The 71,160-nt window shown below is 37.5% G+C and overlaps 3 protein-coding genes and 1 pseudogene across 3 annotated transcripts; 2 read left to right on the forward strand and 2 right to left on the reverse strand.

Moving 5' to 3' along the window:
* Positions 1-18,611: 18,611 nt before the first annotated feature.
* On the reverse strand, positions 18,612-23,521 carry LOC134653216 (zinc finger protein 883-like; annotated as a pseudogene).
* A 7,524-nt stretch (positions 23,522-31,045) lies between these two features.
* LOC134653322 (inhibitor of nuclear factor kappa-B kinase subunit beta) lies at positions 31,046-33,570 on the forward strand. Its single transcript, XM_063508648.1, has one exon. It carries the CDS (start codon positions 31,210-31,212, stop codon positions 33,532-33,534), a length of 2,325 nt encoding a protein of 774 aa, XP_063364718.1. The 5' UTR covers positions 31,046-31,209; the 3' UTR covers positions 33,535-33,570.
* Positions 33,571-34,422: 852 nt separating this feature from the next.
* On the reverse strand, positions 34,423-36,153 carry LOC134653619 (uncharacterized). Its single transcript, XM_063509014.1, has one exon. It carries the CDS (start codon positions 36,145-36,147, stop codon positions 34,423-34,425), a length of 1,725 nt encoding a protein of 574 aa, XP_063365084.1. The 5' UTR covers positions 36,148-36,153.
* A 1,012-nt stretch (positions 36,154-37,165) lies between these two features.
* LOC134653217 (helix-loop-helix protein delilah-like) lies at positions 37,166-37,895 on the forward strand. Its single transcript, XM_063508545.1, has one exon. The coding sequence runs from the start codon at positions 37,412-37,414 to the stop codon at positions 37,868-37,870; it is 459 nt and encodes a 152-aa protein (XP_063364615.1). The 5' UTR covers positions 37,166-37,411; the 3' UTR covers positions 37,871-37,895.
* The last annotated feature ends 33,265 nt before the right edge of the window (positions 37,896-71,160 follow it).

Below are 71,160 nucleotides of genomic sequence, written 5' to 3' on the forward strand. Positions count from 1 at the left end.
AATGTTACAAGGTTCTTAATTCTCTCTATCATACCTACCTAAATTAATTTTGTGATAAAAAATTAAGTACCTATAGAATAAATAAAAAGTATATTTAACTAGGTAATATCTTCTCGTGAAAATGCTAAGATTCATTATTAACATAAGTATATATAATTAACTGTGTGATTGAATTGCATGCAAACACATGATTTTCTTAGATTATATTTCGCAATCGGAAGTTTCCCGAAAATTATATATTATTAACCTATAATTAACCATATAAAACGATGCAATTATATTAGTAGATATTTCACTATTTAAGTGAGCAATTATTTGCGTAAGTAACCGATTTCTAGATCTGCAGGTTTTGCAAAACGTTAATGAAATGTCCGATAAAAAATGCCGCTCACTTAGTCTAGGTTTATTTTTCAATCTTCAACTAACTAGATCAGTTATTGCCTAATCTTAACTATATTTTTTAGTCTTTTATTTCAAATTTAGTTGTTTCCGAACCTATTAGTCAACTTTTAGTTTCACCATTGTAAGTTTTAAACGCTTTAAAACTTTTTTAGCGAACGTCCACAAAACTTTAAATTAAACACTGGCCACATTAAAAAAAAAACTAAAGCACTAAAAAAATAAACTAAATTTAAAAACAAACACTCACCTTACGAATTCCAAGTTCCAATTTTGAATTAAGAACGTTACCTCGCGCGCGTTGACCGCGCGTCGCGACACCACAATAGCCCTACCACTTGTCTACCACCATTCTACCACCACGCTTACTTCAATGGATTCTTGGCTTGGTGGTACGTGATCGTGTGATAGGTGCGAAATATTTGACTAGGTTCCGTTGCGTAGTCTTTGTATGATTTATGTTATTGTATGACAACACACACAGAAGCTGCTGAAGTTATGAAACTGGAATTTCGAACATAGATTGCGTGGTCATTCTCGCATTTCGTGCAAATCGGTATTATTTGCAATTTACCAAAAATGTGAGGGTGTTTTCGAATATCTGTTAATGCAAGGTTGTAACATAGGACCTAAAGTATATTGGCCCGCCATGAACAATTCTAAAAAGGTGGTTATTTTCTTTATATTTACAATTAACCCCCACTATTTTCATTCCTCTCTGCATGTCACGCGTGAAGTTATATAACTTTGAATATATTTAGTAACTTTATTTTTTAATTTAATTGCAGTGAGACGCCTCATTCGGATGTCGTATGTTTCTTTTCTCTTAATGAATGTGTTAATCATACAGGATTCTGACTCTTGGAGACCCTATACATCTCTAAGGATAATTTGATAAACTATGTTATCTTTTAGTTCTGACACTTAGAGACATTTACACCTCTAAATAAGTTTAGATTTTTTTTTCCATGTATCGGTAATATTATTATTATAGTTTTTTTATGTAATTCGACATTAGGAGACCTTATACATCTCTAAGTAATTGTATTACGTTAGTTTGATTTGGTAGTTGCAGTTGTATTTTATAATTGTTGATGTATCTCCTTGGATATCACGGGCCTATAATCCCGGTTTTTTGATAGGCTTGCGTGGGGACACAGATCCAACACGTGAGGCCCCTTGGAGAGCTTTTATGTCATGTAGAACGCCTGCTGGAACCCGTTCCCAGGTGCAACAATAGACACCCATGAACCGGTCTCAGCAGGCATTGGGACTATTGTAGAAAAAGAGAACAGTATACTGGTCTATGGATTGAAGTTTGGGTGGACTATGAGACTGGGTTATTACAAAGACGTACGGACACCTGCCATAACAATGTGTTCACAAGTTATCGAGGCAGGTGGTGACTTGCCACGCACTAGATGGGCCCCTGAAACTGCCGTCGCGAAGACGACCAGGAGCAACATCGGTGTGAGCGGCTCAGGGGTGTCGAGAGGTGTGCGCCGCTTTCTACCCAGTGGCTGTTAACAGCCACTGTGCCAACTCGCGTCTTATGCATCTTTCACTTCCACCCCTGGAGCATATAGTTCTAACGACTCCTCTCTGGACGGCCAATGAAGGCAAGCCAGAGCTGAGAGTCCTGCAGGTCCCCTTGGGGTCCACTCCGACCGACGAAGACATGCCAGAGGCGGAGACCCTGACCGACTCTCGGGAGCACTCGAATCCGTGGGGTCGTTACTCCCCAACAGCTCGCCACAAGCTGCCCTGCGGTTCCACAAGCTGCCCTGCGGTTATGTACTCATTTTATTTACCTTTCCTGAGGATATTAAGCTAGACCATATGAATCAAAAAACTGCTTTTTGTATGTACTTTTGATATATGTAATAATATGTGAAAAATAAAAACGTTTATGAAAAAAAAAAATTTTTTGACTCAATTTAAGAATCACCCATATACCCTTGCTATACAACTTGCCATAATTGATGTATTATTATTATTTTTTTGCTTGTATGTAAATTCAATGTTGACGTGTAAAAGTGCCCTTGTGACCTATTTGCTGAATATATGTTGAAGTTTGAAGTTTGAAGTTTGACCTCCATTTGAACCTTAAAATACTAAAAATAGAAAACGTTGTTGGTTCAGTAAACAAGTAATTTAGTTATGTTTTATATCGTATAATATTATACGCTAAGAAATTAACAATAAAACTATACAGCCTTATAAGTGTATGGTCCAAGCAATTTCCGACGCGAGAAATGGATTAGCTATATTTTGATATACACCGCGGGATTTAATAACCCGAAAGATTTAAACCAACGATTTTAGAGCCTAATTAGAGTATATAAAGTTATATAACATAATTATAGTCCAAAAACCCATAATTTAAGAGATATGAATTATTTAAAACAAATCACAAGTTAACAAATCTTAATTCTAACACACCCTAATGCGTGACGTAGCCACCAACTAATTTTACACGCAGACGCACTAACTGCATCATAAACTGCATGGTTATTACTTATTACTCTTATTAGCCAGTTTGGTATCTATCCTACAAAAAGGTTTCACTACCGAAATTTTATTCTGTTCTCAATCGCGAGAGTGCAAACTATTTACCTTCACAATAACTGGCTGATAGTTTGAAATTAATGTCACTAAAATGACATTTTTCATTAGTATGAAGTAATAATTAAGCCATTCTAACAAAAAAAAAAAAAAAAAAATAATTAACTGATTGTCACGCAAGATAAAATCTTAAAAATGTTATTGACTGTAAAAATAAAATTCGCCATGCCGCATTATCCTCCGGCTCATTTAGCGGATATTCACATTGTGTACGGATTCGGAAACCCGAAGAACTATGTGGTTCCGGCACGACGGACCCACTTCAGCCTAGAAGTTCGTAAATTGGCTAGACGAACAATACCCTGAGAGGTGGATTGGCCGTGGAAGCAATATCCTAACCTGGCCCGCCCGGTCACCCGACTTAACACCATTGGTTTTTTTCTATGGGGAACTCTGAAAGATAAGGAATACCTACTCAACACCAATGAACTCTGGAGAAGAATTTTTAAGAATTCGAACGGCTTCCGAAGAAATAAAGAACACTTTTGTAAACCTAAATAATGAAATCCGTTTAAAATTAAATCTTTGTGCAGAATACGGTGGTACACACTTCGAAAACCTAATTCATTAAATTAATAAAAAAGCGTAATTGTTTAACATAGTTGTTTATTTTACTTTACTCAGTATAAATCAACACATTGAGAATTTAAAATACGTACTGATAAGCATGATCGATACCTATTTTTACACGACTGCCCAAAAAAAGAGTATTGTTTTCAGCGTTCATGTTTGTATGTATGTGAGTTTCTTTATTCCACGATAACTTCAGAATACCTTAACCGATTTGGTTTAAGCCTAATTTTGAGAAAGTAAGAATTTTCAAAATATGTTAAGAAAAGCAAATCCCATGAAACCAAATATTATTATTGAATCGGATATTAAAAGAAAGGTTTTGACTGCCGATCATAAAAAACATAATATAGTACATATTACATTATACTACTTAAAGTTTTTAACACATGTTTAAAAAGCAGCCAATACCTATGTTCCAAATTGCGCTAATGGAATCGAAATGTGTACAAATAACTTATATTTATTAATCGATACGATTGTAGAGTCCGTCTAAGCTAACTCTGCAACGACTTTGACAGAAAAAAGTGTGAAAGTGTCATTAATAACCTATTTTTTTTGTAAAAATCTACATTTCTTGAAAGGCTAAAGGCCGAGCTGCATACCCTACACGAAGGCCCGGAGCGTAAGACAGACCCGGTGCGCGCTTTATACAACATCCCCAAGTATTCTAATTGCAAAGGCCGAAAGCCGAGCTCCTCACAGGGCCGAAGGACTGGAGCGTAAGGCAGGTGCGTGCTTTTTGTATCTTCCCCAAGTTTCTTAATTACGAAGGCCGAAGGCCAAGCTCCGCGTAGGGCCGAAGGCCCTTAGCCAGGCTCAGTGCGCGCTTCCAACTTCCCCAAGCATCACAATTCCGAAGGCCGAGCTCCGCGTAGGGCCGTAAGGCCCGGAGCGTAAGCCAGGTGCGTGATGCTTTTTGTAAGTTCCCCAAGTTTCTTAATTGCGAAGGCCGAAGGCCGAGCTCCGCGTAGGGCCGAAGGCCCGGAGCCAGGCTCGGTGCGCGCTTCCAACTTCCCCAAGCATCTTAATTTCGAAGGCCGAGCTCCGCGTAGGGCCGAAGGCCCTTAGCCAGGCTCGGTGCGCGCTTCCAACTTCCCCAAGCATCTTAATTTCGAAGGCCGAGCTCCGCGTAGGTCCGTAAGGCCCGGAGCGTGAGCCAGGTGCGTGCTCTTTGGAACTTCCCCAAGTTTCTTAATTGCAAAGGCCGAAGGCAATATTAAATAAATAATTAATTAAAAGCTCCTTGAAGGAACTATGTATATTGCCTTAAATCATAAAAAATATAGTTGTTTGTATGATCACTAAAATGAATTTGAAGGAACAGAGATGCGATTTATTTGAAATACTTCTATTTAAAATGCAAATACAAAATGCAAAATACCTATTTTGTATTTTGCATTTAAATGCCTTTTAGTAAAAAACATTTTGTATTTTATTTGAAATACTTTTCGAGATGTATTTTGCATTTTTAATATTCATTTCAAAATGCAAAATACTTTGTGATTAAGTTTAGCCAACATTACCAGTCAAACAAAATGAAATGAACGAATGACGCTTGTATTGCCGAATTTGACCGATAGAGGCGTCTGCTAGCCATGCGCGCCCTTTTTTTTTCTTTGGTCAGAGTGCCCGCCTTATAGCCGTTTAGATTCGCGGCTCGGCTCGCGGCGCGTCTCGTGGCTCGCCTCGACACACTCGCATTCGGCTTGTCATTCGGTTATAAACTTTATGCCGTGCCGTTAGTGTTTAAATTATATTAGCTCGACGAGCTTGCGAGCCACGAGAGTCTAAACCGACTATTATGTCTGACTAGTGTCAATGTGAAACGAAAATGACAAACATTATCTATTCTAATACCTAAATACCTAAAATAAACAAAAATATCTGAGATTTGGTCAAAAGTAGGGCTTCCAAATACCGGACTTCTCACAATACCGGTATTAATACCGAAACTGTCTTCATCAATACCGGGATCCCGGCATCCCGGTATTGGATATGAATCGCTTAAAAAATTATAGTTTTATTGAAAAGGGGAATTAGAAAGGCTCACCGGAATACCAGATATGTCCAAAAAGCTATTACAACAATAAACAATCAATGCCGCCATCTGCAATAATTTTATTTCACACTCCAGGTTGGCAATAATTTTATCCAATTTGTTGACTTCACCTCACCACTCTCACCAGTCACATTTTTAGTCAAACTTAACCAACCAGACAACTTTTTTCAAATTTCCGTCAAAATTGGTTTGCCATTATTACAGTTATCCTTGCTCTTTCGATTTATTTTTGGATAAAATTATAAGCTTAATGTCCACTATCATCAAAATATATGATATGAATACATCACTCACATAACTTCAGGATTCATCCACCACCAACCACTAAATATTTACCTGACGCATAGGCAAATCTTGTTTCAATAATAAAATGAGGGCTAGAGGCCAGTTAGAGTTAGACCAAGTAAAGTCTGCAACGATTTTGATAGCATACGTAGTACGCAGTGCAAGTGACCCTTAAATGCATAGTGATGCATTTATACACACAACATAAACATCAAATGTTATGCATTATTAAACAAATTCTATTTGTTCTTGTATATTATTTCAATAGTAAAACTAATAAATTTTCCGAATCATTACATAAATTTACGCAGTATTTTAATTTATAAAAATTACATTTGTTTATAGACGGAATGTCGGAAAACTTGGAAAAACCTGGAAGTTGATGATTTTTAGTATGTCATTTTGGGCAGATTTTTCGGGGTTTGTAATTATTTTATATTTAAAAACTTTATCATAGGTATATCACAAATAGTGTACCTTTCTAATGGTAGTAAAAAATTTCATATATCTATTACTGAAAATTACATATTTACATAAATATGATTTAGCCAATTCAACTTCTAACACTGATTTCGCAGTGAAAATCGAAGTTATATTTTTTTTAACTATTTTTCCTAGAATCGGCAAACAATTATGTGATACATATATTAATTTCGGGTAAAAAGAAAAAGTCATGCATTTAAGGGTTAAAGGGTTTATACTGCACATTTATTGTGTTTAAAAATACCGGTATTGAAAAATGAGTTTAAAAAGACGGAATCCCGGTATTTCGGGATCCCGGGATCCCGGTATTGGAAGCCCTAGTCAAAAGGTATTTTATTTTGAAAAAGCATTTTGAAAATACCTATTTTGCATTTAGCATTTGAAATACAAAACGCAAAACTATTTGGTATTTTGCATTTGAAATAGTAAATCTGAAAAGTATTTTGCATTTTGTATTTAAATGCTTTTTTAAAACCATTTTGTGAAATTAATGTCACTAAAATGACATTTTTCATTAGTATGAAGTAATAATTAACTGATTGTCACGCAAGATAAAATCTTAAAAATGTTATTGACTGTAAAAATAAAATTCGCCATGCCGCATTATCCTCCGGCTATATTCACATTGTGTACGGATTCGGAAACCCGAAGAACTATGTGGTTCCGGCACGACGGACCCACTTCAGCCTAGAAGTTCGTAAATTGGCTAAAATGTCATTCAATAGAACTTGCTAACTATGTAAACAAACCGCCATACTAAAATTGACACTAAATGTCAATTTACTAGTAACTTTTGTTTACATTGTTAGCAAGTTCTATTGAATGACACTTTAGACGAACAATACCCTGAGAGGTGGATTGGCCGTGGAAGCAATGTCCTAACCTGGCCCGCCCGGTCACCCGACTTAACACCATTGGTTTTTTTCTATGGGGAACTCTGAAAGATAAGGAATACCTACTCAACACCAATGAACTCTGGAGAAGAATTTTTAAGAATTCGAACGGCTTCCGAAGAAATAAAGAACACTTTTGTAAACCTAAATAATGAAATCCGTTTAAAATTAAATCTTTGTGCAGAATACGGTGGTACACACTTCGAAAACCTAATTCATTAAATTAATAAAAAAGCGTAATTGTTTAACATAGTTGTTTATTTTACTTTACTCAGTATAAATCAACACATTGAGAATTTAAAATACGTACTGATAAGCATGATCGATACCTATTTTTACACGACTGCCCAAAAAAAGAGTATTGTTTTCAGCGTTCATGTTTGTATGTATGTGAGTTTCTTTATTCCACGATAACTTCAGAATACCTTAACCGATTTGGTTTAAGCCTAATTTTGAGAAAGTAAGAATTTTCAAAATATGTTAAGAAAAGCAAATCCCATGAAACCAAATATTATTATTGAATCGGATATTAAAAGAAAGGTTTTGACCGCCGATCATAAAAAACATAATATAGTACATATTACATTATACTACTTAAAGTTTTTAACACATGTTTAAAAAGCAGCCAATACCTATGTTCCAAATTGCGCTAATGGAATCGAAATGTGTACAAATAACTTATATTTATTAATCGATACGATTGTAGAGTCCGTCTAAGCTAACTCTGCAACGACTTTGACAGAAAAAAGTGTGAAAGTGTCATTAATAACCTATTTTTTTTGTAAAAATCTACATTTCTTGAAAGGCTAAAGGCCGAGCTGCATACCCTACACGAAGGCCCGGAGCGTAAGACAGTGTAACCGGCTAACTAGAGCGGTAGAAAATGAAACTAGGTTGATATAGTAAAACAATATAATATTAAAAATATGTACAATAAAATAAAGTAATTTTCGTCAGTACGTAAGCCTAAACAAATAAAATATCGTCACTGGCCTTAACGTTCTTGCATCCCGATCTTTGTCGAACCAAACGATCAATTCTGGCCGCGGGTGCTACCGCATCAGCAAGGTCCACGCAGAGAAAAACTTCAGCAGCAAATATCCATCAAAAGAAACAGCAACAGTAATAAGTACCTCTTCAGTTTTAAGGCAGAAGTAAAGGCTGCAACAATCGTACGTTCTTAGACGTCGGGTCGGAACCTAACCCAAGCCTCATTTCGTTACAGGAAACCAGTGACGCACAAATAAGACTTGGATTAGGTTTAATTTAAACATAAACAGAAACTTAATACTATATATACAATTATACAAATATTACCTGCATTAGTGGCAGCCTTCGTATATAGTTTTTAGTACAAATTATAAGCATCGAGTCTCATTTAATAAATAAAATCAAAGTTGTGCAATTTGCAACAGAATTCCAATTGAATATTGATGAGAAAAAACAAAAGACGGGCCAATGGCTTAGTTTTTATTTTACAACCGGCCAGTGCGCGCGGTGGCTGCACTATGCAGGTTTGCCATGTTACAACAGACCCGGTGCGCGCTTTATACAACATCCCCAAGTATTCTAATTGCAAAGGCCGAAAGCCGAGCTCCTCACAGGGCCGAAGGACTGGAGCGTAAGGCAGGTGCGTGTTTTTTGTATCTTCCCCAAGTTTCTTAATTACGAAGGCCGAAGGCCAAGCTCCGCGTAGGGCCGTAAGGCCCGGAGCGTAAGCCAGGTGCGTGATGCTTTTTGTAAGTTCCCCAAGTTTCTTAATTGCGAAGGCCGAAGGCCGAGCTCCGCGTAGGGCCGAAGGCCCGGAGCCAGGCTCGGTGCGCGCTTCCAACTTCCCCAAGCATCTTAATTTCGAAGGCCGAGCTCCGCGTAGGGCCGAAGGCCCTTAGCCAGGCTCGGTGCGCGCTTCCAACTTCCCCAAGCATCTTAATTTCGAAGGCCGAGCTCCGCGTAGGGCCGTAAGGCCCGGAGCGTGAGCCAGGTGCGTGCTCTTTGGAACTTCCCCAAGTTTCTTAATTGCAAAGGCCGAAGGCAATATTAAATAAATAATTAATTAAAAGCTCCTTGAAGGAACTATGTATATTGCCTTAAATCATAAAAAATATAGTTGTTTGTATGATCACTAAAATGAACTTGAAGGAACTATGTATATTGCCTTAAATCATAAAAAATATAGTTGTTTGTATGATCACTAAAATGCATAAAATAAAAATAATTAATTAAAAATTTAGGTTTTAAGCACGTTTCATGGTAACATATCAAAAATTAGCATGATGAAAGCTCCTTGAAGGAACTAGTATATTGCAGTCGGGGACCTTTTAAATGGGTAAATTTTAATACATCTAGGTTTTAAGCACCTATTTAGGTTTTAAGCACGTTTCAGGGGCGTATTTACCCTAGGGCCAAGGGGGCCATGGCCCGGGGCGGCAGGCCGCGGGGGGGCGGCGAAGCCTTCTGGGCGCCTTATATAATCAAACTTAGCTATATTTTTTATTATATTTTAATTGACATTTAAATTAATAAACAAACGAACGCTTCAAACCCCACCAATTGCTTAAAATATCTACCAACAAGTACCTAAATTAAGCAACATTTTCGTTCAAGAAGTATTAGTACGGCGTGATCAGTTTCATCAGTTGTTAGCCGAGTTGAGGAAGCGCAAAACGTCAATACGACGTAGTGACGGCCAATTTTGTCTTCTTAGGTAAATTAGACACAATGTCTGAGGCAGAAGTTAGGAGTGCCGTAAACCTTCAAACAGTATACCCGTTAGATCTCGCGGTAGACCTACAAGACGAATGTGTTTTATTAAAACATTTTCTGACCGCCTACGAAAATAAAATGAGCTTAATAAGGCAACTAAGCTTACTCATAAAAAATAAGGACCTTAAAGAAGCATTCCCATAGGTATGTAGAAATATCATCATTACGCATTTTTCTTTGCACCGCAGTGACTAATTGCAGTGCAGAACGATCATTTTCTGCACTCAAAAGAATAAAAAATTATCTACGTTCCAGGGCCCGGCCACATGTAAGCGGTGCGATGCTGCCGCCGCCGCGCGGGTGGCACCGCAGAAATCTGCGGCGCCGCAAAACGCTCTAAGGCGTCGCCCGCCGCACCGCAAAATTTAGTGGTGCCGCGCTGCGGCGCCGCACGCGGTGCCGCCGAGCGGCGTGCGGCGACACGTGCGATGCCGCGCTGCATAGTACATAAAAAATAAAATTCGACTACCAGTTGTTTGATCAGACATAGCCCTTCATAGCGATAGCGGTTCGCCAAAAACGCTGCAAATAGTGTTAAAGGTATGAAAATCGGTACGATTTATCTTTAGGACATTTGAAACAATTTGACCCGAAGCACCAACAAATAAAAAAAAATAGGAGGGGAGTTATGACGTCATATTTTTTTGTATAGAATAAAAAAAATTGTTTAGAAACCTATCGTGTGTGGTATTACACGAAAGGTATTTCTGAGCCGATTCCAAAAATATATCACATTACATTTGAGTAATTTTTTTTTTATTATAATAAAACTAATTTTCAAGACATACCAAGTTTGAGCTTCTCCAGATGCAATACCGTTATTTTTTTTTGTAACATATACCTCAAATTATACCTAATATCCTCATATCTAATCCTAATAAAGCAATTTTGAAAATATTTACAATTAGTATTTTTTTTTTATATACTCATATTAGGTATAATTTGAGGTATATTTTACAAAAAAAATTGAACGATATTGTATCTGGAGAAGCCCAAACTTATTGGTATGTTTTGAAAACTATTTTTATTATAATTAAAAAAAATGACTGAAATATAATGATATGATATATTTTTAGAATCGGCTCAGAAAGCCCTTTCGATTAATAGCACACACGATATGTTTCTAAACAATTTTTTTTTAAATTCCATACAAAAAAAGATGAAGTCCTCATCTCTTTTTTTTATTTGTTGGTGCTTCGGGTCAAATTGTTTCAAATGTCCTAAATATCAATCGTACCGATTTTCATACCTTTAACATCATTTGCAGCATTTTTTTTATGATATAGGAGGCAAACGAGCAGACGGATCACCTGATGGTAAGCGATTACCGCCGCCCATGGACACTCGCAACACCAGAAGGGTTGCAAGCGCGTTGCCGGCCTTTAAGATGGGAGTACGCTCTTTACTGAATTTCTCGGTGTACCGCCAGCGCTATCACACGTGTTCTGCTCTTGCTGTTGTTAAGAAGGCGCAGAAATAAAAAACAATTAAAAAGAAAAAATTGGGTGAACTCATATCTTCGTATAATGAATGAAGATGGAAATCATTTCAAAAGAAAATACGAGGCGTTGAAGATGACTGAAAATAAATTTTATAACTATTTTCGAATGTATGTGCCGTGTTTTGAAGAACTTTTAAGCAAAATATCACCTCGACAACAGCAAGAGCAGAACACGTATGAAGGTATTCATGTCTGATCATACAACTGGTAGTCGAATTTTTATTCTTTACTATGCAGCGCGGCATCGCACGCGGCGACGCACGCCGCTCGGCGGCACCGCTAAATTTTGCGGTGCGGCGGGCGACGCCGCAGAGCGGTTTGCGGCGCCGCGCGGCGGCGGTGGCGTCGCACCGCTGACATATGTGGCCGGGCCCATCAGCCAAGAGCGCCTGAATAGCTTAGCTCTTCTTAATATAGAAGCTGAGCTGACGAACGTTTTAAATTACGACAGCGTCATTGATGATTTTGTCAACCAATTTGTACATAGGAAACAATATAAATGCCTATGTGAGTAAATGGTAAATGTTTCGTTTTTTTTATTTCACACCCCAAAGGTACTTGTTGCAGGTTTTATCCTAAATAAAATACTTTATCGTCACTGATGAAGGGGGGCGGCAAATCAAAATGGCCCGGGGCGCCAAATTTGTAAATACGCCTCTGGCACGTTTCATGGTAACATATCAAAAATTAGCATGATGAAAGCTCCTTGAAGGAACTATGTATATTGCAGTCGGGGACCTTTTAAATGGGTAAATTTTAATACATCTAGGTCCCCGACTGCAATCAAAATAAAATATACAGGTACAGTCACGATCCTAAATGAGCCTAAACTTTTGCATTTGCTGTTTATGACCCTGACTGAACACTTATATTCTAATTTACATTCATTAAGTTGAGTAACTAACATAACTAAAATTATTTTTAGCTTTTCAGTTCGCTTTTAAACTGCAGTCGTGTTTTTTAATTTTTAATTAATTATTTTTTATCGCTTGTCACCATGCCTGTCACGTTCTTACAAGTTTGTAAGTGCGAAAGGGACGCGCATAGTGATATGCGATAGAAATGGAACCGTGCTGCGCCTGCAGCTTTATTACGGCCCCGACACTATCATGAATAATGACACTTTTGCCTTTTCGGTCGGTAACATCGTAATAACCCCGTGGTTGGCAAATCTTCGCCCAAGTACATATTAATAAGTATGATGATGATGATAGTAAGTATAATAATTTTACCAATAAATAAATATCCATTGAATTCACAATAAACAGGACTGTGTAAAAAACGCTTAGGTAAACGTAAAAGAACAAAATACCTAAAATTCCCTAACTTTTGCCCCCCGTCTCCAACTTACGGGTCTAATCTAAGATTTTACATTTTCGAAATTCTTGATAATATTAGCCAAAAATATCCTACTTATTTATCGTTTACATGAAAACTCCCTCGCAGTTTCCCTCTCGTACGCGGGTCGTTCTCTCATTTCGTGCAAATCGGTGATGTTCTCTCGATTTGTACTTTTAAACGGTAAATTTTTGGGTTTTCATGCATTGTGGATTCATTTATTGACACTTTTATGCTAAAGGCACCTTCGTAACCTTATTGCTTTTCATTTAATAAGACTGGTGGTAATGAACTACGCGCTGGTAATGAAATGGGCATTGGATGGTAATTTTATCAGTGGATGGTAATGAAACAAACTTATGAAATTGCAATAAAAAAACTTTATTTAGGCCAAGTCAAATCTAATCTACTTTAAGATCTCACATTTTTTTTAAATAATAGCAATTGTTATAGGTATGCAATAAAGCAAAGAAATAGAGTTTTTAATACTTGTTCATAATGTTATTTTTTCCTATAAATACATGTTTGGATTTTGCATAGAACTTGGCACTCATTTAGATCTCCATTCTTTTTGCGGCGAAGCCCACAGCCATGCATAATTTTTGTATTGAACTTGGCTCTCCTTTTTTACATTTATGTTTTTGGTGGGATTTAAAATATACCAAATTTACTTCCCTTATTTATAAAATATTTTTATTGAATATTGTATCACGTTCAAGGTCATATTTTACTTTTACTGTATTTTTGTGTTTTATTAAAAAACGAAGACATACTCACATTCCCTAATACTGTATACCTTTATTTTCGTATTTTTTTATTACTTTATTGTAAATTTATAATTTTTTGGCGAAAATAACCGTAACCGATTATAACCGATATTCGGTTATTTTTCGGGCATAATTTTAATTTCACGCCTTTTCCCACTGACGAAGTTTTTTGACCGGTTATACGTAAAAAATAAAGTTATTTGTATTACAAGGGGGCAAAGTTGCTGTTTAACCTCTCGTGCTAATATCGGTTGGTACCCGAGCAAGCGAAGGATTCCAAAATTGAACCAAGAGCGTAGCGAGTGTGGTGAAAAAAATTGTGTTTCTCTCGGTGGCAAAATTTGTTTAACCCTCGTGCCTTGAAACCCTCGCAACGCTCAAGACTCCATTTTTCGAAAGGGATTTATAATAAAAACACAAATATAGACTGGAACATATTGTATATTATAATAATTTGTACACGAACTAAATGCATTGGAACTAAATAAATATTTGTACCCAAACTCCTCTAAAATTATGAAAACTAACGTAATGATAATGACATGGAAAGCCTCATACAGGTAAATATCTAAATAAAAACACTTAATTCTAAACTTATAAAATAATAGCGCCACGTTTTTTTAATACTTAAGAAGTCAATGTTTAAAAGTTGCAAAGATTAATAGGGAGTTTACTGCAATATTCTGCCGCCAGAGTGCAGCATTAGCACAAACCGTAAACTACAGAGTAACCACAACTTATCACTACATAGTATAAAAATAAAACAAAGTCGCTTCCCGCTGTATGTCCCTATATATATGCTTAGATCTTTAAAACTACGCAACGGATTTAAATGCGGTTTTTAGGGTTCCGTACCCAAAGGGTAAAAACGGGACCCTATTACTAAGACTCCGCTGTCCGTCCGTCCATCCGTCCGTCCGTCCGTCCGTCCGTCCGTCCGTCTGTCACCAGGCTGTATCTCACGAACCGTGATAGCTAGACAGTTGAAATTTTCACAGATGATGTATTTCTGTTGCCGCTATAACAACAAATACTAAAAACAGAATAAAATAAGGATTTAAGTGGGGCTCCCATACAACAAACGTGATTTTTGACCGAAGTTAAGCAACGTCGGGCGGGGTCAGTACTTGGATGGGTGACCGTTTTTTTGCTTGTTTTTTGTTGATGGTGCGGAACCCTCCGTGCGCGAGTCCGACTCGCACTTGGCCGGTTTTTTTAAATAGATAGTGATTCAAGAGGAAGATTTATGTATAATTTGTTAACCCGTGCAAAGCCGGGGCGGGTCGCTAGTATATACTATGCCTTAAACAGTGTTTAGACAAGTTTTCACAGATTATTAGTTACGAATAGTCAGCAGCAAAGTTGATAAGCGGGCAGATGTTCAAAATGATCTTGACGTGACTTTATTGTTAAGAGAATAAGAACGTGTCAAGGTAATTTTGAACACCTCGCCCGATTAGCTACTTCCGCTGCTGACTGTACGTAGCCGTACACCATACTACATTAGCTGTCAAATTCGAAACACGTTGTTTTCCAACTACAAACAATAGTTATTTGTTTTACAAGGGGGCAAAGTTGTTGTTTAACCGCTCGTGCTAATATTGATACCCGAGCAAGCGAAAGATTCGAAAATTGGACCATTAGCGTAGCGAGTGGTTCGAAAATTGGAATCTTGAGCGTTGCGAGGGTTTCAAAGCACGAGGGTTAAACAAAATTTGCCCCCGAGTGAAACGCAAAATTTTTCACCACACCAACCCGAAGCAAATATTAAATGTAAAATATTGAACAAAATCAAACCAAATCAAATTCAAATGATTGTTATTAAATGTTTATCATCCAAAATCATCATTTAAAAGTCAATTCTACCAGCAAACATAAGAAAACTCAAAATTTGCATTTGATTACATGTGAATCCGTTTTTGAAGTGCAAAAGTAAGCCTTTCCGAGCTGGTGTGGTGAAAAATATAATACAATCAGTGAATATACGCCACTGTTTTATTTAATTTTTAAAGTAGGTATAGTTCGTTTTTTTTTAGCATTAGAAATAAGGTAAACAATCTTGATGTGTCTTTTAATTGAAAAACACATTTTAAAAATAACTTACGGTAAATATGTAACAATTATGAATCTGATACGATCTTTTATAGTCTTCTGCTTTCATAAATTCATAAGTAATAGTTATTGATTTTTAAAAAGCGTTTTTCAATTAAAAGACGTCAAAATCGCTTACCTTCTTTCAACTTCTTTCTAATGCTAAAAAAACGAACTATAGCTGCCTCAAAGATCAATTAAAAAAACGGTTAATTTAATATGATATGATTAAGCTAATAACAGCGACAATCTCATCCAAGGAGTTTAAAATGTGCATAAGCTACGGTTACAATTTACCAAACCAGTAAAGTACTTAGTTAAAAAATTTCAAAATAGTGAACTCGCAATTTTGTGGAATCAGATGGTGCTATAAGGCCACATTCATGACACTAATGCTTGGCAAACTAATTACCATAAAAAAGACAACGCCATCTACTTTAGCTGTCAAATTAGCAGCTGCAACATTTGACACTAAATTACGTGTCTTTCATTAATTTAAATATAACATAAAACAAATATACAATATGTACATTTATGGTTTTAAATCAATAAATATAGATGCAATAAACCAATTATATTTATAACAAAATAACGCTTACAGCGTTTTAATGCCAAATATATTTAATACTGAATTATGAGCAAATATTTTCCAAATATTTAAGCTGTTTTTTAAATTTGGATTTATATTATAAAACCAAACATAATTATCTTTATGCATGCAAATTATGTCAAAGTATCCAAATCAATATAGTTTTGTTTTAGTTTGCACACTCGTATAAAAGAAAACTACTTTCACATACTTAGGACGGTTGAAAATCTTAATCTATTTGAGAACACCAATTCGTGTAGATACATTTATAAAACACTTTTGTACTGTTACTTACTAAAAAATTAACCTTTTAACCGTAGACTGACATTATAAGACATACAAAATCGGGCTCATTTCGCCGCGGTCTGATAAATAAGACAACACTTCGTGTAACCATAGCATAGAGAAAAAAATACATAGAGTGCTCACTCCATACATCAGTTTTAGTACCAAAAAGACTATTAGCATCTAGCATCGAGTAGCGGAACTACCAGTACTGCTACTTGACAATAGATGTAGCACCGACCGGAAAGTCTTATGCTGTTGAGATAAGACTTTCCGGTCGATGCTACATCTATTGTCAAGTAGCAGTACTGATAGTTCCGCTACTCGATGCTAGATGTAGACACCGAAATTAATAGTCTGAACTGATGTATGGAGTGAGCACTCTATGTATTTTTTTCTCTATGACCATAGAGAAAATATAAGTAAAGAAAGAGTGGTTACACCATACATCAGTTTTCTTACCAAAACGCGAGTAATTTCGTAGTCGACATCTAACGTCAAGTAGTAGAACTATCAGTACCGCTACTTGACACTAGATGTCACAAGGTTCGCTACTGACGAAAAATCTGCTACTAAAACAATTTACAACTAATACTATAAGCGGAAGGAGTTGAAAATAGTGTTCCGGTTAATCCGGTTATAATATTAGCTAAAAATTGTCGAGCATTATATGTAGTTTTCGTTCGCCGCGACATCTATTGTCAACAAGCAGTACTGATAATTTCCGCTACTTGACGCTAGATGTCGACTATGAAATAACTCGCGTTTTGGTAAGAAAACTGATGTATGGAGTTACCACACTTTCTTTACTTATATTTCTCTATGGTGTATATTCGCGGCGACATGAGCACGATCGATGAAAAACTCTACGGCGGTTAAAAGGTTAACCTTTTGGACGCCGTGTCAAACACAAAAGCTGTCACTCAGACGCCACGTCACCGAAGTGTAACTAAAATTGAACTTTATGCATATGCACCTAGGTCTATGTTGCTCTGTGGTCTATGACCGATTAATCCGTCTTTGGCGTTGGACCTGCGGTGCGTATATATCGGCCATTGGCGTCCAAAAGGTTAAAAAACCGTTTAAAACTGACTTAATTAAGTAAAGCCATGTCTTAGTCTAGAGAGATTTTTATAAGGCATTTTTATTACTGCCTTGTATGAAGGCAGTATTTAACTTACTAATTATAATAATAACCACAGTTAGAACCTACTTAAAACTTTACAAGCTTCTTTTGAAACGGTTTATTTTTAATTACCTATACAAAGTGACCCATTTTCATTGCTATTTTACACATTTCATTCAAATGGGAACCTTTAACCTTTTGGGAGATAATGAACTTGAGTTTACAATTGAGGGTTTACATATAAGAAAGTTAAGGTGGTCAAAAGTTTACCATATGAAAGATATGCGATTTAGAACCTTATGGAAATGGAATAAGTGCTTTGTTACCTATTAGTTTCGTTACAATTTTACCATCTTCCTCGCGTTGTCCCGGCATTTTGCCACTGGGGTCCGCTTGGCAACTAATCCCAGTAATTGGCGTGGGCACTAGTTTTTACGAAAGCGACTGCCATCTGACCTTCCAACCCAGAGGGTAAACTAGGCCCGTATCGGGATTAGTCCGGTTTCCTCACGATGTTTTCCTTCACCGAAAAGCGACTGGTAAATATCGAATGATATTTCGTACATAAGTTCCGAAAAACTCATTGGTACGAGCCGGGGTTCGAACCCGCGACCTCCGGATTGCAAGTCGCACGCTCTTACCGCTAGGCCACCAGCACTTTTCGTTACAATTTTATGATCACCCAATGATTGGTTCTTCAAAATCGCTACAAATTATGGCGTTGGTATAATAATATAAAATAAAAGGAATGTTAATTTTACAATATGGCTGAGTACATCATTTGTGGCTTTCCATGTGAATAGGGTCCTTACGCACATAAAGCATACGGACCCTTTAGGCATGGAACGCCACATTTATTAAATTTATACTTTAACTTTGCGGTGTAATGTCAATAGTAATGTTCCCATGCAACCCATCCTTGTCCATCCCGTTGCTACTGAACGTGATAGTAATAGTGCCATCCTTGTTTTCCTCGCATGGTTTGAGCGCGTCCAAGGATTCCTTAGGGGGGGGGGAGGGGGGGATCCCCGCTGGGGATGTAGTGTGAGGGGTAGTGCTGTTTCAGCTCGCTGAGGAGACGGAAGCGCATATCGCACTGGGTGCATCTGTGGGTTTAACATATATACTTGGTCAACCAGATCTTGACAGTAGAAAAAGGCGGCAAATTTGAAAAATGTAGGCGCGAAGGGATATCGTCCCATAGAAAATTTGGATTTCGCGCCTTTTCTTACTGACAAGATTTGGTTGACCAGCTATATTTAGTTTCCTTAAAATATAGTTAGTCCTCAACTTAGTTTATAGTCATAATATCTGGGAGACCGAGCTTTGCTCGGAAAACATACAATAACTCAAAAATCCGTATTTTCCCACAGGTAAGACCTAGCTAGATCGACTTTTCGCCCCCGAAAACCCTCATATAGCAATTTTAATCGAAATCGTTAGAGCCGTTTCCGATATCCTCAAAATAATTATATATACATATAAATAAATAAACAAGAATTGCTCGTTTAAAGGTATAAGATTATATAATAGGGTATTTGACTACCTAATAGTCAAATCAGTTTCTTTTTTCGAACTGTCAAAACAATTTTCCTTCTATGGAATTTATATGAAACACTAGCATGTGATGTCACGATCAAATAACCTACTCTTTATAGTTTGATACGGGTTTTAAAATAGAAATTGTGTCTAAAAAATAACTGCTGCCTACGTTTCTCCATTAATCTTCTGGTGTTTTATTTCATGCATGGTGAAAATAATTTATTTTAAATACAGTCAAATACCTATTATAAAGAATTTAAGTCGTAACCCTAAATTATATATATGGTAAAATGTATTGTGGACCGTAAAAAAGCATTCGACATCGTTTGTTACCTCTAGGTAACTCAATTCTTGTCAACGCTGCATAGAACACGCTGGTTATAGAGATGTCCTAAGTTACTTAAAATAAAAGTCGTACAGGAAAGGACAAAGTTAGATTTATAACAAGCACCTTATAACCTCCTGAACGCCAGTTAGTTTCTAGCTGCTTTTGTAGAGTACCTCAAGGGTGTGTTCTTGGCCCAACATTATTTCTAAACACTTACTGGTAAATAGTTATCCGACGTGCACGCGCGTGTTTGGCAAAGTCTTAGTGAAGGCTCGGTCGCAATATTGCACTTATAAGGTTTAAAGCTAGAGTTGATGTGGAGTACCTCAAGGCACTGTTAATGGCCCGATATTGTTTGTACTTACTATGGAGTACCTAAAGGCAGTGTTCTTGGCCCAGCATTGTTACTTGGCCAAGACGAATAACTTGCACTTGTTAGGTCTAAAGCTAGAGTTAGTATAAAGTACCTAGAGGTTCATAGTCCGATATTGTTTCTACTTACTATGGAGTAGTTCAAGGCAGTATTCTAAGTCCAACATTGTTACTTACTGGTAAATGTTCTGTCCGACATGCATGCGAGTGTGTTTGGCCAAGTCGTTGCTCTGCGTGAAGGCGCGGTCGCAGTACTTGCACTTGTAAGGTTTCTCCCCGGTGTGGATGCGATAGTGGCGCTTGAGGTGGTCTTTGCACGAGAATCTGAAAACGGAAAATATTTTATCTTAAAAATATCAGCTTTCGAAATTAAAAAGCACGATTTTCTCATTATTTAAAAACTCTTACAATAGATTGATCTGGTTACACGTACCGCATGCTGCAGGTATCGCAGGCGAAGGGTTTGATGCCCAGGTGTATCAGCTTGTGTTTCTTCAGCGAGGTGGGTTTGGTAAAGGCGGCGCCACACTCGTCGCACTTGTATGGGTGGACCCCGGTGTGGGTGCCGATGTGACACGTCATTTGACCTGGACAATTGCACATGTACAACTAAAATTTTAAATTTTCCGACGAAACTAAAACAGCGCCATCTAGTGAGTGGAAACATATCTAAGAACCATCTCGACAGCTCAATATTGCAAGTACTTACTGATGTGCTATGGGAAAGCTTGAAAAATGCACATGAAATCATTTCGTAAACTTCTCATATCCAAAATGAAAATTTCCTGTTTCCTATGACGAAGTTTCCGAAAACTACCCCACTTTTTGGAAACTTTCTGCAACCTGCACATCTGAATTGCAAGTACAGTGGGCCAAGAAAATGGTCTTGACTAAAGTTTGATTGACCAGTTTTGACTAAAGTTTCGCTAATAAATAATAATAATAAATCATTTATTCCAGACAACAACGATCCATAGGTATGTATACATTTGAGATAATATTAACAAGTGCGAGTCGGACTCGCGCACGAAGGGTTCCGCACCATCAACAAAAAATAGAGCAAAAAAATCGTGTTTGTTGTATGGGAGACCCCCTTAAATATTAATTTTATTTTATTTTTAGTATTTGTTGTTATAGCGGCAACAGAAATACATCATTTGTGAAAATTTCAACTGTCTAGCTATCGCTGTTCATGAGATACAGCCTGGTGACAGACGGACGGACGGACAGCGAAGTCTTAGTAATAGGGTCCCGTTTTTTACCCTTTGGGTACGGAACCCTAAAAATAAATAAAATTAGGTATAGGTATAGGTATACAATTGCTAAGGTTCGCTAAGGTTGACAATAAAATTGTCACCGACATTCATGTCAAATCGACCTTGTTGTCTCATGACGTTCAACGAACCTCAACCGTAGGGTGGTAGACCACATTTTTGGCCGACTGTACCATCACCCACACTGTTAACTGACAGTTTGTAAACCTTATTACAAAGGCATAAGGTCCACCGATGGACAGCTAAGAGTGTTGCTATTTGTACACCAACCAACTCACCTTTAGTTGAAAATCTCTTTGGGCACAAGTTACAGGCGTAGGGTTTAAGCCCGGTGTGCCTGATCATGTGTTGCCGCAGATTAGAGCTGTTGTTGAAGCCCTTGCCACACTCGGAGCAGAGGTATGGAGTTTCACCGGTGTGCGTGCGGATGTGGTCTTTAAGGGTGCAGAGTTGGCTGAATGCTGAAACAGAGGGATTTTCGAAAAAAATGGGTAAATTTTTTTCAGGACAAGAAACTGAAAAAAATGCATTTATAAATATTGATTTAGTCGGGCCTGGCCCATGTTATAAATACTTTAAAGACTAACAATAACATACATGTAAACAGATTTCATAAAATTAAGGATTCAGCAAAGCATGCCAGCAATTTACAAATAACTGGGTTAATTAACTTTTTCCTGTCACTCGTTGCTATGATTACGGTCTCCTGAGCTTCTAGGTTTTTCATATTTAAATGAACCCAACTTGCATTTTATGGTAGTAATAAGACCTTTCCACAATGGGACATCTACTGAGCATGTTACTAGAACATGGTACAGCAGTTCTTCTAACAATCTATGCTACTATTGTCTCCTCGCTGATGGGACAGAATAACAACAAGAAATAGTTGATTGACCCAACTGCAAACTTTTGATAAAAATTGTAAACTTGGTTTTGTTAAAGCTTGGTAAATGGTGCTTTTAGCATTTGATTACTTTTACCTAATAGAAAGATACTTTTACCTAATAGAAAGATACTTTTACAGACCAAAAATATTAAAAATCAAACAGAATTATTTAAAAGAAATACCTTTACTACAATGTGGACACACATTAGGTTTGATTCCATTATGCCTATTCATATGCTCAGTATACTGGTCGTGCCTTGAGTAACTTTTGTTACACTTCAGGCACTGATATGGTCGCTCTTCGCTATGCAACTTCATGTGTCTCCGAAGCAACGTCTTCAACCCAAATTGCTTTCCGCAGACATCACAATAGAAACTTTTCTCCTTTTTCCCCTTGCCTTTATGCTTTTTCATATGCATAGCTAAAGATCTCTGTTTAGTATACGCTACATCACATTCGGAACATTTGTACACATCTACTTGTTCAGTCTTAATCTCAACGTCTACATGCTCTGTCATATGGTCTAATAGTAACTTTTCCGTTTCAAAGTAATTAAGGCATATATTACACTTGTAGTGTTTTGCTAAGTGGCGGTTCAGGGCAGATTGCTTATGAAAAGTTTTAGTACACACAGGACAAGGCAAATTGGGTTCTCCGTGTGTTTTTAAATGGTTAATAAACCTTTTTTCATTAGTATACTGCTTGTTGCATATGCTGCACTCGTAAGTTTTGTCTTCAGTCTCATGTTTGGGAAAGTCGTCGAGTAGAAAATCGTCATAACAGAAATCATAATCGAATTGGCTTTCGGTCTTGAGTTCTACATCAATTTCTTCATTTTTCACATTTGCTTGTGCTTCAATTATTTTCCTGAACTCTGCATAGGAATTAAGCACTTGCATTCGAAAGGAGTAGGTGAATTGAAGTGCTTTAACACATTCCTCGCATAATTTTTGTGGAAACCCATCCTCTTTAGATACCTGAAATCATGACGACTTTTTAATTAGTATCTTACATAATGATCAAACATTGTGAATGTCAAACATTGCTGACGAAGCTAATAATACCTGCGTAGCCGTACAGACTTCCAAAATCTCAGACAGCGTAGGACATTTCTCATTTTCCGACTTCAAAGTTTGCTTCAAAGGCGCATAGAGGTCTATTAATATTTCACAGGTTTTCATGCACGTTCGACAAGTTTTCTCTACGTTGAGCATTTTTAGGTAAATACGATGGACTAGTGACTCAAAATATCACATAGAAATGCCACGTACAGAATTCATTTACATTTTAATTGAATTAGTCCACTAAAAAGGAGCAAATGAAAACATCAAATGTTTTCTCGTCATCAAACAATGTTTTTTTTTTTTTTTTTTTTTTTTTTTTTTAATGGCGTTTATTACAGTAGCCAGTGTCATGTCGATATGTATATAAATCGAAAATTTAGGAATTAAAGTCCGTCAACCAAATCTTGTCAGTAGTAAAAGGCGGCAAATTTGAAAAATCGCGGGTTAGCAACACTGTGTTCGAATAATTCCAAAATGCGTGTCATCTGTGTTTTATCTGTGGAATGTGGATCGTGAACGACAGCCGTCACCTTATAACGGTATTGGCGGTAGCCCTCTGTTGTTTTCATTTGGTTTTCATTCTGAATCGTTTCTGTTTCAAGAGATATTTCTGCTGTCACCATTAAATACCAATACATTAAATAAGAATAAGCAAAGCTAAGGGGCCTACAATGTACAATCATGCTCGTTGATGGTAAACATTACTAAAAATTGAGGTTATGACAAGTACATACTGGAAGAACTCTTTCGAACTTTTAAGATTATGTTCAGTTTTTTTGTTTTAGGGTTAAAAGGCATAAATAAAATTAAAACGTATGCCTAAATCTATCCAACAAGACCATAAATTGTGTCCTGGAAACCGTCCATAGGCCCACATGTCTAATATTTTCAGCAATCAGTTGTGACTATTTACAAAGATGCAATAGAATACTACAGAGTATTATGCTTGGTTGAAGTGACCCGGTAACATTGTTAACTTCATTATATTTTTTCAATTAATGACCTGAATTATAGTGTAAGCTAAAGTGACCCTTATCTTATTTACCTTTAAATTAAATAAACACCCAAATATCAGTTGTACCAATTGTTTTATTTTTAATATGTAATCCTATTGTACAATATATACCAATCAAAAAAATTACACAGGTATGTCATATTCATCCAGAAGAGTACACTAATTTACATTAACAAGTGGCATATTATATTGTAAATAACAAATATATGCACTATCTAATTATCTGCATTTTGATATGATTTTATTTTAGTAAACATAGAAGACATAGATAGGGAACAAAGAGAATATAAGCACTACGATAGGAAGTTGTTTTTGATATCTTCAAATTTGTTCATCATTTTGATTAACATTGTTTTAACATCGCTTTTAAATTGTCCGTCCATGTTTCAAATTTTTTCAATAAACCGCGAGTGACAATTTGAATTGACGTACGCAGGGCGCGCTCAGCGGAAAAAAAAAATCTTTTGGTTCGATGTACATTGCTGCTATTCTTAGCGCAATACTGCTCTTTGAGTGTTGCCCTACTTTAGTTAGCTTTACATTGCTACTGACAAGATTTGGTTGACGGACTATATAATGAGATAATTAATAATAGTTGCTGATTTCAAAAATGGTATATATCAAAGTTTCAATTTATTAAGTTCACAGAAAGAAGCTAGAGCTAAAAATATAAATTTGTCTTTGGATTTAATCAATTGTATAATAGAAGTAGGTAAGGAAACTTTAAGGTGAAAAAGATCCGCATAAAGATAATCATGATTATATAAAGGGCATGCAAGAAAAATGTGATTTAAGTCACCTTCCTCCTGCCCACATTCGCACAGCGAGGAGTCTCGACTATGGATTTTTTTCAGATGGACAGGAGAACAGCAATGGCCCAGTCTCATTCGAATAATTATGGAACAGAACTGTTTTGGGATAAAAATCCTTGAGAACCAAGGTTTTCTTGGTACATCAGGTTGTACAAGGTAATAAGATTTGGTTCGGGATCGATTAGCGGCAGTCCACTTGGCCGACCAGGCTTGGAAAAGCCAACTAGAGGCCAGAGGGACTAAATCATAACAGTAGTTCCTGAAAGGCGTTTTGTCACCGCAAACCACGGCTTCCTTAGCTACCCGATCAGCTCGTTCATTCCCTGAGACCCCTGAGTGGCCCGGAACCCAGATCAAGGCAACCTCAAACCCCCTTTTTTTACAAATTAGAAGATTCTCCTTAATTTGGAGGATAATTGGGTTGTGGAATTTGGACGAAAACGGGTTAGATAGTAGTGCTTGTAGACAACTACGGGAATCTGAAAAGATGATAGCTTTCTTAAGTTTGAAAAGAATAATAAACTTCACACTCTCCAAAATGCCAATACATTCTCCAGTATATACAGACGTTTCAGGAGGGCATTTAATTTTTTGTACTATGTTATATTGAGAGTGGAAAACTCCTACTCCCACACAGCCAGTTGGTGATAATTTAGATGCATCACAGAATATAGTGTTCCAGTCATGCCATTCGCGCGTAAGGATCTGGCGGAGGTACTCATCTGCATGAGGATCATTATGACAAATGTCGAAGTTTAGAATAACGCGGGGCTGGTAAATGATAATCGCGTAGTTAAATTCATACAAAGGTAGTAGTTTGAAACTTTCTTAGGCTATTCACAAGACAGGGTAGGTCAAGACGATTAGGGGCAGACACTGCTTTAAGGTCATATAAACGGTGAATGATAGGATGATACGAGAATTGTAGCAATCGGAAAAAATAACTATCCGCTAAGAATTGACGGCGCAAAGCGAGGGGAGGCTCAACACACTCTACCTGCATAGCCTTGATTGGGCTAGACCTCATTGCACCCAAAATAATTCTTAGGGCTTTCGATTGGATTAGATCAAGTTTTTTCAATCCAGCTTTATTCCCTGGTACCAAGAGATGGGAGCCATAATCTAATATGCTTCGAACAGTAGCATTATAAATTAGTTTCAGGGAAGTAGGATGAGAACCCCACCAAACTCCCGCTAGGCATCTGAGAGTGTTAAGTCCACGTTCACATTTTTTAACTAAATATTCAAAGTGTAGGTCCCCGGTTAGTTTAGAATCTAAATTAATTCCTAAAAATTTGTAGGAGGGACGGAAGGGAATATTAGAATCGTTGATCGAAACATTCAAATTAGGCAGGGCTCTTTTACGAGAAAAAACGACTGCACAGCATTTAGAAGGAGACAGGGACAGACCATTAATAGAGAGCCAGTTATTTAAAGACTGAAGTGACATGTTGATAGACTCACTGGCAGAAACTAGGTTTTTATTTGAAGAGTAAATTAAAAGATCATCTGCATATTGGAGTACTTGGCAGTCAGAAATAGACCGCTCCAGGTCATGAGTGTAAAAATTGTACAGTAGGGGGCTCAGGACAGATCCCTGTGGTAATCCGCGCCAAACCAGTCTAGAAGGGTTGATGTGAGGGTCTTTGCCCCGGAATGTAACTTGCCTTTCGGAAAGTAGGTTACCCACAAGACAGGACAGTCTCGCAGGTATTCTCAAATTACGGAGCTTTTCTCGGAGAATAGAAAGTTGAACATTGTCGTAGGCAGCCTCGACGTCCAAGAATACCGCAAGAACCGAAGCTTGTTTTGAAAAAGCTAGTCTTATATCCGTTGTGAAAATAGCCAAGCTATCAATTGTACTTTTACCTTTTCTAAAGCCATATTGAGATTTTCCTAACAATTCGTGGTTTTCAAGAAACCATTCCAATCTGTTCTTGATAAGATGCTCTAAAATCTTAGTTAGAACGGACGATAAGGCTATAGGTCGGTATGATTGTGGGTCATTTGGGTCCTTACCTGGTTTAAGAATGGGCATTATCAGTTGAGATTTCCAGGACCGAGGGGGCCGGCCCGAAAGCAAAATAGAGTTAATTAGGCCAAGGAAGTAATTAAGGAATCGGTCACCAGCTTTAGCAATAAACGAATAGGGAATACCATCATGTCCTGGGGCAGAGTCTTTTACCGCTCCCAACACATTCCTGAGCTCCACAAGTGAGAACAACTGATCTAGGGGGTCAGATGAATGGTTATTCAGCAAACCTATAGTGGAGTCAAGAACCCCAGGAACATATGGAGGAGCTATTTTGGTTAGAAAAGATTCAGCCCATTGTAAAGAATTTGGGTAAGGGCATTTACAAGGGTTATATGATCTTCTAAATTTTCTGATATTATTCCAAACAATTGTATCCGGGGTAGAGGGACTTAAAGAGGAACAGAATGATTTCCACCCTTCAGACTTCTTATTCTTAAGCAAGATTTTGGTATCCGACATGGTTTTTTTCAGTGAATCAAAATTCTCATTTGACATATTTACAGCATACTCCCGCTCTGCTCTTTTTCTAGCCCTGATAGCCTTAGAGCAGTCACTGTCCCACCACGGGGGAGAAGCCAGTTTGCCAACAACTGTGTTTTTAAGGGGAAAGACCTTATCCGCAGACGACTTAATGGCTGCAATTAAGGCGTCGGAACAAAGCTCTATAGAGTGTGGAGTGATGGGAGGAAGATGTAACGTCTCATACTCTAGACGTTTTTTGTAACTATCCCAGTCGGCGTTGTTGATATTATATATTAGAAGGGGATAGGTTATTGAGGGTCTTTTAGAGGAACCAAAAGGAAGACACAGTAAAATAGGGAAATGATCGCTTCCATAAGTGCTGTCCAGGACTTCCCAGGAAATTCGAGATGCAAGAGAAGGAGAGCAAAGGGATAAGTCAACTGCACTAGCTGATTGATTAGGCAGAGAGCGTCGGGTGGGTGAACCCGAGTTTAGTAGGCATAAGTTGCATTTGTCCAATATATCTAGTAGAAACTGTTCTCCTAGAGCGTCATCTTTTTTCTCACAACCCCATAAAGCATGGAGGATATTAAAATCCCCAAGAACAATAATAGGTTGGGGGAGGGGTTCTATTAACTTCCTAAGAGACTTTAGGATGTTAGAAGAAGGATCAGGAATATAAAGGGATAAAAATGTAATGCCTTCCACACGAGCACAAGCTGCGTGGAAATTAGGACTATTATTAGGCAGTGAAATAGGTAAGTAGGAAATATGGTCTCTAATGAAAAGGGCACTTCCAGCACAGCCATCAGCCCGGCAATCCATTAGAGAACAGTAACTGGGGATTTTGAAATTGGAGTTTTGCTTTAGCCATATTTCTGATATGGCCAAGATAGCTGGATTGTATTTATTGATAAGGTAAAGTAACTCTTGTTTTTTATTGTTGATACTGCGACTGTTCCACTGAAGTATTACTTGATCCATTATGCTTTAACAGAGATGAAATAAAAGGCGCTACGTGGGAAATCAAAGAAGGGTTAGCCAAAGGGCTGGCGGGAGAAAAAATTTTTACGAAGGAAGAAATCAACTTTATAATTTCTGAAACTATGAATTGTTCCTTAGGGGGTGGTTGATTAGGGAAGACCGGTCTGGATTCGACAACCGGGGCCCTTGTCAAAGCATCATGAGCTCTTTTATCATACCCTTTTTCGAGGTGAGGAGGCGTGCGGGGTTGACGGAAAATAGTTTTTCTATAAGACTGCGGTTGGGGAGAAGAAGAGCAAGAGGCCGCAACATTGGCGTAAGATTTGTGAGAGACTTTAGCATGACGATTTGAGGCTTCAATGTAGGAGATATTCTCCTCCCCCATGGTTTTTTTAATGTTTGCTTGTCTAACAAATTCCGGGCAAGATTTGCTGTTGGCTGTGTGACCTGCCCCCAACCCCTGAGGGCAGATACAACAGAATGGTTGAGGTTCACCATCGCCGTTACAATTGTCCCCCTGATGAGCACCTCCGCAGCGGAAGCATCTAGGGAGAGACCTACATTTATCTTTCGAATGACCATACCGGCAGCATTTGTAGCATTGGATAGTAGGGAGTTGATATTGTTCGACCACTAGAGAGTTCAGACATAAAAATACCCTCTTAGGGAGAGTTTGGCCGTCAAAAGTGACAATAACAGTTTCGGATGGAAGCCACGAGTAAGTGCCGTCTTGTTTGGTTTTTTTAAAATTGAGGCGTCTAATTTTAATGGGGACGGGGCCTCCCGAGTTTAAGGGGACCTTAAGATTTTCGAGCACCTCCTCAGGGGACCAGTCAGCAGGAATTCCTCGCACCAGTCCCAGTCTTGAGACATTAAAAGATGGCACAAAAGCCTTGTAGTGACTGTGTGTTAAAGTGGAAGATTCTAGGAAGTGATTGGCATCTTCAGCGGAGTGGAAGCAGATTGATACCCGATTTCGCCCAATTCTTTTAACCGACCCCTCAACAATATTGGGAAATTCCCTTTTTCGCGTTTGCAGGAAACGCCCAAAGGTCACTGGGTGTAGAATAGTTCCCGAATCTAAAGCCGCTTCTATTTTTTGAACGTATATCAAAAAAGGACCTTGATCATTGGTTGTGTATTTAGTGCGTCCAATTGGGGTAAGAGGGGAGGAAGGGGACTGAGAGGGAGTTTTATTTTCTTGCGAGTCTATTAAATGAGCCGGCGGAGTAAACACTGAAGACTGCGCCATCGATAGTTGTCCTGGCGGGATTTGACTCTCCTCTGAGCTGCAGTGGGGCTGATTAAAATCCATACTCGAAACATCCGACCATCTATCAGGGGGGCTGCCGGACCTGGAGCGGGCCCCTTTATCTTTATTTGACATTTTGTCGTTACGATCCCTTTCATGAAGCTCCTTACGCTTCTCCCTTTCGCGCCTATGAATTCGTTCCAAAACGGGAGTAGAAGACTCAGACAGATGTGAATTCTCGAAATTCTCATGATGAGCTAAGCTAAAAGATAAAGAACGATTGGGTTCTCCATCTCTCGGACGGTTTAAAGTAACGTCCTCGTTCATGAGGTGTTACTATGGTTGCCATGGGCAACCACCCTACAAGATAAAAAAGAAAATTATATCGCTTTTTATGCACTAACTAATACGTCTTACCACAAGAATTGGAATAGCAACATATAATTAGTTAAATTTAGCACTTATTTCACCAGCTGGGTATAAAGATAACGCCAGAGATTTAAAATATTTTAAAATTCAAATCAACCGCGATCGACACTCAACTGACAACCAAAAGACTTTTAAGGTCCAAACAATGTTGGATAGAGAGAAAATTTTCTTTTTTTTTTCTTTTTTGGTATTTTTAATGCGAATAGCGATCCTAAATTATTCTGCTTTTTAGTTACACGTTTGAGTTTGATAATATAGATATATCCCCAAAATTAATGGGATTTTAAAGTTTAGTATAAATGAATCTTAGATTTTACATTTAATTATTTTGTTATTCAAAATAATATTTTTCATAAGCTATTTTTTTTGTATATCAAAAGAAACTGCGTAGACAGAAACGCACAATTTAAGCAAAATCAAGTATGCGGTTTAAAAACCGTCAGTTTCTGAGAATCTGGTGAGAATTGATAACAATAGGGTCTAAATTTGCCTGAATTATCTCCCAAGCGGGAACATCAGCTGGCTGACGTATTTGAAAGAAGTGAAAAAATAAGTTTGTTTTGAGAAGTTTATTTTTGTGACATCAATGTCATTAAGGTGTTTTAAAGAGCAAGATTTGCAATTGCGCAAAGTTAGTCATAGTAAATTTTGTTATTTTGTGTATTTATTAGAGTGTTTATTAGAGTGTAATTTACTATGCCTCATTACTAATTTGTCAGAGCTTGGAAACATTGGTAAAATAATTCATTGATTCTTCTTTACATTTTAGCCTAGATACATTTTAATAAACACTGAGCCTGTTAGTCTCCTATAAAGTATCTTGCCTGAATCGTATTCGTAAAGTTTATCAGTTTTTGATGATACCAGAGTTATTTTTGCACTGTAAAAGCGGTGAAGACCTATTTTTATAGGAAACAGCATGCCACTTGTGTTCTAGTTTACGCGTACTTCCCTATATTATATCGTGCAAGTGAAAATGAACGATCTAGTTTTTATTGGTGATTGGACAAAGGACCGGGTTTTAGGATCCGGAAGTTTTGGTGTCGTTGTCCTTTGGAGGCACAACAGAACTGATGAAAAGCTGGCCATAAAAACTTGCAAATGGAGCGACGAACTTACCGAGAAACACAGGGAGCGATGGACCAAGGAGGTGGAAATGTTGCAGGAATCGGACAACGCGAATATTGTGAGTACGAAAGAACTACCGCCAGAATTTGTCAGCGGGTTGGAACGAATGAATCCTTCGCGACTGCCCATCCTGTGCATGGAGTATTGCAGTGGCGGTGACTTGCGCCAGCTTCTTAACAAAGCGGAGTTCTGTTCTGGCCTTAAGGAGGTACAAGTGAGACAAATTCTCAGTGACATCAGGAACGCTATGCAGTTTCTTCACGGCAATAAGATCACGCATCGAGACTTGAAACCTGAGAACATTGTTATGCAAATCATTGACAGTCCAGGGAAGCAAAACATAGGCCCTCAAGCTCAAAAGAAAGTAGTCTACAAACTTATTGATCTTGGCTATGCTAAAGAAATAGACTCAAACTCGGTGTGTGCTAGTTTTGTAGGCACCTTGCAATACCTAGCTCCGGAACTATTCTCCAGCAAAACTTACAGCAACTCTGTTGATTTCTGGTCCATGGGTTTAATTGCCTTTGAGGTGATTTGTGGTATAAGACCTTTTTTACCATACTTGGCACCTGTGCAATGGATACCACATGTCAAAAAGAAGGCACATGACAACATAAGTGTGTATGAAACATACCACGGAGACATTGAATATTCAAATGAATTATTTGCTGAGAATTTTATATCGCAACCCCTTAAAGCGCTGCTAGAAAAGTGGTTAAGGGTTGCTTTAGAGTGGGAGCCAAGATTGAGAGGAAGGGATGCCCCGTCAAAAGTAACATTTAACATCCCGGCTGAACAAGCAAAGGCAGCCAGTAAAATTGTGATATTTGATCTGTTACAAGAAATTCTATCTAAAAAGATAGTAAAGGTATTTTCAGTTTCTACTCTCTCGCAACATGCCTATGAAATAGATGACAAAACTAACATATCAACATTAAAAAAATACCTAGAAGATGATACTAAAATTTCTAAAGAAAACCAAATCTTGATTTCCCCTAAAAGCTTTCTTGACCTTGCAGATGATGAATTAGTTGTTAAATATTGGAATGATTCATGTAATAACATGATTTATCTATATGATAAAACTATCATGATAAGAGATGTTATCGAACCAGTAGTGCCTAAGACTGTACAAAGGTCTCTTAAAGAAAATCAAAAGGCAATGTACAATTTCAAAAACAGTCAGAATCTGTACAGGAATAGTGTATATTTTGTAATGTCTCAAGTGGAAATGTATGAATCTTTAATAAATGGACTATTTGTAAGGGCAGAATCGTTTAAACATGGAAGCAAACTGCTGCTTTTGAACCATAATAAAGTTGACAAATGTATAGGAAAGTTAGCAGATAAGTTGGAAGTTGTTACAAAAATGACAGAGACTGGTAAAAAGCATATTGAGCGGCTCAGAGAAACCGGCACCGGTGTCAATTACTTGGGTGGCTTCGACAAGATATTTAAAGATGTTGATGACCGGTCTGAGAAAATAACCAAATTGCAACTAGCATGGAACCAGCTCTCCGTAAGACTGCAATCTGCAACAAGACGCAGCAATGAAGTCCTAACCACAGACATAAACAACTTTGTTTCCAAAAACAACTTTCAAACCATACTCATGGACACTTTGAAAACATATGTCCACTTCAAAAAGAGTGAATTCTTCACCAACCAAAGATGTAAAGAAAAGCAGTGCACAGACATCATAAAGCTTTCCTATGAATGCTTGAAACTTAGATGTAAAATATTACATGAGATGCGTCATCAACCATTTGTGTTAAAGCTCATAGATCTGAACACAGAGCTTGCAAAGATTGCTGATATTATTTCTAACGCTGCTGATACCACAGACAAATTAAATCTAGACTTATCAACAGCAATAGATGAGTTGACCAATTGTTTGTGGAACACTATTAGTCTTCTGAGCAGTGATGCGGATGATATAGCCAACTTGCCCTATAGTGTGGTATCATTCCAGAAGCGAGATTTCAAAATTGGTGAGCCAGTATCGAACCATTGTATCCAAGTACCAAATATACAGGATGATGAAAAACTCAAATCACTAATTGAAGAAAGTCTGAAGTTGAGGAGAAATCATTCATATTTAACTGAGCAGTTGAACATGCATAAAGAGTTGATGAAAAAGTCCAGCTTTGATTACAGTTTCTTAGCTGAATAAAAATTAGAGTTGGCAGAGGACTGAGAAAAACAAATTTAATATAAATCTGAATCTTTAAAAAAAACATTTCATTTAAACTTTGTAAATGATTGTATTTTGTGCAATAATGTCTGCTAATTCTAGATAATTAAATACCTACTATAAATGTAATTAAAGTTAGTTATTGTACCTACTGTAGTTGAATTAGTTAGGTATTTCAAATGATTAAAATATTACTACTACCTATTACTTAACAACAGGTGCTTTTATTGCTCAAAATATCCATAAGACTTGTCAAAGTGTTAAAAATATAGCGCGTTTGGAGATTTTGAGCAAGTACCTACAGTCAGCAGCAAAAATAGTTAAGTTGCCGAATTGTTCAAAATCATATAAACAAAACTTTACAAAGATGATAAGAGCACGTTTAAATGATTTTAATTAATTTTGAGCATTTTCTACTGCTGACTGTACCTTTTGTTTAGATATTTTTCATGTTAATACTGTAGGTAAGTGTGCCTATAGATGTTTTTGTATTTTGAACTTATTTGTATATTTATTAATTAAATCATTTATTTACAAACAAGATATATACAATGTATTACTAAAAGAAATTAAAAACTAGCTTAAATCTAAAATAGGCCCTTGAGGCATTGTACCAAGGATGCTGGCGACAATTCCTCGCTGTATCGCAATGCTGATACTTTGATGGGTGCTGTAGAAATCAATATACAACATTTAATACTTAAATATCTATTATATTTCAATTCGGTATAATAATTTATACAACCACTAACAGGAAACAAAAGACACAATGGAACAGATACATACATTCGTACCTAAAGTAATAATCTAAGCTATAAAAACAATTAAATTATATAGTCTTGACGCCCTTGTCAGACAAGGAAAATGTTACAAAATCTCCATCATGCTACATGTAAACTGCTCCAACCAATTCTTAAACCCGTCTATTGCTTTTGCCAATCTCTTCACATCCGAAGGAGGTCGTAAATACTCGTCTGGTGCGATCCTTGGCTCAGGGCTGCCACTGATGTGAAGCCAGATAGCAAATACTGCATCATTAATATTGGCTACAGCTCTTCCACATAACCTGGCTGATGTCAGACATGTCAGAACTAAAGCTCCCATATTCCCAACGGAAACTCCTTTAGGCATCTCTCTACGGGCCGCTAGCATGTAGTTCCTTAAAAGCCTCTCAGTGTGGTCATCCAGACTCACTTTCACACCAGCTACCATGTCCAAATAGGACGCTAAGTCTTTATTAGCTTTGATTTCCTCCTCGCTAATTTCTTCTGGCTCTACAGCCCTTTGCAGCATCATGTCTAAAACTTCGTCAGTGTATTGGCCTAAATCGCCTCGGCAAACCGTCCCAAAGACGTTCGCTACGTTGAAGAGTATTATCTTCTTAAAATCCATTCCCTGCGCCCATATTGCGCTTCGTAAGTCCGTTTTACAGGTTTCCGTTGAAATCTCTCCACTCTCGATTGCAGTTAAAATAGCAGAAGTCTGCTTTTGTTTGTATGAGTGTAGCGGTAAAGGCATTGCACAGACTCCGCCAGAGCTCGCTATCAGAGCGGTCGAGACAGTTGTGTTAGATGTTCCTAAGAAGACTGATCGGTCAGCAAGTTTTGCAGCATGCGCCATGATTTCTCCAACGTATCTGGTATCGAAATTTGCGACGAGAACGTGAATAATCTTAGAAGAGTTCAACGCGTTCGCTTTCACACTGGCCAGGCTCAGCAGAAGGCTGATCTTTAGCTCCATAAATGTGTTCAAAGGACAGACGTTCAGCCCTAAACTTGAGGCGAGGCAGTATATGAACGACCACGGTATCCCATTATTACAGTCCCTGTACAATTTCGCGATGTCTGAAGGTATCGGGCTAGTCACCGGAGCTGCCAAAGGCAGAACTTCCTCTATCGACCAGATTGATGTAATCTTTTTCAGTATTACTCCATTAATATCGTAAATTGATCCTAGTTTTAGTTTAGGGATCAAATCGTCTACGATCATAAACTGTTTTGTAAGCATTTGTCTTTTTAACAGAAAGGTAGCGGTCACCTTTTCGCCGCATCGCTTCAAACCGCTGTTTTCGAAGAGAACACTTTTGCAGACGTAGCATTTCGGCAGTACTTTCGGTATGTATTGTAAAATTACCTCGCTCCCTTCACACTCTTCGGGGCATGACCAAACTGTATGGTAGGCATAACTTGCAGGTTTCGAAATAGCTAGAAGAAGCCCTCGGAAATGCACGAACCCCGTGAAATTACGCGGATTAGTGCGCAATAAAAAAGTAGGTACACTTTTCAACCTCAAAGTAACCGCAACTTGAGGAAATTCTATACCATGAGTGTAATTATTCACGTTTTGCAGACAAGCAAATAGAATTTCATTGAATTTGTGCTGTAATTTCAACGGTTCTTCCAAAAGAAGATTTCCTACATCAGGAACTAAATCAATAAGATCCATAACGTCGATCTCAAGCAGGTACCGAAATGGCGGGAAACGGGTAAACTTGTCATTCAACTTTTGCAAAAAGTTTTCACATGCTTCCTTCATGTATGGCAATAAGCGCCTTTTATCCAAATATAGCAATAGTTGACAACCTGCTTCCATTGCTCTGATATTAGCGGCAGAAGTAATTTTATTAATCAGTTACTAATAATATTTCGCTAACGTTTTAAATTTTTATCAGCGTTTTTTTTTCAATTCGTTTCCTTGTTTTGGGCTTCCTCGTAATCAGCCAATAAAAAAAACTTAATTGTGTTTTGTGGTCTGTACGTACCAATAAGGTATATTTTATAGTCTGTCAAGCCATTTCCGTCAGTAAAAAATAGCGGCAACATTAAAAAATGTAGGTGCGAAGGGTTATCGTCCCATAGAGAATTTGAATTTCGCGCCTTTTCTACTCACAAACTTTGTTTGACATTTTGTACCTACTTTATTTATTTTACCTATTTTAAAAATTTTAAATTTAATTAAAGTATAAGAAGGCATTTCAAAATAAGGTTTAGTTATATTATTTTAATATAAGGTAATATTATATTATTTTAATATAAGGTATTATTATATTATTTTAATTTATCTACTTAACCCCTTATTAATGCATGTAATAAAATATATTTGTTTTAATTTGAACTTTAAATAGCTGTCAATAGAGTTGAATATCATATCCGCCATATATGGCTACTTATGCGGTAAGGGGTTAAGAATTGTCAATTAGACAACTCATAAGGTTGTTTTCTAAAAGTATCCATTACATAATCACAGCACTAAAAGCCTACGCTTAACATTTACTAGCCCACACGAAACAGAAGTTGTAAGGTCGCCACACAATCAGCGGAGGCTGAGCCACGGAAATGCTGGATCAATATGCTAATCTGATCAGCAATATTTGCCTTACTTAATGCGTGCTTGTGGTCGTTCATTCATTGTAACTTAAGTACGCTCGGGTGCTAAAGCGCCTTAAACTTTAGTGACGCTAAATCGATGAATGACGGAGTGATGAGATAACGCATAGCATATATTATATTCATCACGATTTTACGAATGTTATGACTAAGGAGGTAGTTAAATGTCTAAAATTATCCAGTTTGTAATATTGACCCGGAAAACATACACGAAGGTACCGTATTTGTGTTTAAATAATCTTAAAGTTTTGTCATTCATCAAACGTTAACAGTGTAATTTTATCAAGGATATGAATTGCACAATGCAAGACGAGATTCTAGAAGATAGTGATAAATCGAGCCCATTCAGCGTTTAAGCAATTATCCGAGCGATTGTACTTGAACGAAGCGGGGCGAGTAGGCGGAGTGAGCGTATTTTTCGGAATTCGGGCGCGGGCGGCGCTTGCGGCTCCAGTCGCACTCCACACTCCATGCCCGACCACGACAAGTACCAGCTGCGACCGCGCGCCGCGCGCTCACGCGAGCCGCGCGCGCGCCGGGCGCCGCAACCCCTCAGCAAGTACAGGAGAAAAACCGCCAACGCGAGGGAAAGAAGTCGCATGCGGGAAATCAACCGGGCCTTCGAGACCTTAAGACAAGCCGTGCCTGCTGCGGCCATCACCGGAACACCAGTACCTTGCGAGAAGCTAACCAAGATCACAACTTTGAGATTAGCTATGAAGTATATAACAGCTCTCTCAGCCGCGCTCAGGGATTCCAGTGAAGAGCCTACTCCGGACCCTTGGGCTTCCCCGCTTTGCTCGGATTTATCGGAGTTTTCAACGGAGATGGAAAGCCGGTCGGAGTGCGCGGAAGATTCTCTATCCCCCTTCGAGACGTTTCTTGCGGAGTTTGACTATGATACGTACATGGAGAGAACGTTCGCGTGACGTGAAGTGTTTTGTGATGGACTGCTTTCTGGGCTATACCGTGAAAATCGGAGTTCGTCAATTGCGGGCAATTTTATCTGTCACTCTAATTATGCGTTAATAAGAGTAAAAGAAAAAGATCCCCGCAATTTGCGAATTTCGGTTTTCGCGGTAAACCCCCTGATTAGGTATAAGTTTTATTGCCATATTAATTAATATATTTTTATACGAGATTCTTCTTTTGAGATTTATTTATTTTCTAATTGTAATAAATTTTAATTGTTATCGTTATGTTTTCAGTTTTATTTTGCACACTATTTTTGTCTACATATTTTAGCATCAATTTATTTACTTTAACCCCTATGAAATCACTTAAGTCAAGTGCTGTAATAAAATGCAAGTAATTAAAAACATTGAAATCAATTAAAGCGTTAAACAAATCGTAAACGACTTCCAAGCATAGTAAGGCATGTCCAATCATTTGCACTTAAAGGAATATAAAATTTAACGATTCATTAATTGACCAAATTCAGGTAAACATTACTTTTAATGCACTGACCAAAATTATAACCGGACTTTTATCAACTCAAACTTATTGGAAAGATATAAATAAAATAAAAATCGATTTCGCATACGATTTATCTCATGGTATCCTTGGATTTATCTGCTCTAGATACCTTTATCTTTAGGTATCTTAACCCAAAAAAGTTAACAAGCCATAGACAATTTTCGTTCCGTATAAGCGAATCTCCAGTGACGCGTGAAGATCGAAGATTATTGTAAAACTCTGGAAGTGTAGGCAGGATCGCACAAAGTCCCAACCAAAAGGGACCTTCAGTGACTTAAAACCTTACAGTAAAGGCGGTTCCACACGCCCATTTGCCCACGCGCTGATCTCTCTCATTGTTCCTTGGTCATTGGAAATGGATACGAAGATGAATGTAATGTTACGGATGATTAATTTTGCTTGTTAGTCGTTGACTTGTAATTTTTCGTCTTTTAATTGCTTGAATTACGTCTTTTCCTAATTCTTCGCAACTGATGAAACAATAGTTATTTGTTTTACAAGGGGGCAAAGTTGTTGTTTAACCACTCGTGCTAATATTGATACCCGAGCAAGCGAAATATTCCAAAATTGAACCACGAGCGTAGCGAGCGAGCGGTTCGAAAAATGGAATCTTGAGCGTTGCGAGGGTTTCAAAGCACGAGGGTTAAACAAAATTTTCCCCTGAGTGAAACACACAATTTTTCACCACACGAACCCGAAGCAAATAATAAATGTAAAATATCAAACAAAATGAAACCAAATCCAATCCAAATGAATGTTATTAAGTAAATATTTATCATCCAAAATCATCATTTAAAAGTCTACCAGCAAACATAAGAAAACAACTCAAAATTTGCATTTGATTACTTTGCCTCACATGTGAATAAAATGCAACTTTTCTATCAGTTTTTGAAGTGCAAAGTACCTAAGCCTTTCCGAGCTGGTGTGGTGAAAAAAGTTTTAGATATAGCCGGTCAAGCAACTATGTCAGTAGAACTTTTGCCATTTTGGCGAAATTCAAATTTTATATATTATGGTCGTTGTGCCAGAGTATAGGGTAATTGCGCTAGCTTCCGTCCATGCTCTAGTTTTCGTCCACTTGACGGATTTGCAAATAATATATCATTTTTATGTAGATAGAATACACCTATATTGGTTAGACATTGCAATAAGTCCAAATGTGTGCAGCAATATAGGTTTATATTCAAATTTCGTCAAGGGTACGAAAAGTTTTCCCAGATAGCTAGCTCGATTTTTAGCCCATACAGCAAATTTCATCGAAATCGTTAGAGCCGTTTCTGAGATCCCCGCGAAATATAATATACCAGAATCGCTCGTTTAAAGGTATAAGATTAACCTGGTTCAAACCCTAGACTGGAATAATAATATAATAATGGTAATACCTAAACGCAATAAACTTTGTATCTTATATACTGTATTTGTACATTTAATTAATGATCTCGTTACTTACCGCGACATGTTGTTTAAGTAATTAACTTAGTAATGACCATACATTTTCGGTCATTCTGCACCGAAAAGGAGACCCAGGTCTCCTGGAGACTACTACGTAAAAGTGCCAAAACGATCGCTTATTAGCATTCGATCAATGAATATAATTAACGACAAAATTTACTTTAAATTTTATATTAAGTATTTGTGACTAATCCTCACTTTATTTGCTTCCTGAGGTATTTTCATTTTAGCTTTATACCATCGCCCACACTGTTAACTTACAGTTCGTAAGCCTTATTACAGAAGGCATAAGGCCCACGAATCCACGATGGACAGTTAAGAGTCGCCATCAGACAGGTATACCTATCGGAGCGGCCAAGGTGCTCACAAATATCTGAACACGCCTCTACTGCCAGGGCGTGTTCAGATATTTTGACTCTGATTAGATATAGTGATGTATCTGATAGCGATTGTACTTACAAATAATATAAAGTCAAAAATTTTGCTTCATATCAAAAATTTTGAAAATGGGGGGGATCAACCAACATTGTTTATCATCCATGTAGCGGAGCGAAGAAGAGATGTGGATTACAACGGTAATACAGGGTTTTAAAAAATCGGCACCGCGCATGTGACTATTACACATGCATGCATAGACCATCAAAGTCATATAAAGGACAATATCTGGGTGACCGAGCTTCGCTCGAAAAACATATAATAACTCGGAAATGCGTGTTTTCCCAGAGATAAGACCTAGCTAGATCGATTTTTCGCCCCCGAAAACCCCTATATACCAAATTTCATCGAAATCGTTAGAACCGTTTCCGAGATCCTCGAAATATATATATAAAAATAAATAAACAATAATTGCTCATTTAAAGGTATTAGATTAACCACACAAAATAACAAATGAGTGATAAAACAAGGATAAAATGTACATTATTCTTACATTATCGTGTCCCGTTAAAGCAAAACAGGAATAAAATAACATGAAACGGCTCATACTCGTGACGTAAGCAAAAATACATATATACATTAGGATAAAAATGCAAAACTTATGCAACGCGGTGTCATGCAATAAAGAACCAACGAGTGGTATCCCGGCCCATGTCCATTTTGGCTTAAGCGCATTGCTTTCCCGCCAAATACGGCATCCATGACAGTTCTCTGAATTATGTGATTAAATGACATGACACATTACTAAAACGGCCGCGAAACTTGCTCATTTTATTTTGATTTTGCTCACGTTGACAGTTATGCTTATGCATAATGCCGTCCGTCAGGCAGAGCTTTGATTATGGTATAGACGTCGCCAAATCGAGACCGATTGTGTGCCAAAAAAGGGCAGTGTGTTGTGTGTTGAAACAGTTGATTGCAGGTAGAGGAGCTTGACAACATACATGTATATACGTAGGTATTTAAAATAAGCCTACATGTAGGTATCTGGGTATACCTGGGTCATACACAGATTTAGTGTTCTCATTTGTCTTCTATGTTACCGAAAGCACAGATCTACAATCTGCCGCACTAAGCATAAAAACGGTAGACTAAAGTAAAAATCTGCAAATAAAAATCTGTAAATAAAAGTCTGCAACGATTTTGATAGCACACGCAGTGCAAGTGTTACCTATTTTTTTAAACGTGAAACTTCTATGAAATTAATATGACGTAGGTATAAATAACACTTCGTTGCAGACTTTTCTTGGTCTAACTCTAACTCATTTTGAAATGTCATTCAACTGTATAATTTCCTTGTAACTACTTGTACTAAAGTGTCATTTTATGGAACTCATTATGTAAACAAAAGTCACTAGTAAATTGATATTTAGAGACAATTTTAATATGGCGGTTTGTTTACATAGTTAGCAAGTTCCATAGAATGACACTTTATATATCTATACCATACCCTATACCCTTCCAGGGTCCATTATGTACCTATGTAACATACTGGTATGCAAATCATTATCTCTATTCTCTATCTCTATCTATCTCTACTATAATGTTCTACAATTGAAAGAGATTTCAAAATGAGTTACTGTTCTTATGCTTAGTTCGTCAGCAATCTACAATGTACAAAATTGTCGACTAACTACTATTGGAAGATTGGAAGTATTGAATTTCCTTTCTGAACTCAGTTAAAAAGTTTCTCAAAGTTTGGACGTTTTAAGCAAAACAAGGAAGTTTGTTGAACTCGTGAACCGATGTATTTTTGTCTTGTTTTCTAAGGGTTAATTTTGTCAAACGCGAGAGGCAAAGCTATTAAGAGCTTTAGCCTTGGGGGGGATCAGGGGGGGATAGCTTCAGAAGGATAATTATAGCCACAAAGACATTCATATTGTGTGTGTTTGGTAGTGTCGATTAGGAAGAGAAATATAGAATTTGTCACCAACTTTCAGTCCAATAAAAAGAAAATAGGTACTCGTTATTTTAAGACACACACCACACGTACCTGCCCGCCGCCAAAAAACCGCTTACATACCTACAATCGATGTTATACGCTCTCATTTTAAAACGACATGCTTAAATTATTGGTGATGATGTACATTTTCATTGGTCTTAAGTCTATTGACGATCGGTCCGGCCTAGTGGGTAGAGAACCTGCCTGTGAAGCCGATGGTCCTGGGTTCGAATCCCGGTAAGAGCATTTATTTGTGTGATGAGCACAGATATTTGTTCCTGAGTCATGGGTGTTTTCTATGTATATAAGTATGTTAGTGCAAGCTTTGCTTAGTTTGGGGCTAGCTACGTTGACCTGTGTAAGATGTCCCCTGATATTTATTATTTAGTTTACCACCAGCCTAGTGTGTAACTTGAGGCTCTTTATAAATATTCCAACTCAATTCCAAGCCTATTAAATGTTCATAAAACACATCTATTAAATGAAACAATAGTCATCAACTGACTCAGATTCGTCATTTGCTGATTGAAGAAATTATGACTATTGAACTAATACTTATTCTGTGCTATTGATAACTTAGCGTAGCTCTCTCGATTATTTATCACTAACACCTTATAAAACAAAATCCCCCGCCGCGTCTGTCTGTTTGCATGTTCGCGATAAACTCAAAAACTACGGAACGGATTTTTTTGCAGTTTTCACCGATCGAGAGAGTGATTCTTGACGAAGGTTTGAGTACCTATAGTTTGTTAACCCGTGCGAAGCCGGGGAAGGTCGCTAGTTATGCCTATCTATCTATGCCTAGACGTCTACCCACTTCTTTATGTGTACTTAGAAAACAGACCTTGCCTAAGTATGATAGGCGCTTACATCGCGAAGCGGTATGGTAGACTCAGGTGAGGGGAGGGATGTAAGTATTTTAAATTCATTAGGTATACCTACCTAGTTTATCTTTTTAAGAGTAAGTTGCAAAAGTGTTAACATATTTTTGACGTCTGTCCTATGCCTGATTTACACTCATTTACTTACTCCGCAATAACTTTTCAGCGCCACTTTAATGTCATATTTTTGTAGAGTTTTTAATGAGGTTTCATACTCATAGTTAAAGTGTCATTCTATGGAACTTGCTAACTATATAATACTTATGTAAACAAAAGTCAATAGTAAGTTCATATTTTTTAACAATTTCAATATGGCGGTTTATTTACATAGCAAGTTCCATAGAATGGCACTTTAGAGAGCTTCTGAAAGAAATGAGACAGAGGTCAAGTACTTCATTGATCGGGCTACCTAAAAGTCGGACTGCACGCAACGTTGCACCCACGACATTTGCGCTGTCCGGCAATTTATGATGTCCCAAAATCACTGGTGTGGGATGTACGATGAACCGGCCAAGTGAGAGTCGGGCAGTGTGTAGGGTTCTTTACTTTCGCTTTCTTGTAATTTCAAATTGATTCGGTCATATTGTGTTTTTTGAAAAACAAATTATAGCCAGCATTCAATGAATGTAGTATGATACCTTTGGGTATGGTGCTTCACGCACACTAGTGTCCAATCCCCTCCCCTTGACGTAACCCCTTTTAGCATGAAATATGTCCCGGTTGACAGTTTTTTTTTTTGGAGAAAGTATACAACATAGGAATAATCTTTAATAGAAAAAAACCGACTTCTCTAACTACTAGCCTAACCCACTTAACGGTGCTTATACTTTATTTGGTAATATGTATACATTTTATGGTAATCATAGTGGTTGATTTAGTTTAGGTATCATAGTGGTTTTCCGGGTCAAGGTCTGGGTCCGAGTCCGAGTACGGGTCCGAGTCCGGAGTCCGGGGCCCAATCCAAGTCAAAATCGAAATTGAAAATCACAAAACGTGTACTATGCGTCGTTGAGGAGTTCTGTTCTGATCATCATCAGCAGTTCCACTTCATCAAATGCCACAGTTTTTAAAGTAAATGCTTGATTTTCTGATGAAAATATATAAAATTCTATACGGATGCCTTTAAGATTTGAGAAGTTCCCTCGATTCCTCATGGATACCATGTTCAGGACTTGAGATTGACATAAATGTGCCTAAAAACCTAACTTGCTTAACAAACATAACGAAAAGGACAAATCGCCAAATGCGAGCTACGCGTCTTTGAAGAGTTCCGTTATGATCATCATCAGCAGTTCCACTTCATCAAATGCGACAGTTTTTAATGAAAATGCTCGATTTTCTGATGAAAATACAAAAATCTCTATACGCATGCCTTTAAGATTGGAGGAGTTCCCTCGATTCCTCGTGGATCCCATCATCAGAACTCGAGCTTGACAAAATTGTGGCTTAAAAACTTAACTTGCTTAACAAACATAACGAAGAGGACAAATCGCCAAACGTGAACTATGCGTCGTTGAAGAGTTCTGTTCTGATCATCATCAGCAGTTCCACTTCATCAAATGTCACTTTTTTTTATGTATATGCTTGATTTGTTGATGAAAATACAAAAATCTCTATACGCATGCCTTTAAGATTTGAGGAGTTCCCTCGATTCCTCATGGATCCCATCATCAGCACTCGAGCTTGACAAAAATGTAGCTTAAAAACTTAACTTGCTTAACAAACATAACGAAGAGGACAAATCGTCAGACGTGTGCTATGCATCGTTGAAGAGTTCCGTTCTGATAATCATCAGCAGTTCTACTTCATCAAATGTCACTTTTTTGAATGTATATGCTTGATTTGTTGATAAAAATACAAAAATCACTATATGTGTGCCTTTAAGATTTGAGGAGTTCCCTCGATTCTTCATGGATCCCATCATCAGAACTGGGTTTTGACAAAAACGGGACCAATCTGTATGCATATACATACAATCAAAAAAATAATTTTCAAAATCGGTCCAGTAATGACGGAGATATGGAGTAACAAACATAAAAAAAATAAAAAAAAAAATAAAAAATAAAAAAAAATAAAAAAAACATACAACCGAATTGATAACCTCCTTTTAGATTTGGAAGTCGGTTAAAAAAAGTGTCAATGAAAGAAACTAATATTTAATCATTATTTAATACTCTTCATTTAATAATTAAGAGCCAAGAGGAGTGGTCATTTCTCCATACAAACGTACTCGACTGTTTCCTCCGTGGGTTTTGAAGCTAGAGCAATGATTTTTTCAACACAGATTAATATTGTCAATATCTGTGTCGGACCGTTTTGCTTTTTTTGATATTTTTGTTTTTTAAGGCGCTAGAGCCCTTCAAAAATGGCCAAAATGGCCTAATTGACTATGCCGCAATGAGAGGCGCGTTATTCAAAACTTATATCAATTAGCCAAAAAAGCAAAACGGTCCGACACAGATAATGTCATAAGCATTTAGATTTCCAAATTTGGTTACGATTGGTTAAGTTTTGGAGGAGGAAACAGTCGAGTACGAAACCTCGATTTTTGAGATTTTTACACAGGATTTTTCGCCTTGTCCTTATCGCACTAGTTTTAGGAGCCGCTTCCGTTAGCGAGACGGGTATATTTACCTAAAATATTTAAATCTCAGCTCCTGTTGGCTCTTAATACCCATCAAACTAATATTTAGAGATTTTAGAAATAGTTATTTGTGCAACAAGAGATCAAAGTTTGATATTTCTTCGAGTGCGTATTTTGAGTCCCGTGCAAGCGAAAGATTCTATAGTAGAATCTTGAGCGTAGTAAGGGACTCAAAAGCGCACGAGATGTAAATAACTTTGATCTCGTGTAGTTCACAAAACTTTTCACCTCAGCATATTAGAATTTAGAAGTGTCTCACGCGCAAACTATTCAATTTAGAAAAAAATGGTTTTTTTTTTTTTAATTTTGGGTGAAAATCTTATTGCGGTTCACAGAATACATCTACTTACCAAGTTTCAACAGTATAGTTCTTATAGTTTCGGAAAAAAGTGGCTGTGACATACGGACGGACAGACAGACGGACAGACGGACAGACAGACAGACAGACAGACATGACGAATCCATAAGGGTTCCGTGTCTTGCCATTTGGCTACGGAACCCTAAAACGGAGTATAGGTAGCAAAATGGTACCTAAGTACCATGTAGTTATTAGTGTCTTACGGAACCCAAATCGCCTGAGGTTCTGGCATAAAGGTCGTCCTACGTGGTCATCTCCATACGCACTCATACTTAAAAAGGCACAACCACGTATAGGCTTTAAATGCACTTACGACCTTATTCCATTTCAACAAAAGTGACGTCACACACTCACACGGCCTTGCATTTCGCGTATTGGGCAAACTCCTACACTGAAAAATGCCTCAATATAGAATTAAACAGTATGGGTGCGTTCAAATTTAGCCGTTTTGGTTTAAAATGTATCATATTATATTATTACGACATCTTTCAAAAAATCATGCACGTCGGTATTACGGCGGTACCGTAAAACCTCCCAACTATATAAGTCCAATATTGCAACATGGTCCACGAGTTCAAAAGGAAATAAAGTATCGATACCATGCAATGTTCCTTTTGGTTTACTGCGAGTTTTTTCTGTCATTTATAAACATACCTTGCCTTAGAACTACAAAAAATATAGTAAAAGACATCACCCATTGACATAGATATCTAGGGACTGGCTTTACGGGCAATAATAATGAGATTAATGAGGCATCATGACATGGGCCAGTACAGCGGTGTGAAACCGCTACAACCCAATTGGTTGATGAGTTCGCATTACGCACGCAATTGGTCGCAACTAGTTGCGTTAGACTGCCCGATTGGCTGGAATTCGTGAGTAACACCGCTGAACTAGTACCATTTTTAGTGCCCCATTAGCCCGTCCTTAGATATTATACGTCAATGACATCACCTGATCGTAAAAATTACAGTTACCTAATTTTAGATCATAAAAAAAATAAAAAATAAAAAAATCGTTTATTGCAGATCAATGATCCATAGGATGTTAGTAGCAATTTTGACTTAATAACTAAGTTAGTAGGAACAGAAAATATACAGGAAGGAGAAACACGACAAATTGGCATGCGATTGGTCGCGGCCTTATTCTATTTGGCCCTGCCGATGGCCACTTCGACCCAGTATTTAGTTATAGGGCAGTCAAGACTCTCCGACAATACTCTGAGGCTGAGGAGGCCATATTTGGGAGCTTTGGACTATAGTTGGGAGGTTTACGGTATTACATATCCCTCTACCTCTAGCACCTATACACCTCTGCACTGATGTGAGTGCGCATGTCATGTCGCCCTCAGGTCAGGCTGCGTCGGCGCCGCGAATCTAGGTGAGGGTTAGGACATTTTTCTCACACTACGCGGCGGGCGGCGCCCGCGGGGCTCCTCGCTAAGGCTGTGCGCATGCGGCGATAATGTGGTATACCGTCAAGTAATGCGGCTAAAGTGGCCAAATATCGATACATCAATCGAATTTAAACTGTTGTGAGACATACTAACATTGAATAATTTCGCGCGAGTGAGTCTAAACCGTAAAATTATTCAAACCTAATACATCCTTATTTCCACGGTATCAAAGTTAAGTGGACTCCAAACGAGACAATTTTTCGTCAATCTGATGTAATTGTCCAATCGAATCAGGAGGTGCGGACACAAAAATGTCAACTTTCGAAGTTAATTTATCTATGGAATGCAAATTGGTGATTAAATTATATACGTGTGGACGCTAGATGAGATTGGCGCCAATTATTTCCCTGATCAAATCGGTCGATTTGCCCAGCTCGTCTGGACTCTACTTTATAGAGTCGCACCAAGCAGACTTGTTTCTATGACTTCCATGTCCAATTTTGTTCATACCTGAATAAACTAATACCGTTTCGTGCAGCACAGAGGGCTTAGCCAAGATGCCAATTTGCGCCGTAGCGAACGAAACGCTTATATCTCTCTATCGCACTAATATGGAAGAGTGATAAAGAAAGAGACATTACCAGTTCATTCGCTACGGCGCAAATTGGCATCTTGGCTTTAGGCCTTCAGCACAGGGCGGACACGCCATACCTACATCATAAATCATTTGCGTTTATACATATGTGTGCACGGAACGTCTGTACACGCGTTATTGTGTATGTGTGGGTAAGTCGCTTTACTGAGAGGACGCCAGAAGTCCGCCAGATTCATGTCGCGGGGCGAGGTAATGCGAGTCGGGGCGGAGCGGTGCGTGGCCGTTCTGTATGATAATACTATTACTTATTCTGTACCTTCAGTTGACTCGCTCGCGGCACAATTCCCGTAGGTCATTTTAGACCTCTATTCAGACTTCCATAGTTATTCTAGTTCGTTGAAGTAAACACGCCTTTACAAACGTAGAGTCGCCGGCATTTCATAAGTGCAAGCATCAAACACTATCGGCTAGGGATCGCCGAGGGATTCCAGCAAGCAAAAACTTGTACGAACCGTATCGAGACCATTAGGAATACTTTGTGTTAATTAGGGCGAGCGAAGCGAGCCCTATCACTATTCGACAAACTATGCATTCTTGTGGTACACTTTACGGAAAAACTATCGCACTTATAGGTTTGAAATTTAACATAGTAATTTAAATTAATGTCTAGATGTGTTATAAAACATAAAAATATCATTTTATCAACTTAATAAAATAAAATAAAGGAATAACACTTTGTATGACTACTAGCGCCATCTGTTAGAAAAATTATGAATTAAAATTCGTGTCAATGTACTATGTGTTAACAACGATGAACACAAAAAAACCGGCCAAGTGCGAGTCGGACTCGCGCATGGAGGGTTCCGCACCATCAATAAAAATAGAGCAAAAAAATCGTGTTTGTAGTATGGGAGCTCCCCTTAAATATTTATTTTATTTTATTTTTAGTAGGTATTTGTTGTTATAGCGGCAACAGAGATACATCATTTGTGAAAATTTCAACTGTCTAGCTGTCGCGGTTCATGAGATACAGCATGGTGACAGACGGACGGACGGACGGACAGCGAAGTCTTAGTAATAGGGTCCCGTTTTTTACCCTTTGGGTACGGAACCCTAAAAAGGGTTAAAATTTTGGATTCAGACCCATTTCGCTTCGCTCGGTTTGATTCCCAATTTAGCAATTAAGTTTCTCTGAATACTGGAACAATAATCTTGCTGTATATTTGTCGCAGTCGGATCGTATAATCCGCCGTATTACATTAGGGCTAGCCGTTTTCAAAAAAAGGGGCGTTTTGAAATGCGCCGGAATGTATTCGGCGCCATACGTTCTTCAACACGGCTAGCCGTAATGTAATACAGCGAGTCATTAGCCGCCGCTTTGACAGTTTTTAGTTCCCATTTTTAACACTCGTGGCGCTACAACAAACTATGAAAAACGCTGGGGTGTCCATCAAATCTGGAGTTCGTCGAACTGTTTCTTTTCAAAAAACATTTCCTTCGCAACTTAACTAAATGGAGCCCGGCCTCGCGGGGCTCCCATTTCTGAGCGGTTTGCCCTTCGGGCATCTGAAGCTATCTAACGAACCTAACTTACCTACGAGGGGTGTTCAAAATATTCTCGGTATGAGAATGAAAACAAACAAGTACGAAAAGTTTGATATTTTTATTTTTCAATATACTCCCCCCCTATGTTCATACACTTAAAAGATCGATCAATTATTTTTTTTAATCCCTCGGAAAAAATATTTTTTATCTTTCGTGTAAAAATGCTCCTCCACTGCCGCCTTCAATGCTTCATCGTCAGAAAATTTATTTCCACGCAGATCCTTTTTAAGATTGGGGAGCAAAAAGAAGTCGCTGGGGGCTAAGTCCGGACTATACGGTGGGTGAGTAACAGTTTTAAACCCACATTCAACAATAGGTGCCTTGGCAATATGAGCAGTATGGACGGGGGCGTTGTCATGCAGAAGCAGAATACCTTTGGTTAACTTTCCTCGCCTCTTTTCTTTAATTACATCCTTTAATTGACGTAGAATGTTAGCGTAGTACTGTCCTGTGATATTTACACCTTTTTCTTTATAATCGATTAGTAATACTCCTTCACAATCCCAAAATATCGTGGCCATGACCTTGCCAGCTGAAGGGATGACCTTGAACTTCTTGGGATGAGCTGAACCCTTAATGTGCCACTTCATGGACTCTTGTTTACTCTCTGGGTCATAATGATGAACCCAGGTTTCATCTCCAGTAACTATTCTTTGCAGCACCTCATCAGGATTTTCACCGCACAGGTCAATAAAATCTGAACAACAAGCTACACGCATGTCTTTTTGAAGCCGAGTCAGCATTCGCGGAACCCATCTTGCACTTACTTTTGACATATTAAGATGGTCATGTATAATATCATGTACGGTACCAATAGAGAGATTGGTTACTTGTGCTATAGATTTTACCTTCACTTGACCATCTTCCAATATAAGTTTTTCCACTTTATCAATATTTTCTTGTGAAGTAGCTACTACAGGCCGGCCAGGTCTAGGGTCATCTTCAATACTCTCCCTTCCGCGTTTAAACTCGCTTGACCACTTTTGACTGGTAGATAAAGAAGGAGCAGACTCACGGTAAACACAATCCATTTCCTCTTTTATGGTTTTTTGATTTTTACCCTGTTTTGTCAAGAATTTTATCACGCATCGATGTTCTAATTTAGTTAACATTGTCAATTCGCACATGATGTTCATGTTTGTTCAGCAATTGCAGAAAAACAAAAGACCATCTCGGTTCGAATTATACTTTTTTTTAATGTCAATGAATAAACCTTAGCGGCCAGTAACGAAAGAAATTTTAGAAGAGGTCGTAAGATATCAATACCGAGAATATTTTGAACGCCCCTCGTACCTATTGATTTAGTGAGACGTCCGTGAAAACATTACACTTTAGGGAAAAAAGCGTAGGTAGGTAAGTAGGTTAGGTTCGTTAGGTTAGGTAGCTTCAGATGCCCGAAGGGCAAACCGCCCAGGAATAGGAGCCCCGCATTTGCGGGGCTCCGTCTTTTTAAGTTGTGAAGGAAATGTTTTGGAAAAGAAACATGTAGTGCGGTGGGACCATAGTAAAAATAAATTAAATGGCAAACATTGTCAAACTCCGGTTACGTAGGCGACCGAAAGAACTGGTCACTCTACAATCTAAATAGTACTTAGATACAATGCGGCTACACGTAGGCCGCCTTATTGAAGAACGTATCGCAATGACAATCCGGCTAATCGTCGAACCGCCGCATTTCAAAACGCTCCTGTTTTTGAAAACGTCTAGCCGTAATGTAATACGGCGGATTATACGATCGGACTACGACATATTCACTGCGGAGGTCAAATTACTCGTATGTTCTGTTCTGTGATGCCGATGAACTGATCAGTCATGTTATAATTCGACACGTCTTGATGAGCACTTGGGAGAGCAGTACGATAGAGCTGATGCTGAACCCTGGCTGTACCTAGTGGAACTCAGGTTTGGTGCAACATAGGCAAACGCTGTTTTAGTCATCCGACACGTCTTGATGGGCATTTGGGAGAGCAGTACCCAAGATAGAGCTGATGAGCTGATGCTAAACCCTGGCTGTACCTACTGGAACTCAGGTTTGGTGCAACATAGATACACGCTGTTTTGGACATCCGACTCGTCAGAATGAGCACTTGGGAGAGCAATACCCAAGATAGAGCTGATGCTGAACCCTGGCAGTACCTATTGGAAGTCAGGTTTGGTGCAACATAGGCAAACGCTGTTGGTCATCCGACTCGTTTTTTTTGAGCACTTGGGAGATACCCAAAATAGAGCTGTAGCTGAACCCTGGCAGTATTTAGTGAAACTCAGGTTTGCAATATAGGCACACGATGTTTTGGACATCCGACTCGTCTTGATGAGCACTTAGGAGAGTAGTACCCAAGATAGAGCTGATGCTGAACCCTGGCAGCACCTAGTGGAACTCGGGTTTGGTGCAACATAGAAACACGCTGTTTTGGACATCCGACTCGTCTTGATGATCACGTGGTAGAGTAGTACCCAAGGTAGCTGATGCTGAACTCTGGCAGTAGGTACCTAGTAGAGCTCGGGTTTTATACAATATAGGCTCACTCTGTTTTGGTCATCCGACTCGTCTTTTTGAGCACTTAGGAGATACTCACGATATAGCTGTAGCTAAACCCTGGCAGTATTTAATGGAACTCACGTTTGTTGCAACATAGGCACACGCTGTTTTGGTCATCTCACTCGTCTTGATGAGCACTTAAGAGAGCAAATTATACATAAGTTTATGTGCGGAGCAGCATGATTACCGCCAGTAGGTGTCCAGACGGGATAGTTTTACGCTCAATTGTGTGGTGTGGACGCATAAATAAATTCAAGGACATTGGCTCGCTGACCCAACATTGCCAGAAAAGAAAAGCCAGTTGGCTTCCTTACAAGAAGTACTGGGCGACCGTGTAGGATGTATAAGGGCTTATGAAATTGTATATTACGTGTGGATGATATTGGCAATTTGATTTTGTCGTCTGGACACGTTTTTAATGGACAAAGTAAAAGTTGTATCAGACAGGCGTACCGGACAGCGACCGAGGGCCAATTAGTAGGCATATTTCTTTCTTGCTCTCACTTATAGCTGCGTCCTTAACGGACTTATTACTTACCCACTCGATTGAACATGGAACAAGCCTCGGACTGGATCAAAGTCGCGGTCCGGTACGTTTAGGTAGAAAAACTCCGCGAGCCCTTACAAAGCTCTGCTTTTTGCTAGTATACTACTTATTTTATTAGTCAGCAGAAGTAGAACGGCAGAGCTGTTCAAATCAACGGAGGGGCTACCGCGAAAACCGAAATTCGCAAATTGCGGAGATCTTTCTCTTTCACTCCAATGAAGGCGTAATTAGAGTGACGGAGAAAAATGCCCGCAATTTGCGAACTTCGATTTTCGCGGTTATAAGTAGACGAACACAACCGTCGACAAGGCCCCGCTTCGCGGGAATTGCGGGTTTTCTGCTTTCCGCAGTGAGGGACCCGTGACGACACATATAGCGCACAAGGCTAAGCCAAAATATAACGCAAAAGAATCATGAAAATAAGTTTTTATTAGCATGTATTTAGTTATTTACTTTATGCCGTAAAGACTGTGTTTAAGTAGGTATATGGTATTACCATTATACCCATGCATTTTTTCTCGTTTCACGTATACTTACGTAAATTAATGCGCGTTGCCAACCCTTTAAAAACCTGTACCTATATATCTACACGCCTTTTTTGAAGAACCCCATATAGTAATAGCTTTACAGCTCGCTCATTCGACAGCCGGAATGTCCGCGGGAGGAAATTCCTCTCAAACCGCACAGTGCGCGACCATTTAGCTCTATAAAAGCTTAGCCATATAAAGAGAAAAGTTTTCACAATTTTAGAAAGCATAGTGTTACGTGTATTTGAAGTTTCGTTCGGTACTTTGCCAAAATGTAGATTAATACATGTCTCTTCATTTGATTGACAAGCACGAATGTTCAAAACTGTCCAGAACCTCAGAATCGGGTCTAGGCCTGTTTCCCAATCAATAACTAACAACTCCTAATACGACGGTACAGGTGGACATACCCTGTATAACTACCAACTTCGTTTTACCACTCCAAAAGTACATAATACACCAATCTAGCTCTTATAACTTAATCTTTAAAGGTTAGAAAGGACTTTGAGGTGTACTTTTGTATAAATTCAAGCATGACACGTCGTGAACCAAAGCTCACGATCAATAGATCATATTGTATTTCTTTATAAATGTTCGAATGCATGACCATATCGTACATAATGGCAGTTGGCGCAAGTTTGCTTTGCTCTATTAGAAATCTAAGTGGTCGCGTGGGAAAGAAAAACAGTTTTACAGGGGATGTAGTTTCAGAATACGAGGAATCAAGTTTCACATACCTACAACTCGGGAGGGGAGCCTTCAAGAAAGGTGTTCCCATCTTAAATGCCGGCCACGCAATTATGTACAAACCCTTTGTTGTTGCGGGTGTCCATGGGCGACGCTAATCATTTACCATCAGGACATTTGTCTGATCGTTTGCATCCTAATGTATCATTAAAAAAAATTATTAACGTACCTACTAATGCTAAAGTGGCCGTCAAACCTGAAAATAGTTATTTGTACAACAAGAGATCAAAGTTTGATATTTCTTCGAGTGCTTATTTTGAGTCCCGTGCAAGCGAAAGATTCTATAGTAGATTCACGAGCGTAGCGAGTGAATCTAATTTAGAATCTTGAGCGTAGTAAGGGACTCAAAAGCGCACGAGATGTAACTAACTTTGATCTCGTGTAGTTCACAAAACTTTTCACCTCTGCAGTGAGAACATATTAGACAACCTGAAAAATGTTATCCTTCTTCATCACTTACCTATTCACTCATATTTTTAACCGACTTCCAAATCTAAAAGGAGGAGGTTATCAATTCGGTTGTATGTTTTTTTTTTTTATTTTTTTTTTATTTGTTTTTTTTTTATGTTTGTTACTCCATATCTCCGTCATTGCTGGACCGATTTTGAAAATTTTTTTTTGATTGCATGTATATGCTTACAGATTGGTCCCGTTTTTGTCCCGTTGAAGTGGAACTGCTGATGATGATCAGAACGGAGCTCTTCAACGACGCATAGTACACGTTTGACGATTTGTCCTCTTCGTTATGTTTGTTAAGCAAGTTAAGTTTCTAAGCCACATTTTGGTCAAGCTCGAGTTCTGATGATGGGATCCATGAGGAATCGAGGGAACTCCTAAAATCTTAAAGGCATGCATATATAGATTTTTGTATTTTCATCAGAAAATCGAGCATTTTCATTAAAAACTGTCGTATTTGATGCAGTGGAACTGCTGATGATGATCAGAACAGAACTCTTCAACGACGCATAGTTCACGTTTGGCGATTTGTCCTCTTCGTTATGTTTGTTAAGCAAGTTAAGTTTTTAAGCCACATTTTTGTCAAGCTCGAGTTCTGATGATTCCCATCATGTGGCTACGAGGAATCGAGGGAACTCCTCCAATCTTAAAGGCATGCGTATAGAGATTTTTGTATTTTCATCAGAAAATAGAGCATTTTCATTAAAAACTGTCGCATTTGATGCAGTGGAACTGCTGATTATAGTGAATAGTGAGCAAAATGCGATTTTGCTCACTGTTTTTAAGTAGCAAAGTACCCTTGTTCGAGCTGCTGAGGTGAAAAAATAATTTCAAAATACATTATCATTTATTTCCGTGAACGCTCCTTCTGTGGGCGGTTTTTGATATATACAGGATATATATACTTACCTATGGTGTATTCTGACTGTAACAACAAGTTATGAATTTGATCTAAAGTGTCATTCAATAGAACTTGCTAACTATGTAAACAAAAGTTACTAGTAAATTGACATTTAGTGTCAATTTTAGTATGGCGGTTTGTTTACATTGTTAGCAAGTTCTATTGAATGACATTTTAGGTTTGATTATGATTGTATAAATGATCTGTCAGTGTCAAGTGTGAAACTTCAACCAGAATGAAGAAATTCATGACTTAATATTTACCTATTATTAGGTAGGTACAATCAGAATACGCCTCCCTCTATTAGATTCTTCAAGGGTCGGCGACAGGCTCTTTAAGCCACACCCCTGAGGTTGCACATTTCCATTGGTAACGGTAACTCCTTCCCATCAGGCGGGTAGTATATGCTTATTAGCTACCGACGTAATACACATATTTAGAGAAAAAACGTTACAGTTTCGCCATTTTCGCATTACATGGAGAATCTCGTCTAGACGACGACTTTAACGATGTAATGACGATTAATTTAGCGTAATCTCTTGATTACGCTAAATTAATTATTATTATATTATTATTATTATTAGCGCAACCACTTAGAAATAACCTATGTTTACGGCAGTTTGTGTCTAAACAAACCTCATTTATCACACTTGCTACTTAGTTAACTAGTCTGCTACTAAGTTCAACTACGCGGGAGTGCGGGAGTATGTTTTTCAACCGACTTCTAAAGCAAATGGCGAATTTCGTCTTGTGACATAAAATGGCCTTAATGCTTACCTAATGTTCACGTATGAATCAGTAGTGTATTTTAATTATTTCTTTTAATTTTATTTCCTATTAGAATGACTCAAAATATTTAAATGATTTATAAATATTTGTTTCCCTAAACCGTTGAAACGTAGGTATATTATACAGGATGAAATCGGATAACATTCTTTCCTCCTTTTATTAAGGCTTTCTTTTGTAATACATATACCTACTACACTTTTCCAAATATCTAGTATATTATTTATATAGGTACATGACTTTAACTTAATTATGAAATTTTTGGGTAGGTACTTATGTTAAACCGAATGGTAGACCTATGAATAACATAAAGAACTAATTTAAATAATTTCATGATGCTTGAAAATATTAACAATTAGGTATTCTTAATGTTATTATCAGTGTAGGTACCTACACATACCAAATCATCAAACAACTTACTAATTTGCCTACAAGTACCTACTTATTTTAACTAAAGATTACATTACCCTCCTTTTGCAAGTAGCCATATAAAAATGACATAACTAAGTATTTCTTAGAACGAGGCCTACAAATCCTTCAAAATATTATTAAAGATTATGTGATATCTTGTGTGACTCAATACACGATCACACAGTAGCCTGTTTATATCACAACAAATTTACAAACATGAATTTGCCGTTGAACTGAGCGCCACTTGTAAGCTATTACGTTTAGATGTAATTTTATAAACTGCGCAGTTAAGTTGGTCATGACATATACCGTATATGGTTTTAGCAGGCAACGTGAAATATAGACGATTTGTACGTATTAACTGCGTTTATGGATCGTTATCTTAAAAAGCGGTGATGTGTTTATTAAAATAAGTTTAAAAGCTAAAGCCGTATTATGTCATAGCTTGTTAGTGCTTGTAGTTAGCTAGGTGTTGTAAAGTACTTTTAAGGGTTTATTAATTATACAACCAAAATGCAATACATATATGGATAAACATAAACTTTTAGTTTAATTACATTATTATCTGGCGTCGTATTTACGAACCAAACGCCATTAACACTCCTTATTATATAAACAGGACTTAAAAGGAGTTTTTAATACACAATATTCGATATTTTATTACCATCTTGCATTTATTGCAGAGAAAATACTTACAAATATGCAATACTTATTTTGATATTCGCTTTCCCGGGATCAAACTATCTCTTAATATCGTTACTTATTACTATTAAGTTATCGTTTAAATAGTACTAAAAGTACCTACTTAGTTTTTCCTAACTCCCATTCCTATGTCATATTCCTTGGAAGCTTTGTAACTATCATTATGACGTAGGTACATTTTTATTTTCAACCCTTTCTATTTTTACAACTCATCGTGTGTATGTCAAACAACTGAACAAATATCATTAAAATTCACCCAAATGAACCCTGAAAAAGAATTAAATCTGTAGTAATATTCACATATCACATACCGATCCAAATTTTAAAAATGTATAAACTACAGGGTGTCTTTTATAATAGGGCCTTTTTCAAGTTTTTAATTTATTAATATCTTATTCAGAAATGGGAAGATTTTTCTGAGGAATTTTAAGCCAGCTAACGTGATCTGGAACGTAAAACTTTTTATTTTTATTATTCTTTTATTTATTTCTCTTCTTAGGTTGGTTTTTTACAATATGGATATAAAAATAAAATACAAAAACACTTACAAAAACAATACAAAATACTTATAAACATATTATAAAAAACCTAACCTAGGGTGCCGCCAGCAGCGGGGCAAGACCCAAGCTGCCGGTGGTCAGGGCTGCAGAGAGAGGAACCGGCGGACTATCCGCGCCGTGTCCAAGATCACCGCCTTCTGCATCTGGCCCTTGACCCAACCACCTAGCGAGAGTCTCTCAAGATGTTGGTCGAGACTCTTCGCTATTAGACCGTTCGCTGAAACATTTTTATTATTATTAAACAAGGGTTTTGCAAATCAAATCAATTTGAACCAAAATCATCTTATCATAGATACATATGTACCTTACAAACAACATTAATGATTTTTAAGTTTCTAAGGATATAATTAATTATTATAACCTTAGAAACTAAAAATCATTTAGGCGATACAGTAGTTTTCTGCTGCGTCACCTGTTTGTATTCGTATAGCCTGACCAGTAATATATGATAATTGTCAAGAGGGCGCTGTTATTCTCTTGTATAGGGTGACAATTCAGTGTAGTATGAAAAAATTAGTTCCAGTGAAATTCCGCAACATGGCGCACCCTCAATAGATCCTGGTTCACCTATACCTGTGTAGGATTCGCAGACTCCCATGGAAAAGCCAAAAGGAAAAGGTTGCCAGGGCTCAACGAGAGTTTGGAGTGTTAAGGTCCACCACTGGAGTTGCAGGCGTCCATAGGCTACGGAGACTGCTTACTATCAGGCGCGCCGTATGCTTGTTTGCCACCGATGTAGTATCTAAAAAAAAACCCGAAGTACCACAGACCAGAAGCCGCACTCGCGATGGTTTACAGCAGCCTCCGCGGCATACAAAGAACAGAGGCCAACCTATGCTTAACAGCGATTTCTACCTCTTACAAAAATAGGGGACCTCAAAGGCCTTGTCTAATATAAACAAAACCTTTCTAGGCCGTCAATCATTACTCATTGCAGTGCATATTATTGAGGCCTGGCTCCCTACACGCATTTGAATGAAGCAGATTTCCCATATAAAGGATGGAACCAACCTGCTAACAACCACGATAACATTACCATTGAATCTTACTTTTCTCATTTAATCTAAACTCTAATCCCTTGACTTATAGTTCACTAGAAAAAAATTGAGGGAAAATATAAAATGGTTACGCGGTACGAACCCTGTTTTAGCTAAGAAACTGCTCACATCAAAATTAACGATTTAAGTAAATCGATGCAATTTAGAATGTTATGTACGTAGTAATAAAGTATATAATTGTATGATGAAATGAAGTAAGTATCAGTTTCACACACAAATTTTACAGAGCCGAGGTTACTTTGTAATATATTGAAGTCCAAGAAACCTGCTGAATGAATTAGCCAATATAAATAAAAATAGCTGAAATTCTGAAAAGACCAATCGTATTTCTATGACATCAACAAACATTTGGAAATATTTGTCAGAATCGACTGCTGCTTTCAGTATTACTGTACCTACTCATCATCATCATCATCATCATCATTTTAGCCTTCAGTCGCCCACTGCTGAGCATAGGCCTCTCTTCGTGTACGCCACTTATCCTGGTCCTGGACTAGTTACCCTCTTTGCATGTATGTACCTACTACTCTCAATTTTGATTGAATACAAAATAATAGGTAGTTCTCGTCTGTGTTTTAAGGATCCAGAGTTCCTGACCGAATCTTTAATCATCTTATTGCATTTTTCCGGAAAAGATTTTTTCTACTCTTAAGTATAGGTACAGCACAACCGACCACTACCAACATATATGAAAGGTTAAAATAGCATAAGAAAATGAAAAGAATTTTAAAAATGTACTGTCTTACACTGATGATTCTACGGAATAATTATAAATATATATTCTGTGGATGATTCCAATGTATGTTTACGAATAAAAATTTTTGAAGTCAAAGAAATCTTTTGCACTGTTAACTTAGAAAATAAATCTTAACACAAAAAGCCTTAATCACGCCAACAACACGTTTTCTTTTATGTATAGACCATCTATCCGCGATAATGACCATCCTCTTACCTAATTAACTACAAAACTACACAATGTTAATATGTCGTAACTTTAATAAATTTTCTAGAGACTTAAGTCTATATAGAATTGAAGAAACAAGAAAAAAAGCTTGAAACTTGTGTTCCAACTGACTTCATTCATGAGTTCGTTCACTTACAATGAAACTGGGACCGAATTCAGAAACCAATGTACATAATACCAATTCAATTTTTATCGATGCATCACGCACTCTTGGAAGATTTGTTCGATATAGGTAATATTATTATTCAAGCTTTTATTTACTTATTAAAAAAACAGACGTTCAGTTAAGGACATAATACCTAGTCTGAACGGGATCTTTCTAAGTGGAAACTTGCATGAGAAAATTCTCATGAAAGCTTCCAGAAATTCTCGTAAATTTTGTAAAAAAGTTAATTACATATATTCTGCAACTTGCTCATTGCTACTCCCGATCCCGGCCAACGCTACGAAGAAGCAATTAAAGGATGTGAACTGGGCGTTTGAGAATAAAGCAGATCCGCGAAAGAAATAACAGAAACTCTCTTCATTGAAGAAAACCTAGTGTTTGCGCTAATTGGACATTAGCTGAAGGAGTAACGACGTAACAAAAATACCCTTACACGTAACTATAAAACCTTAAACCTAAACACAATGTGCATAAGGTTCAATCTTACGCGTAACCTGGTTTTTAATGGGTAAAGCTAAGTTGGTTTTGTCTAGAGTTATATGTAATTCAAAAAATCCCAACAAAAACCGGGCCTGCAGGCGCTTAGTGCATTCCCAGAGGGCCCTAATGGTACTATGTCATATTTCTTCAGAGTTTAATGAATGACATACTTCATATATGAGCACTTTTTCTGTTCCTCGTATAAAGGCCGGTCTTTTAATATACATAGTTCATTAAAATTGTGGGCCAACACAGTTTAATTAGGAAATATTTACTAATGTAGATTAGATACGATACGAATTTTTCTAAGTATATGCAATTTCACTGAGGGCTTTATGGCGTCCCCTGGCCTAGCTTATAATACTTATTTATAACGAATTGTAAATATCAGTTAATTCATAAATTGCCTTAACACTAAATTGAACACAATGTTACAGTTTATTTTATCAAACCATTTCAAACCAATTGCCAACATATCCTTTCCCATAGTTTTCCAATTGTAGCGCCCCCAATTAAATAATTATAGAGGCATTTTATTGGTCAATTATAGGACAAGTTTAGACAACTATAATCCATTAGCAGTAAACTAAGTACTTTTACGATGGAAACTGCCTTATGGATTGTATGACTGAGTACTTATATAAAATACTTGAAGCAACCTAACCTATTTTTACTTAGAGGTTGTTTACCAATGAACGGTTCGTGGTTCAAAAACGTGGTGGAAAAGAGGCCGTCTTTCCAAAATTTCGCACCACCAAGTCAGATAGGGTCTTAGCCTGATATTCACTTAGGTATATCTATAGAACAAAAAATAAATTATCAACCTTACCTTAATTAGTAGTTAGTACCTATCTTTAAAAGTCATTCTTAAAATTAATAAAAGGAATATATAAATGCTGTATTCGTCTAAATTATGTTGATAATATTAATCGCTTGATTATGTGATTTAAAAATGACTTGGGTGACGGTAGAGGTGGGTAAATTTTCAGATTCTGTCAATTTACCCCATTTCACACACAAGCGCACTTCACGCACACTACCTCACTTTACTGGGACAGGTCACTGACCCATCAAGTTTTTTTTTAAGATAGCGTTTTGAGTTTAGTGGCCTCCTTTTAGGAAAAGCGTTCCATTGAAAGAAGAAAGAGAAACAATACATTTAATCTTGCTTTCCTTGTCTGTTCATGTCACACGTGACGTATTTAAATTCTAATAATTCATTTGGTTGTTGACAATTTTCTACATTATGGCTTTGTCGAGATACGCGTTTTCTAAAGTTAAACCGAATAAAACAGATGTCATTAAGTCAGATGTAAAATTTTATTTACTACTCTATACGACTTTTCATAAGGCTCAAAATCAATTAAATGAGAATTTAAATAAATAAAGTTCCGGCAGGGTGCAAAATTTAATTCAGGCGGACAAAATAAAATTTGAAAATATATGGAAACAGTGTTGGCTAATGTACCCCTAATATCTTTACCGATTTACTTTTATGTGGTATATTCGCCTTTTGTTTCACTATTAAATTAATACAATTAAAATAAAAAATATTATACCGGTATTCCACCGGTATTATTTCAGTGCTGAAGCGATTATCTTCGATCCTAGCCTTGATAATGTAGGTGTTGATAGTTACTTACGGCGGTAGGAGCGGCAATGAACCCCGTGCAGAGTAGAACGTGAGGTGCGTTGGGATAAGTGCATATATCTACTTATAATTCTTTGGCTGGTTGGTAACCCTCTATATTTTATTTTTTGTTTTACTGTTATTAGGTTAAGGGAGTTTTAGGGAGTGAAAAAAAAATGATTTTCGTTTTATGCGCTCGCGTGATTGCTGATGGATTATAATTAGACAAAAGAACTTGTTTTCCACGCATCGAATGTAGATCCCTATGACACTTCCTCCAAGTCTTCTCCAATAATGTTTATACCGTATTTTAATTACCTACCTTAAATGTTACATTTCTAAATATATTTTTTGTGCTATACATACTTCAAAAAAATCGCTGGAGGCCTAGCGGTAAGAGCGTGCGAATTGCAATTCCGGCTCGTACCAATGAGTTTTTCGGAACTTATGTACGAAATATCATTTGATATTTACCAGTCCCTTTTCAGTGAAGGAAAACATCGTGAGAAAACCGGACTAATCCCAATAAGAGCCTAGTTTACCCCCTATGGGTTGGAAGGTCAGATGGCAGTCGCTTTCAAAAAAATTAGTGCCCACGCCAATTTATGGGATTAATTGCCAAGCGGACCCCAGGCTCCCATGAGCCGTGTCAAAATGCCGGGACAACGCGAGGAAGATGATGATGATGTGACACATACTTCCAAAAAAATCTACAAATATTTTACGTGACAACTGCTTATAAGTAAATATTATGTAGGTACACTTATAAAGTATAAAATATCTTATAGGTACATAATATAAAAACCGATGATGTACGAGTAGGATTCACTATGGGTTCCACAGTTATACATTTTTATTGCATATTTTTTGTTTAAGACCAACTCACCTATTATAGGACATAGGTCTTCCATTAATCTTTTGGCGTTGAACTATTTTTTGTATATGTATTTATGTAATACAATTCTGAGTTAGGTTATGGTACATTTTTGCTCACCCACTTATAATTATGTATTATATCTGATATGTCACATGATACCAAAAATCGCCGCAAAGTTAAAAGTTCATTTATTTACGTTACTCATCTTCTGATCACCGACTTACTACTTCCTTACTTGACATATGTGTACTAAATTTCAATTGAACTAGTCCAGTAGTTACGGTGAAAATTGGCTTTAACAAAATGGCAGACACACGAGTGATCTTATAAGGGAGATCATTTTCCTTGAGTGAATGGTATGCATTTACCCCAATGCACCTCACGTTCCACGCGGCGCGGCGTAATCTGGCCCCTATTTCACCACGGTGACAGGTACGACAAAAACATCACTGTTATTGACGCCATAGGCATCCATGGACTACAGTTACCGCTAACACTGATTTAAACTTTCACGATTTTTACACATTATTAAATTGTACAACGGAACCGCAAAACGTTCAAGCGGATAAACAAGACCAAGTGCGGGTAGTTCGAAAAACTCGCGCGGTTAGAAGATGCTGATGTCAACATAAGCCAGTCTTCTCCGAGACCACGGGGACAACGCCGTCCTCGAAACGTCGGAGGTAAATCTTAAAACTTAGATACGCGATTAAGTCCCGTTGTACAATTTAATAATACAGTTACCGCTTACCATCGGGCGAGCCGTATTCGTGTTTGCCACCGTCATTGTACCTATTATTAAAAAAAAACTTTGTTATATCGGATAAAACAGACATTTCTCTCGCAAAAAAATCTTGTGACAATTGTCACAAGATTTTTCAAAGAATTTTCGGTAAGTCTTGACAGGAAATGAGTTCTGTGTCGCAGTTTCGATACAGTTGCCGTGTTTCTTGTGACAATTGTCATTAGCTTCGCAAAATAAGATTTTTTAGTGGCAATATAATGGAGTTTATTTATTTATTAAAATGTTGGTGGCAAACAAGCACATCGCCCGTCCGATGGTAAGCGGTTACCGTAGCCTATGGAGGCCTGTGACGTCAGCAACAGTGATGTCGACAACTGTCGCACCTGTCACCGTGGTCGTGGTGAAATAGGGGCCAGTAAGTACCTAATAATCGCAGTGGTCTTAAGTGTCACAGACCCTACTGGCGCTTAAGTCCTTTATGACAATTTCTGCCTATTTTAAATTGTTAAAAAAAAAAAGAAACCGAATAATTATATCGGACTACCGAATTTTCACGAGAATCAGTTGAGAAATGTGATATGCAAAGGAGAAGAATTCGGACATACGAAAGCATTTTTGCCCAAGTTGAAACGGAGACCTTCGCCAACGCTCGGTCAATGATGGTTTAGGTAGAGCTGCATACAATTATCTATCTGGTCGTACCTTTTCTCTGCAGCTGACTGTACACCTATAAAAATGGTTGTCCCTGCTGTAATTTTATACCGGTACCGTACTTTGTATTTCAACCGGTATAGTTTTACCTTCAAAACGAACCGGTATTGATAAATAATAACGGTACCATACCGCTTATACCGTAAAGAAAGCATTATGCAGTCTCTGCTTTGCACAATTATTGTGTGGACAAAATTCTTATAATCACCGAAACATACATACCTACGCACATAATGTCATTGAAATAAAACATTGTTATTTTATAGTAAATTTATATAATACTCGATATATACACATAACAATAACCAGACCGCAGCGGTATTAGCCTGTAAGCTTCATCTCTTGTCTCCAAATCCGCAAAAACTAGTTAGTACTAAATGCTGGTCTTGCTGTTATTTTATTCTTGAAGATTATGGCTTGTTTCTTGATTATTGAGAACAGCACGTAATCGCACACATATAGACGGAACGAACGGCAACAAAGTAGGTGTAGACACTGAGACTTTCAGGTATTAAACGAATTACGCTTCGTATTAATAGGTAAGTAATATTTAAATGAATATATAATATTCTCTAACGTAAATACAAGATTACAATTGACATCAAATGTCATTGACGTACAGAAGTCATATACTTTTTTTTAATGACGCAAAATTGATACCAGCATAATGAAAATCAATCCCAATCAGTAAAACGAGTCTTTAAACTTTTTTCATTTTAAGCGGGTTTTGAAGGAACAAGTTACTTAAATTCAATTGTAATCGTATTGTTTTAGGATAGTTTACTGCTGTTTTCGATCGTTACGACCTGTAAATAACAACAAATCAAATTTTAAATAAATTTATTTACCCTATTTTTTGAAATACAATTTATCTACTGGTATACATTTTCTAAGCGTATATGACGAAATGTCTAAATAATGTCAAAAACGAGCTAAGACGAAGTACACGTCTGCTTCGATCCAAGGCCAGCGGCCATCTGACTCGAAGAAGAATTTTGAGTGATGTCGTCAATGTATGGAAATTGTACGAAAGTTTACATTTGGGATTGAATTTCTGTGTTGTATTTGTGAGTAAAAATATAAGTAGATAATAATTTGCTAGTTTAGTTATCTAGCTTTCAAAATCACACAACAACTCAATTACTGTTAAAGGCAAAACTGTAATGCGTGTTGCTCAAACGGAACTCCATATTTTGATTTTTGGATACTTTTAGTGTCGATTTGTAGAGAATTACAGCAAATAAAAAATATTATGCCGTGAAGAGCCGGTACACGGCTTCTTCGTGAACAAATTTACGTATAATTTAATGCAGTTATTAAACATTTCTTGAACAAATTGATTGCACAAAGTGAGCTCTAAATCGAAAACGTCATATACCGTCCCCTTAAATAGCCATTAATTGCTGTCGGTATTTAGATCAATCGTAAATACAACTAGATCGATGTCGTCATCAAAGTCTAGTGTAGAATAATCGTGCCGACTGTACGTTTTTATAGGAATTTAAAGTATCTTAGGCGCCGAATAGACGCTGTTGACCAATTAGTTGGTTTTAGCCACTGCGCTATAGAATTTGAGTATAATTATTTCTATCTGTGAGTACCTGTAATTGGCTTTGTATTGTTACCTTACTTACTTACTTACTTACTGCTGTGGCGCAACGACCCGAAGCAGCAGTATTGTTACCTAAATCTGTATAATGTTTTTGTAGTACTCCTTAAAAATAAAAATAAAATAAAAATAAATAAAATAATTGATCAGACACATATTACGAGTTACGTGTTCGTGTCTTGTTAAATATAGCCACTTTTTAGACGACAACGGTTTCACTCACTTGAATTTTTTGTCGCTATTGGCGACATGTTTCGGGCCCTTCAGGGGTCCTTCCTCAGGCTTGAGTGCTCGCGGTGGCTGCTTTTTTTTATTTTGTTTGTTTCAAGAAAACTCCTGTCTTTTTTCTACTTCGCCAAAAATGTGACTCACACGCCAACATAATTGGTAGGTACCTACTAATAAGCTAGGATTGGAAATTACAGTGTAAAATTAGGTAGGTAAATAAAAAAAATGGGGCAAATTTTAATAGATATTTTCGGTTTAAGTACACGTAAGTAATATTTTTATTGTTTGCCCAAATATCAACACATGTTTTGAAATTGTTTGGGTTTTGGGGAAAATGGTGAAAATTCGTATATAAGTTGTGCAAAATCACGCCATCTTTTACCATCGCTAATCGGCATGGCTTCCCTAGACTAAATGTCTTTTAACCTAAATAATATGAAACATAACACCTTCTGTAGGTATAGTTAATGTTTAAATTTAATACCTAACGAATATTATTTAGGGCGCCCATATCTAAAATCTAAACAAATAGTCTTATAAAACGTTAAGTTATTATTATTATTTATTCAGGTAATTACAACACAATATCTAAACTTAATTACAAAAGTATCGGTAAACCAGTAAGGTTTGTCTCATACTCGATAGTTCAGCGTCTATGCTAGTAAATTTATTACATATCATACAGACGTTTCGCTCCGTTTCGCCCGAGCATCGAACTTTGGACATACCAGAAGCAGTCACTAGACCGAAGAGTCCATAAATTAGTTAAATGAGATATTATACTAGCTATGTACATATAATATCTATGTCTGCAGTACGAATTCGAGTATACCTACTTATAGAGTCTGTTCGGAAAGAGAAGAGTCGTAGAATGTATTGGGCCCCATACATTCCACGACTCTTCTCTTTCCGCACAGACTCTATATTTAGAGACACGCGAAATTAGCCGCCGCCATACAATCGCAAGTACGTCTCATTTTAAAACGACTTTCTGAAATAACATGAAATTGAACATGAATATTCAAGTAACATAATATAATATCTATTAGGTATGTATGGTACTAATCGCGGGTTAAAACCCCGGCTCGTACCAATGAGTTTTTCGGAACTTATGTACGAAATATCATTTGATACCTATTTACCAGTCGCTTTTCGGTAAAGGAAAACATCGTGAGGAAACCGGACTTATCCCAATAAAGGCCTAGTTTACCCTCTGGGTTGGAAGGTCGGAAGGCAATCGATTTCAGTACAAACTAGTGCCTACGCCAATTCCTGGGATTAGTTGCCAAGCGGACCCCAGGCTCCTATGAGCCGTGGCAAAATGCCAGGACAACGCGAGGAAGATGATGATGGTACTAATTTCCTTGCTATAAATTTAATAATAGAGTTTTACATGCAAAACTTGTTTAATTGATAAGGATAAAACGTATGAAAAAATATATTAGGTAGGTACTTACTTTTAACAAACTCTAGTAGTAGGTTGCAATTAAGCTAGCCTAGAAAACGTGGATAGCCAATTAAAAGTGGAAAAACAGTGTATAGGGTGATAACATAGCTAGGTATAACAGATATACATGTAATACAGCTTTAATTAAGGCTTTTAAGGTCATGTCGGTGAGCTTTATGTTTTGTTCTATGTGTGTTAATTGATAGAGAATTAAGCTTGGTAAATGTCAAATAAATATATCATTTACTTATAAGGAGCGTAAGCTCATCCTAACAGACTTTCAAAATGAAGGTCGCTGGTTCGAACCCCAGCTCAAACCAATCAATTTAATTACGAATCATTTGTGTCGCTTTCAAGCAAAAGGTCCCTCTTTGTCGCTTGCAATAAGGACGCGTTGACAGGTTCAGGTTATTCGTATTAAGATACAAGCAAACCTCGTCCTTACGGTAAGCGACAAAGTGGGACCTTTATTGACTAGACTTCGACACATTTGTTTTTCTATAAAAGAGAACATTATTAGGAAACTCTTTTCCAAATAATTAAGGCACGAAGTGATACTCGTAATCCATAATGCACTTTCGAACCTTGGACTAAAGCTCTCAGAAAGTGATCAATATGAGTACCTACCTAACAGTACGGTACTTAGTACTTACTGTAGGTACAGTCGCCAATACCATCGGATATATCGGAGCGGACGAGATGCTAAAATATATATCTAAACTAGCGACCCGCCCCGGCTTCGCACGAGTTAACAAATTATACATAAACCTTCCTCTTGAATCACTCTATCTATTTAAAAAACCGCAGCAAAATCCGTTGCGTAGTTTTAAAGATCTAAGCATACATAGGGACAGACAGACAGCGGGAAGCGACTTTGTTTTATACTATGTAGTAATAGTGATATGCCATAACGCCTTGACAATAGAGGCGTGTTCAGGTATTTGCTCATTTGTGAGCACCTTGGCTTCCATATATCTGATGGCAACTATACCAGTACCTACATACATGCAGAAGAGACGTGTCGCACTTGTCCCGGGCCCATTCATCTGCGCCCGCGACGACTAACCCCTGCGTGAGTCATGCGACCTGCTGCCCACGTAAAATGTGAACTTGTGTAAATCGTACAATATCTTTTATCATGTATCGGTTTGAAACATCTTTATCTTGGAACAGGGAACCGGTAATTTCTACTAATGGTGGTCACCATCACATAAGTATACTGTTGTCTAAGAAAACGACGGTTGGATGACAACTGACACCAAGACACCTGACCTGACCATCGTGAACCACTTCGTTCGAATGTGCAAGAAATTTCGTTGATCGATGTTCGTGGTAGACCCCTTGAGATAGAAATCTTCCAATTTCAAGGTTTGTTTGGGATTCTATATCCCTTTTCCCTATAATTTCCTTTAAATTAGGAGAAGAAATCTCTTTTCGTGATGGTTTGATGGTTGGAACCGCGAAAATAATAGGTACCTATTGACTTTATTGAACAATGAACAACATAAGTATAAAGTAACAATAAAGTAACCTGAATAAAATTCAAACTACTAACTACTCAAAACTAAAAATCTATACCTATCAAAAGAGAGCCCCTGGGGCATAGTACCAAAGATACTGGCAGCATTTCCTCGCTGAATTGCAACGCTTATTCGTTGAGCGAGGAAGCTGCCAGCATACATATTTAGTTCCAAAAATAAGGTCCAAAGTTTGAGTGGGCGCAGCCACCGTCGGCGCCAGATACGTAGATTTCATCTTATATCACAACACCGCGCCTTTTTCGGATGCACTTTACGCCTTAAACGCTTTTTTGCCAAAAACGTTTATCTTGCGGTCATACTGACCATTGTTTTTAAGACACCTCCGTACAGGCAACCGTACATACATAACATACATGCATACGTATATCTATACATGTATACAGGATGGTTCAAATATACGTTGACAATAAATTATAGTGCGACAAGAAATTGTAGAAAATTATTGAGGGCGCCCCTTCCTACGTAGGTAATTATAACTTTTCTAGATAGCACTTTTGAGCACATAGTATTACCTACATACATTTTTGGCCACAGGTGAACTGTGAACTTAAAATATTATAATTATTTATTACAGAATACTTTTCCATTATTATATGAGTAACTTAGTATTATAACTCTTAACCTAATGTTAGTGACAGTATCTATATATATATGTAATCTATGTATGTTCTGTAGGTACTTTAACTATTACAAGCATGAAGGCTACTAAGTATATAATATACTATTATATATACTTAGATCAAAGTTTTTTTTTACATTTATGCTAACAAAGTAGGTAAGTACCTAATAATATTATAAGTACCTACTTTAATTAATATTTCTAACTATGCAAAATTATCATCAATAAATTTTCGGATAGCATATATGATATAATGTGAAAAGGTGCTAAAATGGCCGGCTAATTTTAAGATAACTGCATGTTTATGCAACATATTCTGTAAGCGGACACTTACACCTTTTACGGTGGTAAATTAGTCTACCTTGTTATACATAAAAGCTTATATATGATGCATAATAAACATCTGAAAACTACTTTGTAGGTAATATAGAGGATGATTATCGCGCGCCCACGCTAGCAATAGGTACCTAGCTTATACTTACTTAATATTATACTAAGTACCTAAAAGCATAATTTTTAGCGCCTATTTTTTTTAAATTGGCCGCAATTTTTTTACTGACGAAAATGGCTTGACAGACATAAATAATAACAAAAGCTGTATGGAGTGTGGGATGACTATGGTATCTGAAGCTACATAAACTAATTACAGGACTAGATAGACCTTATATCCTATTGTAAGTACTTATATAATATGTACAAAGTTTCAGAGCAATCTAGCTAGATCGTTTTAAATGAGAGCGTAAATAGGTTTGTATGGAGAACCGAGCTTGCTAGGGACTCTTAACGTGGAGTCATACAGACAAAATGTATTAATGAAGAACATTTCATTTTCACTACACGACTAAACTCATGACACCAGAGACATTTAAAAATCCAAAATTAATTACAAATGGTACCGCACATGAGAGTTAAGCCTCGCATCACGTCCTTCCATTTTTGGAGGTCGACGCCCGTAGCACCTTTTTGGGAGGTATTTTTTGGCTTTCGAAACATTCGCGCGGTCGGGTCGTGCGATGCTGCTAGGTAAGATATAGGTATGTGTATGAATAAATAACGGTTAGGGTTCCCTGAGAATGTTGCTTCGAACTTTTCAAAAATTTAATTATCATTTTACCACCTACATATCAAAACCCCTAGTCAAAGAGAATTTGAAAATTAATCTTCTGCTGAAAGATGGCAGTAAA

The sequence above is a fragment of the Cydia amplana genome, chromosome 13 (genome assembly GCF_948474715.1).
Source record: "Cydia amplana chromosome 13, ilCydAmpl1.1, whole genome shotgun sequence".
Lineage (NCBI taxonomy): Eukaryota > Metazoa > Arthropoda > Insecta > Lepidoptera > Tortricidae > Cydia > Cydia amplana.

Bases quoted from the DNA above. Each gene is read 5' to 3' on its own strand.
- LOC134653322 (XM_063508648.1), top strand. From the start codon at position 31,210: ATGAACGATCTAGTTTTTATTGGTGATTGGACAAAGGACCGGGTTTTA.
- LOC134653619 (XM_063509014.1), bottom strand. From the start codon at position 36,147: ATGGAAGCAGGTTGTCAACTATTGCTATATTTGGATAAAAGGCGCTTA.
- LOC134653217 (XM_063508545.1), top strand. From the start codon at position 37,412: ATGCCCGACCACGACAAGTACCAGCTGCGACCGCGCGCCGCGCGCTCA.